The sequence below is a fragment of the Ixodes scapularis genome, unplaced genomic scaffold (assembly GCF_016920785.2).
Source record: "Ixodes scapularis isolate PalLabHiFi unplaced genomic scaffold, ASM1692078v2 ptg000005l_1___fragment_3__unscaffolded, whole genome shotgun sequence".
Classification (NCBI taxonomy): domain Eukaryota; kingdom Metazoa; phylum Arthropoda; class Arachnida; order Ixodida; family Ixodidae; genus Ixodes; species Ixodes scapularis.
The window spans coordinates 1,182,485-1,245,008 of NW_024609887.1; the positions used below are offsets into that span (position 1 = coordinate 1,182,485).

The window sequence follows — 62,524 nt, forward strand, 5'->3', positions numbered from 1 at the left end:
GCCCCTTCAAGGCTTCCGCGCGCGGAAGTAAGGGAATGCTCGCCCATGGAACATACCAGTAAGCATAAGGGTGAGCCCAACAGAACGGGTCATACGCGAGTTCAAACAGGGAAAGCCCGGTTGGTTCCCGTACGACGGACCGAAGCGCCAACTGAAGTGCCGCAGTACCACGCCCAACGTATTTACCTGCTCATGACGCAAATCCATGAGAATTATGTTCGTCACCTGCATGCTCATACCACAGTGTTCCTCTGATGCTGTTGACTTATCTGTTGATAACTTTTATGGCACATTTTGTTCAGGGAGTGCTTACCTCCTAAATCCATCAATTTTGGTCGACTATCCTCCGGTCGAAACTAAGGTTTGAGGATGTCTGGGTAGAAAACTCGTGCGAACAAAGGACGCCACTAGAAACGGAAGGGAAAAAAGTAACGGTTAAAAAAACGCTTAGAACATCCAAAGTAAGCCAATTATTCTTGTCATTTTCTGCTTTTAAATGTAATCTAATGATCAAAGCTTTGTTAAAAAAGCCGAGTAGAAATAATTTGATTACTTCTAATGAGTGCAGTACAAGTACGCCACTCTTACGCCCAGCTTTTCCGCACGGCCTAACAACCAAGTATTCATAATTTTCGCCAAGCCCATATTACATTTTCTGGTGGTCTAGTGTGCTTTCCCAGAATCAGAAGAACATTTCAAGGTCATGCTCTGAAACTTGGGGGAAAAAAAACAATCAAGCACTCTCCAACCGAAATGGCGTACGTCTATCCCACCGCTGCAAAGTTCAAAAATGCCGTTTGTAAACAAAAAAAAAAAAAAAAAAAAAAAAATAATAATAATAATAATAATAATAATAATAATAATAAAGTATTTTTGGCTATTGATATTTTTGTTTCAATTAGTCTACTTCCTTTCTAATTCTCCAATTCAACTGATCATGTTTGATGTTTTAGGCTTTCCTGACACTATTCAAATCCTATGCAACAATATTTTTTGGCTAGTGCTATCTTCAAGATAACCTTATGCCACACTTACTAAATTCTTCTCTAGTTATTGCCTCATCTGGTTTGATTTACATCGTCTTTACTACTTATCCTTATAGGGGCTTAATATTATTTTTAATACAAATATTCATGCATATTTGATTTGTTTTGTTACTTTACACAAGTTTGAATGTGGTGTTTTCGATATTATAGGTCAGTACTAAGTTTCATTTTTTTTTTTCTGGCAAATACACCTCGCTATCTCGCGACGTCTCGTTATCAAGCTAGTGCTCAAATACATCTTACTATCAAGTTTTGGGGCTCTTTTATTTCTTTTAATTACGATTAAAAGACAAAACAATCATTCTATGACAAACTAATTCGGTAACGCCAGCAACACTAGAACCGCGGATGATTCTAGGCCTCTTAGACCGCACCATATGACCTCTCCTCAACTCTAGCCTAGTAAATCAAAATCAATTATACAGACAATCCATTAATCACTGTATATTGAAGTTAATGCATTATAAAACTTATTGCAAACCATCTGGGCCCAAGGCTATTCGGCTAGCTTCGCTCGTTTCGCTTAAGCTATCACGATGTCTGTAACTAATAGTGAAAGCAGATGAGAAATACGTAGAAATCAGCAAAATATAGAGCTAAGAAAGTAGCTATTCAATGTAGAAAACAATTCTAGCATTTTCTACATTGTCTTGTCATGCAACTTTCATCCTTGCATAAGCCTTTGTCTGCAGGCTTGTGCTTCATGCAGGTGTGATTCTGCAAGCTGCCGCTTTCTACAGGTACACAAATACACACGTGTAGAAATGTACACTGGTACGCCTCGTACGGACATTTTTATCCTAATGCCCGTGGCCAATTAGAAGAACAGTATTTGTTTATAATTATTAATATTTCACTATCCTGTCACAATTCGGGGTTTATTTCTTCCAGAGTCTTACGGTTTGAATATTTCTTGCCGGATAAAATTCGGCGCATGTCGGGGCTTATGTTAAAAAAAAAACAGGACACGAACGCAGGAGACCCCAACTTCCAGGGCACATTGCAACATACGCTTGTTTCAAATACCTGAGGGTTATCTTGTTAGCAATGGAAGAAGGAAATGATGAAGAGTTTGCTTTAAAAAAATAAAGCAGCCTAAAGGACAGATGTTTTATATTTATTTATTTGAAATTCCGTTATCGCCCATTACGAGACTTAATCTTAGATATATTTAAAAAAAACTTACGTAAAATTCAATGAGATTAAGGGTGCATAGTTCAGTGAGACCAAGCATGTGCTCTGAGCGTACTCAACACTATCTATCGTATTCATAAGACATAGGAAAGAAACGTAGTGAAGTTTCACTTTTATATATCCAATGTATCAATCGACAGTTCGTACCTCCGCTTGTTGGTCTGCGCCCATCTGTGTGCATTGTCGAGTTTATACGCAAAAGTAATTCTTGGAGGGGTGTTTGTTTTGTCCTTTTTTCTGCTGAGGTTTGAGCCAGGTACCACGATTCCGTCAGACGAGAAACTTGTTTTTTTTTTCTTCCTAGCCGGTAAAATGTTTTTGTTTAAAATAAAAAAAATTAAAAAGAATAAGGTTGAACCATTGTGAGACATGTTTCACCACTTTTTGTAATAAGTGGTGCGAGTATGGTAACTAAAGGAAAACGTAGCGACCGCTGTTAACAACGAAAATACCTCGGAGCGGTTTCTCAACTTGGGTTTTGCACGCAATCGCCAGATATTCAGTGGAATAGTTTATTAAACCGAATGAAGTGTAGCAACTGGTCTCTTGGCGATCTTTGCTCTCCTAGTAGAATATAACATTCTGAAAGCCCTTTCGAGTCAAGGGTAAACACAAGAAAACAAAAATCCCGGTTCAACACCTGTTCTCCTTTTTGTTGAGTTTTTAGAAAAGTTTGTATGAGCGTCAGGTTTGCAAGCCCAGCGTTTGTCTATTCTCTCCCCGTGTTTTTATATTGATTTTTCGTAACTTTTATTTAACTTTTTCATTTTTATTTGCGGTGACGTGGCCCGAGGCTGTGCTATAAAAAGAGTTGCACACGCCCTAGGATCTAGAATGATACTTTAACATTCTGAAAGTGAAGAAGCATTTGGTAAGGTCACTCTCTACTTTCAACTTGTTTTATTCAGTTTTCCACGTAGTACTTCCATTTCGCCAAATCATAATATGTCTTGTAATAAGTGATCACTTGTTTATTTTTTAAAACGCAAAGAAATGTCGACGAAGAACAGTCATCGCATGGTTGGCTAGATGACATGACGCTTTTCAGGTCAATTTGCTCGATTTATTATTTATTTGTCTGAATTATACGCCTGTATCCAGAAAAGTGTACTTAGATTTGAAAACTCGTGCAATTTGCTACACGACACGACAGCCCATAAAAGAAAATTCTTAACCGGGCGCGGCAATAAACCAGTGGAGTATCAAATTACATTTTCTTTAATCTTACATTAACCAAATCTTTTTTGGGCCAATATGAATTACAGATTGCAGCTTTGCAATGACCTGTCGATTATCCAATAGAAACCTACAAATACGCATTAGTTGTGTAGCTGTTTTATTCTTAACTTAGAAATATTTACGCATCCTCCTCAATACTTTACACGCAACACTAGCACGCCACATTTATAATTTATTACCATTCTAGATTATACAAGGTGTGTAATTTTGATTCGGACAATTTTTTTTTTTTTTTTTTGTAAGAGGTGAGATTTATGCGTATGCCGCATTTGCCAGGTATGTATCAGGCTTGGGGAACATTAAAGGAGGGTATAATCGTCATGGCAAGTTGACAAAATAAATAAAATTCGTTAACTAAATTTTTATTATGTTAGCTTTTGGTGTCGTTGGCGCAGCTACGAATGACGCGCTGCCGAGGCAATGACAACAGAATTCAAACCACGACGTCACTCTCCAAAACGACATTTTGGTACGGTTTGCGGCGCTCTTCTTTGCGTGAAATATTTATATCGGGCAAAGAATCGTGACAACTTAACAACTAATATCTAAAATCTCGTTTAGATATTAGTTTATCATTTTTCGCAACACCGTCTACAATGGCGCTCGGAAAAGCGAGGCAGTCGTTTCAATTCTGTCATTACTATACCGCCATCTGTCATTCGTAGGCGCGCCGATGAAACAAGTAATGACGTAACAGAACTGATACTTCACTCTTAGCGTCCTCCTGAGCTGGGCTTGCTTAGCGCTTTGTGAGCGCTCAGCAATTAAATTATATGAAATTGTTTTACTTCGTCTGTCCGATAATAGTTGTCGCTAATTATAAATCACTTCCAACATGATAGTAATACCATTATTAACAAATCTTAACCAATTATTCAGCTTGCCATGACGATTATTTTAAACTTAGGAAGTCCGACAAGCGCGGTAAATACATAGTGTAGAGGTCACTCGTCTCTCTCACGTTCGTTTAAAAACATGTTTTAATGCATTAAAATCGACATTTGTATATTTTGAATATCAATCAGTATTTGAATAATATCGTATAGAAACCTTGTTTTAACACTTCCATAAATTCGAAACAATGGGTTCATTATCAACTATCTTTAAACATTATGGAAATAAAAAAAAATAATTTTAACGTATAGAGAGGTTCGCATCAGTTACTTAAAGGAACAAAAACCTCTAGATGGCGGCAGCACAATTAAATCATACCGTAGAGTGTATTGTCAAATAAAAATCACGGCCTTAAATTTCCTGCTGAAATGCATGGTATCTGATATCATGTACTTCTGTAATAATCTCCTCCAAAGAAAGCCAAGGAGAAAGGCAACACGAATGCATGCTGTGTCCGATCAAATTCATGTTTTGTGGCACCTGTATCAAAAATACTCTTCTATCAAACACCATTTGTCTGCTCGGCCCTCGGGTAAACGACTTGGTCGTATCATCGAATCCTGTGTGGAAAGCCCAACTTCGAGGCAGCACTGTAAACTTCAAGACTGCATCCGTCACATTTAAGGTCTGCAATATATGTACAATTGCGCTGTGCTTGAACAAAAGCAAGAACTGCGTTCGCCGCTTTCAGGATTGATGAGGCACCAATGCATCGTGTCTCAATAGTATGCACAAATTATTTGTCGTGTTTAAATACAAAACTAAAAAAAAAAATATTTTTTGTGATGGTTTATTTTAACAAACTCTTAAAAATAATTTCTTGTAGAAACACGAAGTTGTGAACTGAATAAATAAGTGGGAATTAAAAACTGCGTTTGTAATAATTTCGTAATACTAAAAGAACAAGAGAAAAAGTCCGAGCTTCTAATTTGTTTAACTGGTTGCAAAAACTGGCACTTCAACCAGAGGTTAAGTAACTTGCGGAGGCTAAACTACCAGTTGAAACAACTACTATTTCCTAAACAGTTTTTTTATGAAATTTCTAAGAAAAGCAACCAAACCGTGTTAGGAGCTCTTTGCACAACGCTAACTCGTGATGAGCAGACACTTTTTAGCCATTTAATCTTTAATTGTAAAGAAGGCTATAACACGTATTGTCTTTCAGGAGATACATACCTTGAGTTCCTCAATTCACCTGAAAAGTAGACATGATCAGGATGATGATCTCGCCACTTTCGATCGTACTTCTCGCTGCGTCAGGTCACATACATGGTAAGTAGCGTGCTGAATGGTGAACATTGTCTCCTGTTGATTGTTTCCATACATCATACGTTATTTCCCCTATTAAGTAGAACCACGATTAATTCCCCTGAGTTCCCTAAATGGCTTACTAATTACAGGGATACAATTTGAAGCTTGCTTTTAGTAAAGGAGGAAAATCTGGCAGTCAAAAAGCGGAGTTGATCGGGAAAAGGCATGTTGTGAGGTTCACGGTATTGCAGGCGTAACCGAAAAAATATATATATATATTACCCGCTACATGCAAATTAACGGAACGTGTTACCGTCCTAAGTTACCTTGCATAATAGACAGTTTTAGAATATCGTTCCGAAATCTCCGATACCCTTGATAACGATACACGGTAACAACACGATGCACGCCCAAAGGTGGCGGCCGAGTATCAGGTATTGGTATCAGAGTCATCGGTACGATTTAATAAAAAAATCTTATAAAACCACGTTACCTTTAGCGATAAAAAGTAAATCACGTTACATTTTACTCATAAATGAAACCTTTTTACTCTTTTGACGCAACAGCTGTGCATAAACGCCTTAATTCACGGAGCATTATGCACACCCAAAAATAAAACATAATTACCTTATCTTTTTTTACGATTTTGTTTTTGAAGGTATGTGGAACGAGTTCAAGAATTCGTAACTTGGGGCCTAGAACGCAAAAAAAATGATGTGCATGCTCAGTAAGTTTTCGGATGAAGCTGTATTGAGTAATGTAACTGCTCGATACAGCTTCATCTCAAAACTTACAGAACACGCATTTCATTTTTGTTTGTAAATTAAGCGCTAAATCACGAATTCTTGCACTCACTTCGCATACATTCAAAATCAAACCCGTAAAAAATAAGCCAATTTTATTATGTTCGTCAAAATTGCTCTCTTCGAAATACGTAACACAAATGTGTTATTTGTTGCTGTTGATAAAAATAAAAAATGTACAGTAGACCGTTACCAAACAAGCATTAGTTACCGGTAACGCCCTTACTTTCAGCATGCTACCGCCAAACTTTAAGTTTCATAAATACTTTTTAAATATTCTTGTATACAAACTGGTACCTCTCCCAAGTGCAAAGAAATATCGCATTATAAAAATCGAAACTTCAGTATCACGTTGCACATTGTTTTGTAGCACAATATATTAATTGTGTTGGGCTATGGTTAGGGTGACCACCCGTCCCGCGACTCGCGGGACTGTCCCGTATGGAGGACTCGTGTCCCGCGTCTCGCAAGAAATATCAAAATCTTCAAAATGTCCCCTATTTCCCATTGTCGTAACATTCACTACACAAAACTATGGCGCTTCCGAACAACGGGTTACGGGGAAGCGCGGAGGTCGCTGATAAACGTGAAAATCTCGATGGTATGCCAATTTCTATCCACGCACTGCGGGAAGCGACCGTCGTTCTTGCAGGAGACCAACGCGCATGCGCCGTTGTGCCTCTCCCCTTTATGACACAATATTGCAAGCGAAAATTGCTCGCCAAAAGTGGGAAATATAAACTATTGCAATTATTTGCAAATCATACTGTATCATGCAAAAGGGTTGTTGTGGAAAGATTTTCTTTTAGTGAAGACGGTTGCACAAGGCGAAAAATCTGCAACTCACAACGGTCGAAAAAACAACATAAGGTTTTAATTTTGTGTAGGAGCATGTTAGTATAAGAGTAAGTATCGACAAAAAACAAAAACCGAAAAATATTAACTGTTTCTTATTTCCTTTTGGCGCATTGGGGTCTGGTGCTGTCTGTTATTATGTTTTTAACTTACACACCTTTAATAAAATATGTACCGTTAGAATCAAACAAAAAGATATCACTGTTAGTGAAAATTATTTTAGATTAATTGCCGCACACAATTTTCAGGTGTATAATATCCGTTCGGACAGCACAGGATTTCGGGGTGTGCGTGTTGGTGAATTTCCTGTAATACTTTTTTCTTGAGTTGTGAAAATACCGTCCTCCTCTTACACCCCTCTCCCTGCTCGCTCGTAGACGAGTGCATGGCCGAATGGGAGCGGACTCCTATTCCCTTTTTTATTATTTTTTTTCAATATAGCCTTTACGTAAGTTCGAGAATCTTTGTCGCCTGATCAAGTCACGAATGCTCTACGCATGAAACGTTCTACGTCGAACCTTCTAGAAACCCACGCGGGTACAAAAGGTGCTCCACGTGGCCGGTCCGAGGTCAATCTCGCATCAGCGCTTGACTCCTGCGGTTACGCGGACTTTGACGTTTGCGACGCTACAATTTCTCTTGTGGTTTGTTTACATAAGTTAGTCATATTAAAAATCCAGTTTCTACAGTTTATTATCGGCTTCATCTAGTCATTGCTCCCATCTCAGATAGTATCGCTCACGAATATGTTGAAAAGCAGAGGCGATAGTTTAGAACCCTCAGAGATGCTCGATCTGGAGAGGTACGCGGTAGACTGCACTCTACCGTATGAAACAGAATCCCATCGACCATGCAGATAACTCTGAATCTATTTGTCAAGTAGTTAGGACCGATCGTATCACGAAAGCATTTTACCTGCCAATGAGCGCATCACCGGATCAAGTGTTTTATTTATTAAATCAAACTAAATTCCGTCGACCTGCTGCGTTGACCCAATTTCACCCACAAATTCTACAAACGCAATTAAATTTGCCTTCGCAAAATAATTTGACATAAAACCATAATCTTTCATGTTTATTCGTCTGAAAAAAGCGCATAATATGATAATGCATGACCTTTTATAAGATCTTGAAAAACGAACCGACCAGTGAAATGGGACGATAATTACTGGTAGGTATAGTGCTGCTGACCCTCCTTTCAATATTGGCACAACTAGTGAAAACTTTCACTCTGTTGGAAAAAACTTACCTTTAAGTGACCGATTAAAAATGAAATTTAAAGTCGGATCTAACACGTCGCGGCACACTCTTCAAATGCTTGGCAGATGTAGCAAGAACTGCTGATATGTTCCGAACCGCTAGTTAGTATGATCTTTTGTGCCGCTAGTTGGTGGTATATTCTGTGCCGATAAAGACGCTTCGCCAAAGCACGTTGCGACCTCAACTATTTGTATACAACAGATTATTAGACTGCTTGCAATTTCTGTGATAACGTAGCTCTTTTATAATTCTGTATTTCAACTCGCGGGAAAAGCAGTGAGTGTAATGACTTGTGATACCATATTGAAAAAAAAATAGCGCACAAATAAAGGACGACAGAAAAAGGAATAAAATTGATATGTGTATGTTTATACAGCCTAGAACTTTGTCTGCCTCACAGGGGCGACGAGTCTCCCAGCTGTAGATGAGCAATTTAGCCAGTGCTAAATTGCCGCTAGCCTGGGATCTTTAACGTGCACCATGCAGTAGTGATACACGACCGCACGCCGGTACGATGCTCATCCAGATCGAAGCGGGCAGGGGTGGGGTTTAAACCCAGGATCCCTGTGTTCTGCAGCACGAGTTTCGCTCAACGTGCTCCGAGCAGGTGTGCAGCCGAATGGACTACGCGCTAGCCCACTCATCAATCGATCCCTAGATGCAGGAACTGAAATCAGAAGGCAAACAAGCGCAAGCTTGCAACTCAAGTATATATTAGATGTTAAAAATAATAAATAAGCAGGAAGGGGGCACAGGGATGAGGAAGCCGACACTGGCACCAGGGAGGAAGCAAGGGCATCAAACGCAATCACCAGTCTTTAAACAAAAAAAACTGCAGTAGACACAGTTGTGCGGAAGGGTCGGAAGAAGAACAATGACTAGCACTAAGGTTAAAACTTGGGTCTGCGCGAGTTGGTTTATACTGAGTTAAAAATGTTAAAAAGCGCAAATAAAACAATAACAATGAATGCATAAAGATGACAGGACGGTAGCTAACTCACATTTGATTTTATTAGAAAAAAGTTGTTACTTATATAGACAAAATCGTTTGCCACACCTGCAATACAATCAATCACCACTCTCACGAGCAGTTAGCTATCTAGAAAAGTTAGTTCTTCTTGGAGCATAAAATTAAAAGGAAGACATGCTAACGCAGTTGTCATCCTTCCTCTTGATGTAATACGCCTCTACAATCTCTCTCTCTCTCTCTCTCATGGTTTTATCTTTCGCTTTTTTTTTAAACTTTGTGGCAGCCAAAAGAGGCTTACATTCTGCGCATCTCCTGCAGTAGTGAGCAAGGTGTCCTCCCGCATTGATGCGCACAGCCAGATTATGTTCCCGTGCCCTATCGTTAAACAGAGACCAGTTTGCCCCATGTAGACTTTACCACAGCTTAGCAGTATCTAATATACGACATTGGTGACGCATTCAGTGTACTGCACTGCGCGCTTCTTAGAGCAGAGCGCTTTTTTCTGCCGTGTAAGCATCGGACAGATTTTTGAGAACTTGCACGGGGCCGAAAAACAACGTTTACATTGCATCTGCTAGCTATCTTTTTAATCTATTGGGACACTTGATGCCAATACGGAATCACATGTACGCGTCTTTTAACTTTAATTGTCAGCTGCGCCCTTGAAGGTCCTTATGATCATGTTTTCTGACGACAATATTTTTTGGAAGTATAGCCCGCGATCCAAGAAAAGCCTCGTCTCTTACAAAAGTGCACATTCCAAACTGCTCAAGGGAGGCATATCCTTAACGTGTCTTCAGGCAGCTCTAGCAAAAAGTTGCAAACACCAGAGGGCTGTCAGGTTTGCTAAGGATGTAAAAAGGTTAAAAACGTAGGCTACCCACTTAACCTAATTTCGAGTTGCTGTGAGAGCCTACTTCAAACAAAACGAACTAACATATCAGGATGCAGCCAAAGAAATAAAGTTAAAAGACGTGTACAGGTGATTTCATATTGGCATAAAGTGTCCCACAACATTAAAAAGATAGCTTGGAGAGACGATGTAAACATTGGTTTCTTGGCCCCGTGAAGGCTCTCATAAATCCGTCCGATGCTTACACGGCAAAAGAAAGCACTCCGCTCTAAGAGACACGCAATACAGTAAAAAAGCTGATTGTGTCACCAATGGCGTATACAATATACCCTGAAGCTGTGAAAAAATCTACATCGGGCAAGCTGGCTGTTTTTTTAACGAGGTCACGGGAACATGATCTTGCTGTGCGCAACAATGCGGAGGGGGGGGGGGGGACATCTCGCTCACCACTGCCGGAGATCTGCTGACTCTAAGCCTCCTTTTGACTGCAACAAAGGTTGTAAAAAAGTAGAAAATGAAGCCGAGAGATATATTATACACCCGTATTACATCCAAAGGGATAGGTGACAACTGCGTCAGCATGCCTTCTTTTTTCTGCTAAGAAAGAAGTAACCTTTCTAGATAGATGCCTGTGAGAGTGGTGATTGGTTGTATTGCGGGTATGGCAAGCGTTCTTGTGTTTATAAGTGACGATGTTTTTCTAACAAAATCAGCTGTGAGTTAGCGCCCGTCCTGTCGTCTTTGTGCCTTTATTGTCCTAGTTTTGTTCGCGCTTTTTATCCTTTTAAATGGTCACTAGGGGGCGGCAGTGACTTCAACCCTTCTCGCTACTCTTTAAAAAATAAATTTCCTTGCCAGGTAAGGATACACAAGGCTGGCCGACAAAGCGTTCTTCCAAACTAAGATTATAGACGCACAAAATGTTTATCTAATATGTTTGTCTCTGTATTAGCATAATAGGGTAGTTTAATTTGAACTGTAAATGTGTAAAAGATATTTCTCAAAAACAAACGATGAACTGCTTGTCAGCTCTACTAATAGGCATTTCCCGGTAAAATAACGTACCATCGTTTTCTGAATGTGTGAAAAGAGGCATCAATATAACGCTTTACATTCTCTTTAAATCACGATAACATTTTGTGCAAATGACGTATCGCTTGAATAACGAGCTTCCTGGAATTAACGGCTTGCGCGAAGAAAACGAAATCCTGTTTTTAAAAAAAATGGGCTATTTCGTCATTATCAAGGAATAGCCGTTCATATTCTTTTCGGAAGAGCACGGTAACCAAGAAATATTTTCACCCTGGAAGAAACTTTGGAACTGTAGAACCCTATAAAGTGTTCTGCTTTACAAACACAAAACAAAAATGAAAACTGCGTTAGGAGACTAAATGTGCTGTGAAACATACTCAGTGCTCCAACACTTTTTGCATATCAAGAGCTGATAAATGCCTAAGATTTTCAACTTCCGAAGCCTCCTCGACACACGAAATAATACTTCTGGTTGCCGTGCACTGCCAAAATAATATTTTCGGAAATGCGGTAAACATAACATAGTGCTTGTTTTCCTCGAGACATGATCTGAAAGTGACGGGTGTTTTGCTGCTCAACGCTTTTCTCCTATTAAAACGTCTGTGCCACAATAGTTTGTAATGCAGTCTCAGCATCTTTGATAAAGCTAAAGAAATTTGGCTGGAAGCGCGGTGAATAAACACCTGAACACAACTCCCGCGCACAACAGTCATAGAGTAATCTTCAAGCAACACATAAAAGGGATCATGTTAGGTACAGCGCAGCAATTCGCTGTTCACAATTTCGTTTGTGCACTATTAGGCAGCTCACACTTCTAAGTTGAAAGCGCAGATGCCAAGCACAGAAGCTTTTAAATAGGTGAAATAGCATGCAGCAAAACAGCAGTCGCAGATTCTCCCATGGAATGCACCTGCGGGCACTGCTATTGGCAGCTCATGAATCAGACTGGTCTGGTAGTGTTCCAAAGCGCCTGATGACCTTGGCTGGAACACATTAGCATCTTATAATATGTAGATTCTCAAAACATATATGCCCACAAAGAATCAATAATACTAAAGTATTCACAAAAGCCTAACAGATGTTATGAATATACCTACGTGGTCCATCAAACGACACAACTACGTTGAGTATAAATTGTGAAATATTGTGGTCAATTGTTCCTTTCGTAACATACCTTGCTATTAACCTCTGGCACTGTAACGTTTTTTCTTGAGCGAGCTTAGAGAGTGAAAAATAACAAGATTAAATCGATGGCAATTCTTTATTAGACATAAAGATACGTCGGAAGCTCTTCCTTTTGCACCCGGGACTATCCAGATGTGGTCTGTATATGCAAGATAAATATGTATGTATAACCACTGGTTCTTGCCAGTGTGTTCAAAAGTGCAACAGAAGTCTACACATACCTACAATATCTGAGGGAAAGTTAGTAAGTCTCAAAGGGCCAAGGCTATTTTTAGAAAATGGTGCGGCATACCAAATTGAATTGCTGTTTTATTTCTCGGCAAACTTTCCCCCGACATTTACACACTTATCCCATCTCTTTACCAGTCTCCCATTACGCCCTACATAAAATTCTTTCGGCTGATGTCTTACCAACGTGTATAACTCACATTCTACATCCTTATATGTCGCGATACATTTGCCGCCTAGGTGAGTTTTTTAGCGGACAAAGCAAGTGATAGTCACTCGGGGCCCAGTCAGGGGCTCGAAGGCAGATTTTCAAGATATTAGCGCCCAAATTTATCGATTGTCTCTTGGGTCAATCAAGCTGCTTCAAGCGTGGCATTGTCGTGATGTAGCAAAATGCTTAGTCAATATGCTCGACGCTTCACTTCATTTCGGAAAAGTGAACAAGCAACATCCTGTGAGAATCCCAAAACACTGTAAGCAAACATAGCCTTGCCAGCTGATGAAGGGATTTTGAATTTCTTGGTTGAAGGTCAAGAAGGAGACTTCCATCGTATCAAAGCACGCTTAGCTTCGGGTTGTTAGGGAGGAACCCAGAATTTATCCCCTATAAAAATCGTGTTAAGCACGTGTTCCTCTTTGGCTGGCCGAAAAAGATGATGCATGGACAGGCTAAATCGATTTTGTTTTTTGTGTGTTCTCGGTCAGCTGTCTTGGCACTAACGTGAGCACACTTTTTGGAAGTAAGACAATACGCATTATGGTGGAGACTAAACCATGAGAACAGCGTATTTCAGCTGCTATTGCTACTCTCTTGTCGACTATAATCACCACTTCTACCCGCCGCACTGTTTGTTGCTTGTGTCGCAATCTTAACAGGACGACCAGTCTGCTCCTCATCAACAGCATTTCACCGCCCGTGGGAAAGTTTTTAAAACAAGTTGTGCTTCGCTTTACTCGATAAACAATTCTCGCCGATAACTGCAAAAAGCTTTTTCTGAATATGTTTTGCAAGAAGCCCTTTCGCCCGCAAAAAAAGGACGCAAAACAGGACACGGATTTTGTGCATTGCGCAAGCAGGCGCATTTTTCGAATGTGTTTTTACCTCTCTGTTTTGCTTGGCAGACCGCCGGATACGCACTCGTTTTTGTGCAAAGCCATCATTTATCACTTTTCTCTTGCTCTTCTTGCGTACACTCGTTGAGCACAGTTACCATTTTTAAATTGAGCTGCGCATGTGTGCGAATGTTACTTAGTCACTGCACAGTGAATATCATTAAGCTGGATTGTGTTTCCACCTATTCACGTATTTGGAAACTAGTCACTACCTATATCAGATATTTTATATATGTTTGTGACTTACTGACTTTCACATATATAAGGAGCATTCAGGGTTAATAAAGAAACACTAGCTCACCTTGTTCAAAAAACACCACCTTGGCCGGTAGCGCAAACTGCCCCTTGTTCAATGCATCCTTCTTTGGTTATTACCGTCGCATATCAAAAGCCCGATTTTAGTCTAATATCAACCTTGAGGTGCTTACGCTCAAGATTATTGTCCACTGTTAACATCCGTCTTTCCTACTCACAGCTATTTCCGTACTAGCTCAGTTTTTAGAGTGCTCAACTAGTCTTGAGAGTTCCCGGTTTCGATACTTACACCATCTGTACGTTTTCGGCGGCACAAAGTAGCCTAGAGGGCGAGAATCGCACTCCATTTCAGGTGGAGCTTTATACTTACTTAAATTATCCACACCGTGGGTTCTTCTCTTAAAGGGGCCCTGCAATCATATTTATGAGTCTACCTTTTTGCGGTTTCCACGTCTCTGGGTGTGCGGGCTAGCCAGCGGGCACGGAGAAAGTAACTAAATATCAGTGCGTCATATTTTAACCGGACGACGCGGAAACCTCCTCCACCAACGGGGGCGACCTGCGGTACCGAAAGTGCGCGATATGTGACGTCTTTGGTCCAGACTTACGACTGGTCAGAGCCGCTAAAAGCTTCTTTTTAGTCGAAATACAAAATATAAGTGGCGCGAACCGTTTCAAATATTTATAAAAGTTGTTTTTGTTCACTATTTTAGATAGGAAAAGAAACAAATGCAGTTTATAAAGTACGGAAGTAAGAAATGACCCGCCGACATACCCGCCACAAAGCGGTGCAAAAGGTGGCGTTTACTAGAAAGGAGTAGCGGGATCAGGCGCCGACACGGAAAGGTCCCGGATCTACGCGGCGGCGCTGCGGTCGTGGGGACTGAAGGACCCGACCGGCTCCGAGCGTTCTGAAGGCCTTCGGCGAGCAGCTCTGTCTGGGGGTTTGGCCGTTTCGCGGTATGGCAGCGCGAAGTGGCTCCCATTCTTAAATGATCTTTACCCCGTGTATGCTGTCGTTTGTGGCCAATGAAGTGTCATGCCGAATTAGTTTTTAATCGCGCAGAAAATGTAATGCGAGCCGCCCTGGCTGCCCGCTTCATGCAGCCTAGCCAGAACATGCTTCAGTGGCGCCCTCTCGAGCCGTCGACACGGAGTGCGGCAGCCGTGAGCGCTCGCTGAGCTTACTAGCCCTCCTCTAGTTCACGGCCCCTTAAGTAACCAAGGACGTCATGAAGGGGTTATTTTTTATTGTTTTTTGTAATTTTGATTGGCCTATAACTTTTAAAATAAAGCGAATTTCGAGAAAAGAAACGTTTCATTAAGTTACTACGTTCAGTGCGCTCAGGTTCGGTGCAAATTAAAAATTAGTAAAAAAAAGTCATTGCGGGCCCCTTTATATCACTATATCTAGTGGAGCATCGAAGTCGCACAAGTGTTGTGGCCCGTCGAAGCGTCCGACTACTACGGCGGCGGATGCCTCCCGGGAAGGGAGGGACAATACGTGTCTCTTGCCACTCAAATGACTGTCCGTCACAATGAGAAGGCAACGAACTGCGCTGGCTGTCTGCTAGGAAACCATACAGTTATCAACGAGCGGCCAATCTGTGACACTTAGAACTGCCCCGCCCCCCCCCCCCCCCCCCCCCACACACACACATACACACAACGCCCACTTGAGTGTGAGTGCATGGCAAGCTCTTTACCAGACATTATGATGCCTTTGGGTAGAGCATCGCCGACCAGAGGAGTCCGTAACCGGGGCTTACCCGGTTACGGACTCCTCTTTTTATTCAGGGGCCAAAAAAGAAACACCGGCCGTTCCAAGAACGGTTATCGTCTACCAGAGATTTCACAGTAAAATAAGCCTCTCTTAGTTCGTCATGCTGCTTCTTGACTCCATGTTACAGTCGCCATTTCCGAGATAAGCCGGACACCAGTGGCCTGGCCACACTATCCAACAGGAACCCAGTCTCGACAACACGGCATAACACAGGCGTAATTGTACAGGAGAGACAACAGAGACAGAAAGAGCCGTACACGAGACCGCAATAAAGGCAGAAAATTGTGACAGAGAAATTCAACACAAAACAAAGATAGGCATCAATACCTCAACTTGTCATCAGCAGCCAAGAGCAAAGTTCTGACCTTGGTTGGCTGGTGCTTGCACCGCGAAAACCTGCATGTATCAGAAAGAACCCAGTCTGAGTCGGACTAGGGTGTTTTGCAAAGGAGAGATAACATAAGGCTAAGGCAAAATCCACTACACACGGGAGGCGGAATCCAAGAGGAATGAAACACAAAACTAAGATAGGTGGGGAATATCTAACCATCAAAATACTTCCCCTGGGACGTCAAGCACAAACACTGCCGTTGATTGGCAGCAACTTGCTAAGAATAGCTGCACATATCAGAAAGTACCAAGTCTCGGTCTAACACAGATGCTTTGGCCGGACAGAGACGACATAAGCCTGATACGAGCCACAAAAAGCAGGAAATGAAGTATGTGAAAGATGAAAACAGACCCAGGTGGAGAGGCTGGTTGTCTCTTTCACCTTAGTGATATGGTGTGACTCACCTTCCTAAACAATGCTACCTCACTTATGAAAAAAACAAAGAGCGTTTGACTCATTTAGCAGAGTTTGTGATATCTGCACACAAAAAAAGTCAAACTTAGTCAAAAACAGTTTATTTTTTCTTGTAACGTGCGACAACCGAAGCTTGCGTGGGCAATGTAACACATAATATAAGCCCAGAAAGTCAGGCTAGTTCGCTTTGACGCAAACACAGTGCCTCGACTAACGAATACGGTTTTGTTCTTGGTGACTAATCATATTTTGAGGGAATAGTCAGAAAGGGAGCACAAAAAAGAGCATAACGAAAAGCACACTCTACACTTAATATAAACAGAACGCTCAAAGTCGGCCGCACCACTCCTTCCTTTATCAATATTCAACGCCTTACACCTTTATAAGAATGTGGTCGCTCCCTATCCGTAAAATGCCGTGCGAGGACCCACCCAAAATTTGGAGACAGTCTTAGAAAATTGGGGGTGGGCACTTGCTAGGTCTAAGAGCGAAAATGCATGAGGGGTGCATGGTCGGAAAACCTTCAACGTTTTGCATCAGCGCACATGTGCAAAGCTTCCCCATTTTAGATGTTGTGCTTGGAGAAACAGCTGCTTGGGGAACCATTTCGGTTTTCTATATGAGCACAAAATTTAAGGATGGGCGTTTTACTATGTCTTATACTTTTCTTTCAAAACATATCAAAAGCAGTGGGTTTGTCCTTATTGTGGCACGGGTGCATGCTCAATATTTTATGGCAGACAACTAGCTTAAGAGTAGGAAGTTTTAAGGAACCGTTTTCACCTCCGATCAGTCAAGCCTACGAACGCTAAGCGACGTGCCAGATATCGGTCATCGCTGTGATCAGTAAAAAGCGATCCACCTCGCAGAAACAGGAGTGAGGCTGGAGATTTGAGCGAAATGAACCACCTTCGTGTGGTCGAGGAATGGGGAATAAAGTTATTGCTTATGTAGATTGCAGCAAATGAAAATAAAGCCAATATAGAATTTCCCTTGCAGCCAATAGCTGCAAAAGAGATTCACATACCTTAGTAAACAACCTGAAAATAAGATCAAAGTAGTAACCGAGTCAATGAAAAAATTGGTGACTGAGTGGTTTGAGCCATGAAAGTTCGAACTTACCGACCGTGTAATTCTGAGTTCAAGTCCTCCTGGAGTAATTTCGTTTTTTGCATTTCCCTAATATATTTCGTTTTATTCCTAGTCGTAAGGCACAAGCGCGTAAGGTGAGGTCACCTGACCCCCTGAGTTCACGAGGATCACGCGACGTTAGGAGGGTCACGAGGCCTCTCGGTTACGCCAAAGGCGACGCCGACGCCGCTCCGAGGGAGGAGTAGCATGCAGAATGAGGAGGTGAGGAGGAGGGAGAAGGGATACACCCTCCCCTCAGTACCCTTTCCTCCTCCTCCTCAAAAGATGCACCCTAATTCGGCGTTACATGGAGTTGCAAGCGGCCTTCATTTTTATCTCCGAAATTCAACAATGCATACCATACAGTATTCAAGTAGCTGTTGTTTACATTTAATTAGAAAGCATAGATACAGTCGTTTCCAAGACTCAAGATCCACTTGCTTAAATCAGCTGGCTTAGACATACCTTCATCTGCAATAAAGGTGCAATAGCACTTTATGGGGTTGACGGGATGGGCCTTGCTCGTGTTGGTTGCACCATAGAGGGCACCGAACGAGGAACGGTGCTGAGGAAGGAGAGAACTTGTAAGCAGACTCAATTAAAGATTTACCACCACACAGTGTCACGTGACGTTATCTGTTTTATTCACTTGACATCAATTTCGCTCCTAAATTTAATGGGGAAACGGTATTGTTGTATAGGTCACATGACGTCAAATTCACTGCTAAATTTATTGAGGAAACTGAATTGATGTACAGAATATGTGACCCTAATAGCCTCGCTATATTTAGAGGGGAAACAGAATTAATGCACCGACCCCATGAGGTTCATGTTTCCGCTAAATCAGTCAGGTCAGGAAATTAAGTTTGTGTTTAGGTCACGTGACGTCAGGTGACATGACACGTTTTTCCCCGCCAGATTAGCGGCAAATGCACGGACCAACGGACAGATCGACGGACGGACAGACGGACGGGTGGATGTACAACATTTTGGGATTATGGGGGGGGGGGGGGGGGGGGGGATTCGATAAAACAATCAAAGAAAACAAGTCGAAGTACAAGATATGATGCATCGTTAAACTCACGTCCTCGCTTGTATCATTTAAGGGTTCTATAGTCCCTGGGAGAAAAGTTAAATGAAGCTTTGGTTGGGGCTTGCTAGTACATATAGATTAAAAGGTTAAAGGGCGCGAACTGAAGCAGGCCGAAAAAGACAGGTACGACAAGGACAAGCGTCCACTTTCAGTTGACTCAATATAACACCAAACATAAAACAAACTGTCGATCACCATCAATATAAACCCCCAAGAACCATCACTAATCCCGCAGCCGTCAAGAAAACAACTTCTTTGTTTAGCAGATAAAGGGACGGCATGCTTACGCATTTATCCGCATCTTCGCAAGGTGGCCACCCGAATTATTGCGTACAGCAAGCTTGTATTCCCGCTCTCTTTTATTAAAATTTTTCACGAAACAAATTTTTCTTTCGACATTACGTTTTGTTTAACATCGCGCGGATTATTCGTGCTGATCAATAATACAGCAATTCATACTCGAAGCCTCATAAACATGGGATTGTATCCACCTGCCTTCACGCAGCCATTACAAAAACTCTGCCAGTATATTCTGTCAATCAGTTTTGACCATGAGGTTACACATTTGAAGGGAGCCGATTACCCGAAGTGATTAGTATAAAATGTGTGTAAAACGCTCCTACAGAAAATTAAACACGAGGGCGGCGACAGACGAAGACAGACAAGATGGCAGTGCAGCTGGTTCAATATTTGCATAAGGTGTCCCACAGTTTAAAAAAGATGAGCGCTAGGCAGAGGGTTCATGTGGTGTTCTCATTCCCGTGCAAACTTCCTAGGATGTGCTCCAGGATGTAATAACAATAGTTTGTTTCGTGCTCAAAAAACATGTCACAAGAAACACCGAATACGCGGCTAGGGTGGTATATGAGATTCCTCTCTGTTGCGGCAAAGTTTACAACGCTCAGACGGCCGATGTTTTAATGAAAGAGCACGGGAACACAAGCTTGCCGTACGCAATAATTTGGGTGGACATCTTGCATAGCACTGCAAACGATGGAGGTGTGAGCCAATTTTAAAACGTACAAGGTTTCTCAAAAGCCGGAGTACGACCTCGGTTTTCTGCAGGGAAGATAAACCCAAAGCGCTCCTCTCCCGTAAGCTGCGAGGGGAAGCCAGGTTGGGGCAAGATAAAACGTGGAGAGGATATAGGAAAGGAGGTGGCGGGCAAAAGTTGAATGCGCGAAGTGTATGTCGGCTTTGAAGGAGAAGACGGAAAGTGAAATGGTCGAGGCTTTCGGTATTGAAGAAGCTGCTGAGAACTGCGTAAGCATGCCGGCCCTTTTTCTGCAGAACACAGAAGTTGTGTTCCTTGACGGCTGCGTGTGATTATTGCTAGAAACTTGTATCCTGTTGCTTGAGGGAGGAAGGTGGGGAGCGTTGTATTGGTGATGGTTATCAACGGTTTGACGATGTTTGCTGGTATATTCAATCAGTTGGAAATTGAAGCTTGTCCTTGTCACACCTGTGTCTTCTTCGACTTCTTTCAGTTTTCAGCCTTTAACCTTTTAATCGATAAATGTTTATTCACCAAGAAAATTTGTTTTTGTTAGAGAATTAAGGGCCTTTAAAAATGTTAGGTCAAGTTTGTCGGAAAGTTAGCTTGTGGCCTTCCCAGCATAGAGGAACGACACAGAGCCAGGATTTCGAAAGAATGGAACTATTTTTAATGTTAGATAGACGGGACAATTAGTGGAGCACTGAATATTTCGGTGTGCGGCTGCCTATAGCTGGCGTTGGCCCAGAAGCCCGCCTAAGCGCTAGACGTGGCGTCCGTATATATGGGGCAACGCCCAGCTGAAATCGCTGGTTATGACAGTAACTGGCGTCTTCGAGGAGCCCACAGTGTAGATATAAACTTTGAACTTTCTTGGCCAGAGACTAGGTATCTCGGCCCTAATTCGCAATAGCTAGGTTCAAAGTTAGGTTTTGCCGCGAGTAGTCTGGTATTCTTCTGATATCATTAGGCCTAAATTGCCAAACCAATACCAGAGTTAGGCTTCACTTCTTGTTTGGTTTTTATGTGACGAATTCGGGTCGAAATTGGCAAAACAATTATCAGAGTTAGGTTTCAAAGATAATTTGTAGGTTAATGCACGGCAACAATGACTCTTGCCTGGCAATTCGGCAATTATGTTGCAAACCAAAGCGAGTGAAAATATGTAGTTTGAAAAGTGATATCACCCTTTCTTGCCTAGATGCATCAAGTCGAAAGGGAAGCTTGTCAGACATGGTCTTTGAGGCCCAGCTTCCGCGAGTAGGCGAGATTTCATCTCGCGAGCTATACAAATGCCTCAGAAACGAAAGAGAAAATACCCCTGGAACTAATTACCCCTTTTGAACTAAAGCCCCATTAGGCGCAAGCTAGGCAACAAGGATTACCAAGCTTGCCCAAAGTTAGGCGTTTCCCTGGCCTTCTACCTGGGCTGCTTTTCATGAAGGGAAACCTCTCCCCTCCCCCCCCCCCCCCCACACACACACACACGCCAAAATAAAAGGGCGGGGGAAACTACAGATACAATAATATCGAACGAACTTCCAACCAGCTATTTCTTCCCAACTGCTAAATTACAACGTGTCCCCAAACATTTAATCTTTTTTTTCTTTTAAACCACATAGGGAACTATGCATCGCCTAACGCCCTTCCTCCGCTCAAGCGTAGCGCTAGAGGTCAAAACCAGGCGGCCAAGTTTAAAAAATAACTGGTATTTTTAAAGTTTTTAAAAGTTATTACAGTTTTTCTGAAATTTTCAATGGGAAAATGAAAATACCATATTTGTCTCTTTTCATTAGCTGGCGCGATAGCATGTATTAGAACGCTCAGTCGGCCGCCGTTTTCCCATTGAATATCTCAAAGAGTCACATATAAATTTTGAATAAGATAACGGTCAGAGCTGAAACTTTGGCATCTGGTTCGGACCCCGAGTGCTACATTGGGGCGGAGAATGAGCGTTCGGTGATGTGTAGTTCGATTTGGCGGCGAAAGATACCTTGTAAATATTTTCGGTCACCTTGTACATCGCAATCACTCACTACATTGTTACATTATATTTTTAGTCGCACGTCTTTTGGTACCTCTGACTACTAGTTTAAAAAATTAGCACTGCTGGATAGAGTTACCTATACGTAGCTCACGTAGTACACAACATCCTCTAACAACGAATTTGAAAATTAAGCCTGTGAGCCCTAAACTTTGATTTATGTTTTGATGTGATAACGTTACTTTATAGTAAATAGTGCAATGTATATATTTTTGCAGCACAATTGGTGCAACTGAACCCTAACCCAGACACATGCAGTATGGGACTTGGAAATTACATCAGTACTATATGCTCGAGCCTCAAAGCCAAGGTGAGCAACTGAGCTGGCATAAAAACATGATAGTTTCTCGGAATGTTAGTGAAATCGGCGACGAGGAATTCGGAAGGTTTTCTCCGAGGACTCCATCAATAATGAGCTGGAGCATTGAAAGGCCTTTCGAATGTTTCGAACGTGCTTCATTGATCATCATTTATTATTTTTTTAAAGTTCTGAACAGCCAATTTTACGAAAAAGAATGCTTGTGAAGGTGCTTATTTTAGCTTTATTTTAGCCTTTTATATTTTTTGCCCGTATGTACAACGCTTGACTGAGCGTTATTTGATATTTATGTAGTATTTTATATAACAATTTTTCTCGTTGCTGGTAAAGATAGGCTTAGACAAGGAAAATTAATAAATATTTGTTTCTCCTTTTCAATGAAACAACTCCATTGAGCGTTTATGTTATTGCTATATTTGTTACTGCTTCATAAAACGATATATTGTGAGAAACGACGCTCGGTATGCTTTTTTAAAGAATGTCATGAAGTGTACAGACCATAAAATATATAAATTACGGATAACAAATATTTAAAGATAACTAAAATTTATATGGCTATTTTGATAACAGGAGGACAATGGTCAAGAAGTGAATCGAAGAAGTTTTATCTTAGTTTGTTAGCGGTTGTCGTATGACAATTTTTGCAGGTTGACCACGCCTTCGTTCCGCAAGTCTAGTAACTTAAAGGCACAATGAAATGAGTTTTCATTCTCGTTGCAATTAGACTTAGCATATTTCTTGATGTCGTTTCCTCAGACTAGCTAGAAATTATAAGTGTTCTAAACAGTTTTCACAGCACAAGCTAAAAAAACAGGGCCATTAGGAAAAGCACGGCGATGAAAATCTCTAGCAGCTAAAAGTGAGTGAGAACTGAAATGTCGTCGTCCCAATGCCAATAACGCATAAAGAAAAACATCGGCCACAATATCACATTAACTCGAGGCATTTGGCTAGATAGTGCTTTTCTCGGACGGATACGCAAGGTCAAAGTACTGGCTAGGGCCATTTCTGCTACTAGGGAACGTTCTGCAGTAATGACAGATGTCCTGCCCCGTCCTAGCGAACTTTTTGATAATGAGTTATATAAGGGTAGATATAAATAGTGTGTCTTCATTTCGCCGTGATATTAGTCGTTGAAATTCATTTATTGACAAAAGATTTCAGTGTCTGCGTTATAGTAACACACCCGAGTTTAATTATTCTTGGAATAGAAAAACGCATTTAATTACAAAAATGTTTCGAAACGCCTCTGCGTCTTTTTTACACTAATATAGACTGATGCCTAAAATTTACATAAGAAAACAAGGTATGTTTCAGAATATAATATCGTGCAAAATAAAAGTCGTAAATGCCGTGAATTCTAATTATCGAGGTGTGGTTACTTTTAAGTGCAATTGAGTGGTTTGATAATATTTTGCTGAACGTTCCTCTTTCAGTTAATTAGCTTTTCTGGTTGCTCATTTACCTGTGAAGGAAGAAATGATCAAGATCAAACTACAAATACTAAACATTATTTGATGGATGGCTTGCCTTGTGGACTGTGTAGGGTATGTAATAATCAAATATCTAGACTACACGAGGGGGACTGAAGAAATCTGAAGATATCTCGTCTCCGGCAAATTCAATATTTTAAAGTTTAAAAACATCGTTACGGGGAGGCCGCTATTGTTACTAAACCGCTTTAGGAAACCGTTTCGCAAATTCCGATCGGTCGACCCGACTCCCGATACGATCGCGAAACGACAAGCGCAGAGAGACTGGAAATATGGCTGAAATGATTTGTCTTTGCATATTTGAGGAGTGACGCGGAAAGTTTTTGCGTGAAGATTGCAATGAAATAAAATTAAAGAAAAATAAAAGGTCGTAGGCCAAAATGGGTGAAATATGTTTAAGTATATCCTGTTTTTTCTGTATAGCTTCACTGAGTGAAAAAGAAGTCGGAAAACAACAAGCCGCCACCGTCGTCGCAAGTGCCACGCGCCCCCACCAGGCGCGGTATTGAAGACGGGTAGTCTATCACCGTCACTTCTGTACCCCTCTTGAAATCATAATAGTGGTGACGTACGAATGTCTCCACTCTGTGTCGCAATTGCAGCGCTGTTACATTAAGGTTCATATTATGTTATACTATGTGCACTGAAAACGGTTGTCTTTCCTGTGCTGCCGCCGTTTTCTCTTAAAATATTAATGGGGAATGGATAGTTCATTGTGTGACATATACCTGAAACAGTCTGTTATCACCAACGTTTAGGAATACTCTGAGTTCTCAGACGCCAGGCTCCTATGTTCACGACGCTCTTCGGGAGATAGTTTAACTCGTACCATGTGTACACTTGATGGTTGTTCCTAGAATGGAGTTTTGCTACCTCTATTCGGGGCTGATAAACCTGGCGATCTTCCAGTGCCTTCCATAACCTCCAGCTCATCATCCCCAGTGCCCACAAGTGGTCGAGTGCCTCCTCGCCTACCCCTCTGCTCATATGACATCCCCGTTAACCAATCAGCATCGAGTACCCAACCAGTTATATAGAGTCGGCCCCCATGGCCACAATTTTATCCAGGCTTTACCAAATGCCGAACACCTAGCCAAAAAACATTGCACGTTAAAATGCATGGCAAACTGCTAGGCAATTGTGTTGCATGCGTAAAACGTTCTAGCTTTCGAAACGTTTAGCGATACTCTGAACTTTGCGCATGTAGTAGAATTGCCTTGATAGTTGTTCCTAGAAGGAAGCGATACTACCGCTAATAGGGCTGATAAAACCTGGCGGTCTTCCAAAAACCTTCCATTCACTCGAGCTCCTCTCCCTCAGTGCGCAAAGGTGTGCGAGCCTCTCCTCGCCTACCCCTCTGGTCAGGTGACTTTCCCCGTTAACCAGTCAGCATCAATATTCGCGACCACGCTTATCAGGCTTCAACTCTCAGGCTTCACAAAATGCTGAGCCCCTAACCAAAGAACGCTTCACGTGAAAATTGTCTTTCTGGAAAAGCAGATTGCATATCTTGGAGTAGCACGGCGAAGCATTTGGTGCCCAGCTTTTTCGTCGGAACGACGTTCTTATTTTAGGTCAGTGTCAACCGGGACTCATAAAAGAAACCCCTGGTTACTTTTTCTATTCGTCCAATTTCATCGGATCCCACAATGTATGTCATTTCAAGGTATCTTCAAGGTGAGATCACGCAAATCATGTCGTAAGCCGAAGGCAGTATAGACCAAAGCAGACGACGCAGACCCTTCATTGTGTGCCTGTATATCAGTGTTTCCAGCAGCTCTATCAGGGTCACGTGGTTTATGAACCATGTTTGCCATACAAGCTACGAAGAGGTCAATGGTCGATCGTTTACGAGCGTGCCCCTCTTTACGTCCGCTTTTGTTCTTTCCACACGACAGCGCAACGCATGCTTCCGTGCGAGAAGTCTGCTCAAGAGGCTTTCGACTTTCTAATGCTAATGTCCATCATGATTTAAGTAGCGCTCCCTCTCCTAAACATAGGATCTCTCGGCAGACCCTGTAAACACAGAGCCCTTACGCACTCGCTATGAGCGGTCGCGCGACGGCCTCTGGAGGCTATTTCGCCTGGCATTAAAGGGATGCTGAACCGAAGTTTGAATTTCCCAAAACACGCAGAAAAAAGCGTGCAACGGCATGCTACAAACACCAAAACGTCACTCATACAGCGATATCTCGAACGGATGACCGTATCTTTCAAAAAAAGAGGCGCATTTGGCAGGAATGTTGACGTCATGCTTCTCCGAGAAGGAGAGGGAACGGCCTCGCTTCTTCTCCGCCTCGCGGCCTTGAGGGAGCGAAGCGAAAAGAGGAGGAAACTCGGTATATTGACCTCACGCGCCTCGTCGGCCTGGTTCAATCTCGACCTTTTTTTTCCAAAAATACGGCCATCCATTCGAGATATCGCCTTACGAGTAGTGGTGTAGGGATTGTAGCGTCCCGCCTACATTTCCTGCATTGTTTTTTCTGAAATCCAAATTTCGGTTCACCATCCCTTTAAGAGCATAAAGGAGGCACTGGTAATTTCTATACAACCGAAAAAACGTCAGCATGGCGGGTGGGCGGTTCACATTGCTCGGAGACGCGCTTGGCAATATCCGAAGCTCAGGTGAGGAGAAGGGTTAATGAAATATTATAGCGAGTTCCAGAGACGTGTACTGATAGGGTTGAGTATCGCAATGGCTGAGAGATAGCACCATTTCCGAGACGCAAAACAATTTTCACGTGCAGGGGTCAGAACTGGGTGCAAGCGTCTGCGGACGTCATAAGATATGCAAGGTATTGCAGCGCCAGTGACGACTAGAGAACAAAATGTATGCCCGGCAATTTCAACGCTAATTCTTATAGGTCCGACGGGTATAGGATTAACTGCGAAATGGAAGTATCCAGGCTGACCTGCAGGCTGTCGCACTAAGTTTAGCAATGGGTAGTAGGAGCTGCAGTGTTATTAAACGTAGAAATTGAGCCACACTGGCAGGATATGAGGCAGGCGATTGAAAACGGCGGTTCCCGGGAGTCTGAAAAGTACTTTCATTGCGACGGCTATGGAAATGGCGGCTTTCGTCAGAACTAAAGTGTTGAGATGGGGTTGCTGTCGGGAGGGAAGATGTCTCTTGACTGATCCGGCAACGACATTAGCGAGCAATGAGTCCATAGTTGCGGGAGTAAACAATATCGGCCTGTTGTCCTCTTTTCTCCGCAGCTTGGATCGGTGTTGTGGTCCATATAAGCGTGGTGTTTGGGACTCGTGCGCCTGAGTATGTGTTTTGTAGCGATGCTGCGCCGGTTGTATAAAGCAGAAAGGTGAACACGTCTGAGATGGGGGCGTAGTAGGCGTGTACGAGCACGGAGAACTGGAAGACTGGAAATTGGCACGCAGTTCGTTTTGCAACACTTTTCAAATTGTCTTCATATCGATGGCTTGTTCGGAAGTGTCGTTAGTAAAGCATAGTGACCCGAAGTATTGTCGTAGATCCTCGGGAATAATGAAGCGAATCAGTTCTGGAAGGTTTGTGGTGCCGACCGTGTTAAGGGAAACCTCGGAGAGGCATTCAAAAGGCACCTTTGTTACATGAGAGCTCTGCATTTTTTCTACGTCTTTCATTGTGATGTTAGTTTCTATACAGTCGCATGGGCTTTCGTAGATAGAATAAAAAATAAAATCCTGAAAGAATCCTTTAAAAATGTGTGGAATGTTGTCGATCTCAGTGATATGCTTATCGACGCATCGATAGGGACGAAGGACTTCTTCGCTATAGCTCGTCGATGACTCGAATGTGGTTTGGTAGCGGCAGGACAACTTGTGCTTGGCTTGTTGCTTGCGGCTCTCAGGTTTGCCGAATGCTTCCGGAAAAGCGGTCGTGAAACCACACCAAAAGATGATACCCTCCTCGCAGTTCTCAAACAAATGAAGCCCTGTGTCGTTCAGATAAAACATCGCGTTCTCCAGCTTATGGGACTAATCTCAGTGGTTGTGGATGTTTACGCAACCGTATTGCTTCAGCTAATTCCCGACATCGGAAGACCCGCTGAAGATGAAATGGTCCCGCTGGCGGTGCTTGACAGGGTTGTGCGGCGGGGGTGAGCACTGCTGAGATGTTCTTGCTTCATGTGCTGCCATGGTGGGGTGGTTGTGCGTTCTCTGCGAAACTCCACGTGCGCAGAATAAAGCGAACCTAGTGAGCGTAGTTACCTTCTTCACCTGTGAGATTTTTCAATGCACGATGACTGACTGTGTTGAGGGTATTACGGAGGTTGTCCAGTCGAATTCCTGCCTCGGGCGCCGGCTCCTCTTCTCTTTCTGCTCCCCGTCCTTTCATTCTTCACAATATAAACATGTCTGAGCCATGTTGGACCAAAACTATTTTATTTTATTTATTTATTATTTTTGTATAATACGATTTTTTTGGCAAAATCTTTATATGACACTCCTCAAATACGCTGACAATTCATTCCGGTTATATTTTGCTCGCCGAAACAAAATGAAAAGGCTAAACATTTCGCCGAAACACGATGAAAAAGCTAAACATATAACATATAGTTATATGTTTAGCCTGTTCATCCTATTTCCGCGAGCAAAACATAACTTTTGTGATTCAAGCGAGAACGCATTTTGCGCCCGTCGTTTGGCGATCGTGTCAGCACCCGGATCAACAAGACGAAAATATAAAACGGTCACTTAAAACACCCTACTTTCATGCACAGACCAGGAGCAGAAGAAAATTAAAGAAAAAGGCTTTAGATGAGCTTTAACTCTTTCCAGGTTGTTAAAGATAATGCGGTATGGGCATCATTACGAACCAGCGCACAGGGAGACAGTTACTCAAGATCCAAACACACCGAAAAATACACTCACACAGCACTGAACTATCAACTGAATTGTATTTCAAACTTCCTCTTCTTCGACCCCAAGGAATAGGTTGCCAAGGAAGAAAAGGGGAAAGACAATGGCAAAGGGAGGAAGGTGAAAGAAAAAGAAAAAGAAAAACAGACATAAAAAAGGGAAAATAGAAGACAAAGAAAAGGAAAATAAAAGAAAATAGTACTAATACAGCCGAGTCCAAGAGTTACAAAAATTACAAAAAAAATTACAAAATTAATCTCGGTGATATGCTGGTCTACTGTCGACTACACTTCTGGCGTAAATAGTTCATGTGATGCAAAAAGTCCAAGAGTTACCAAAATTAGTTGTTAAATAATATCAGAAGTAAACAAAAAGAAAGAAACCAGTGCTTATACTGGCTTGCTGTCGAGAACACCTTCTGTCTAAATAATGCAGTTCTTTCTCCGATAAAGCTAAGGACGAGGTGCAAACATACTAACATACATACTTGCAATGTTCTCCGCTTCTATAATTTCTCGGGTGAGCTGGTTTTTATTCCTGCCTAACACAGCACAGTTGACCAGTCGCGCGAAACAGCCACAATCCCTACAGTGAATACACAGGTGACCGGAGTCGGCATTGGCAATTTTGTTGTTGTGCTCCCGCGGGCGGTCATTTAAACACCGCCCAGTCTGTCCAATGTGCTCTTTTCCACAGGAAAGGGGAAACGAATAGACGACCCCTTCAACATATGGGACAAAGTTGGATCTGTGTTTCTTTGCGCAGCTGTTGGTGCTGATTGAGGAGGTGTTTACTTTTTTGCGGAGTCTGTGAAGTTTGTGTGGTGCTGAAAACACTACAGTCATATTTGCTCTGTTTGCTATTTTCTTTAGACCATGAGATAGATTATGCATATATAGGGGTGGAAGCGGGTTAGAGCCTCTTGTAGCAGGTTTGGGAGCAGCAAAAGTCCCACTTTGGAGCAGTTTCGGAGCAGTAAAAGGCTCGCTTTAGACCAGCTCGGGAGCAGCAAATGTAAGTTTTGTAGCCGTAGAAGTAGGTTTGGGGCAGGTAACGGAGGTTGAACAGCTGTCTAAAAGTGATTTGTTGTTTCTAAATATGAAAATGTAGCAAACATATGGGCATGCACATCCCAGAATAATTTTCAAGCAAGATACATACATACCTTTCTATTTCTATTGCATTGAAATATGGAATATTGGCAATTTATGCAAAGGAAAGGCTTTGAAAACCATTCCGGCAGCAGGCAGAGTCATGACAGACTTTATATGGGAGGCCCCGACAATAAAAGCAAAACTTGAGCCACGCCAGTACAAAACCGTCGATTTAATAGACCAATTGTAAACAGGTATCCAGAAAACTAAACTACTACAAGGTGTCAGATAAACTACTTTCGCCTACTACAGTTTGTGTTTAATAAAGAATACACATGTTCAATCACTGCTTAAAAATCCCTATATCAAGTTCAGTGACAAAATACAAGGCTACTGACATTTGATAAAAATTCAGATGCGAAATAAAATATGTATTTTATATCTTTAGAATACCACAGTCACTCGTACATATGCAACTTTAAGCATCGACAAAAGAGCAATGTAACCTTATGTACTCCATAAAACGTTGTGCATTGCGTGTCTCCATAAAAAAATTAAGGTACCGCAACATGTTTCAAAATGAAGCAGTCCTTGCTGACCTGTTTTCATTAAATACGAATGCTCTTAATCCCTGTTCATAAAATACAGTAATCCCTACACCAAAGTTAACATACAAAGCTATATCTATATCACTTTAGATGGAAAAATATATTGTCTTAGAATTATCACAGCCACTAATACATATGCAGCATAAATACTGACTAGAAGAGCCCACAGGCTTCCATGTTCAAAAAGAAAGAAAAGGTTGTGACTAAGCTGAATCTCTGTACATAGAAACAACTGAAGTTCACCTTTTTTCACAGTTTGAAGAGCAGAGTCCATTTCTTTTGTGCGCTCAAGTACTTTGGCAGTTTAGAGTTCACATCTCTTAGCAGGAGGTGTCCACTCCCCACCTTGTCCATTTCCTTAACTGCCGAACTCTTGCTTATGAGTTCTTGTGCACTCAGTAGAAGTGCTTTAAGAAAAGACCGTTTGAACGAGACTGAAAATGAGATGTAGCTGATCAGGCGCTGATCCCTGCGGGGCAGGCTGCCTTCTTACGTGCCAAAAAGCCCACCGGCTTCTCTCTATCCAACCCCCCCCCCCCCCCCCCAACCAGATACACCTATACCCGAAACTTGTACGAGTAGAGTGGCTATAGCGAGTTAAGGTGCGTTCACGACAGGAATCGGCAGCGCGGGAGTGTTGTACGGCATTTCTGATGCAACCCCCACTCCTCCACGCTAAAGGAAAGAAAACAAAGTGTGTAGCCCTGCCAATTAACCAACTCGCTTAAGATCGCGGGTATTGTTTTCGCCGGTGGTCTGACGGTGGGAAACAACACACGAGAGCGTGCACACTCGCGCACACAGTGATGCTTTTGGTTTCGTTTTGACAAGACAAATTGAGCTCGAGAACGCATGTGCCTGTGCTCGCGATTCTTCACGGCTAAGCGTCCAAATATGGTACGCTACCAAATAACAGGTAAAACTTGTAAAGACCATTGATTTTTTCTCATGTTGACGCATGTGCATGCGCTCGCAAAGAAACACAAACGAAACTAACAGCGCGTGTTTCTTAATTGCGTTCACAAAGAAAAACAAACGTAACTAACATAGTACGTGTTTCTTAACGGCTAAGTGTCAAAATATGGTACGCTACCAAATGACAGGTAAAGCTAGTAAAGACCACTTACTTCTGCTCATGTGGATGGCCGAAATAGCCCACCGGTACCGAGGCACTAACTCTCACGATCACGGCAAATCGGGACCACGGGCAACTGCATGCGCGCTCCAACCGCGCAAACCAACTATGCCCGAAACCAAACCGACGTGTTCGTATATCAAGCGCTCTTTGTAGTCAAAATCGACATCTCACTCTCGATGAACTAAAATCGACGCCTCACCCTGCGGTTACACGTGGTTCGGAGCCCCAGTCGAGTGGGTACGAGTCACCCGCACTGACGCCTAAACAAAAGTACACACCACATGGTGGCCAGTGGCCAACAGTTTTCCGCTAAATTTAGAGAAAACACACAAACAAAAAGCTGAAACTGACGTTTTGGAGCACGCTGGCGCAGGGAAGTGAATTGGCGCAGGGTGGCGCAATTGGCGCAGCGCTTCCACCCCTGCATATATGGCACGGTTACCAGTCTGGTTGTCCTGCCTCTGGGTATTTTTGCGGCGCTACCGAGCTTGATTTCTCTGAGCTAAAAATATTTTGCATCGATATCAAGGGCCTATAATATTCCTTATCCCAAGAACGTCTCCTAAAATGTGTGGAAGAAAGCATTGATGCCTTTGGTGTCATACCCTTTATGAACGCGGCAGGTCTGTCCCAAAGTCAGTTTCTGGACTGACTGAAGATAGATTTGAAGTTCACCTTCGATGCTTGCGATGGAAATGCCTACCTACAAAAGACAGGAGTATGCATAGGACGCAGCATTGCTCAAGTCCTTAGTGACATCTTTCTTGCACATCAAGACAGGAGTCTACAACGAATAATATTGGATACATCAAGAGCTGTGAAAGTATGTAGATATGCACATGGTTTTTTAATCTTCCTTGCTACAAATGATACAAACTTCACGGCCATCGTGGAAGAGGTTCTCTACAATTTCAAGAACAGTATGAATCCTCTGGAACTCACCTACGAACTGCCGGTCTCATTACCATTCCTGGATCTTCGACTGTATGTGCTACCCTATCACATATGTTGGTCCTATGAGCCCACGGGAAAGTAACCTCTTCTTTCATTCAACTCTGCACATTCCAAGTTTGTAAACAGAGGTATAGTGAGGGCATGCCCTAAGAACTCTATTAGCAAGTCATGCTTACATCCAATACAGATGAGCTTCGACGTACAAGTATCAAGGCTAAGGTCCGCTGGATATCCTGTATTCATATTGACGTCAGTAACCGAGGTTCTCCTCAGAAAAACCAAGCTCGGTAGCGCTGCAAAAATGCCCAAAGACAGGACAACCAGACTGGTAGTCGTGTCATATATGCATACCATATCTCATGGTCTAAAGAAACTAGCAAACAGAGCAAATGTGAATGTAGTGTTTTCAGCACCACACAAACTTCACAGCCTCTGCAAAAAAGTAAACACCTCCTTAGTCAGCACCGTCAGCTGCGAAAAGTAACACAAATCCAATTTCGTCCTATGTCTTGAAGGGGTATTTTATTCGTTTCCCCTTTCCTGTGGAAAAAGTACATTGAACAGACTGGGCGGTGTTTAAACGACCACCTGCGAGAGCACAACAACATTGCCAATGCCAACTCCGATCACCTAGGTATTCACTGTAGGGATTGTGGCTCTTTTGCGCGACTGGTCAACTGTGCTGTGTCAGGCAGGAGTAAAAACCAGCTCACCCGAGAAATTATAGAAGCAGAGAACATTGCAAGACAGGAAGCCCAGCCTGTTAGCACTTCGTCCTTAGCTTTATCGGGGAAAGAACTGCATTATTTAGACAGAAGGTGTTCTCGACGGTAAGCCAGTATAACCACTAATTTTTTTCTTTTTGTTTACTTCTGATATTACTTAACAACTAATTTGGTAACTCTTGGACTTTTTGCATCACATGAGCTATTTACGCCAAGAGTGTAGTCGACAGTAGACCAGCATATCACCTGGTTTATATATGTTCATGAATAATTTTGTAAGTATTTTTGTAATTTTTGTAACTCTTGGACTCGTCTGTATTAGTATAATTCTCCATTAGTTTCCTTTTCCTTGTCTTCTATATTCCTTTTTCTATTCATCTCTGTTTTTCTTTTTTTTCGCCTTCCTCCCTTTGCCTTGTCTTTCCCCTTTTCTTCCTTGGCAACCTATTCCTTGGGGTCAAAGAAGAGGAAGTTTCAAATACAAATCAGTTGATAGTTCAGCGCTGTGTGCGTGTATTTTTCTGTGTGTTTGGATTTTGAGTAACTGTCTACTTGTGCGCTGGTTCGTAATAATGCCTTACCAACTCGCCCAATCTGCGGTATGGGGTCATGTTGGTGTGAGACACTTCATTGGTTGTGTATTTGCTGTACGGTATTAAGGTTGCCCCTTTGCAAAACTTCTATTTTATTTTTCAAGGTCACTGGAAAATAACAGGTGGTAAATTGATGAAATACATCCTCGGGTGGAAAGCCCTCAAAAGAGGCTATCAAATGAAATTTGTTGTAGTGATGCGCTACATATTCTATTGATATAAAATGGTTTTCAAGAATGTTTAGAATTAAAGGTAAACTAGCGTCTGTACTATCTTATTCCCCGTAAAGCCGATGTATATAAATGAGTAACTTAAGCTGAAAAAGTATACAGGATGTTTTTTGTTTTTTTTTTGCTTTAGAGATATGTTGTTAAAAAGTTATAAAGCTAGGCAATGCGTTTTTTTGGGCATATTTGTTCAGCACGTAGAGAACATAGCATAGAGATAATCCTCACAATAAATCAAATGATTTATAATAAATCGGTTTGTAACTTTTCATTTTGTAAAATGAATATATGGTTTTCATTAAAACGTTCCTGAGCGCCACCAAAAATCACTATATCACTCAAGTTGTAAAAAGCGCGAATGATAATTCTAATCATCCGTGTTTTCTTACGAAAAGCCTTGCACCTGCTGCACGAATAATAAGTTTTCCCGCGCGTTCCAAAACTTTTTACACTTTTTTTTTAGTGGTTTTCAATGACGCTCATTACGTTTATAATTGTAACAACTCAGACGCTTACTTAAAATAATGTTGAAGATAATCAGCAAAATTTAGGTAATCATTTGACTTTTCACAACAACTAGCCCCATATAGTTTATACGCCTGGCCGCTTACCCCACCGGCACAAACCACACTGGTGTAGCATCCGCAGTTTATTCAGCGGTTTATTCGGCGCATTAATAGGTAACTGTTGTAACTACTCAATATTTGAATAAATAAATAAATATAGATACGCCAAGAGTCGCTATGTTTACTCATTCTTGGTATTTTTGAATATAGACGGGGTCATATTATTCAGTGAAAAACTTGTATTCATTAAAATATTGAACTTACATTTTTCTCTTTTTAATAGGAATGCTGCACAGGAGTGTGCACGCCCATTCAATTCGGTTTTGAAAACCCGTTAGCTCTGAAGTCATGCGCTAAAAAAAGGACAGCAACTGGATGGTACTCGTAAATACGTGAACTCGCTAACGGTGTCAAGTCGAGTTCCAAATATGGCTAAAACCATATCCAATTCAAATCTTGAGGTGGTTGTTTATTATTTCTGCTTGTTTTAAAAAAATGACACATGAAAAATAAAAATAACATTGTTTTCGAAGTCCTCAGCCATTAAAACTTTAGAGCTGCAGTTGGATCATTTCTTTAATAATGAATTTGGGTGTTACACTCGTTTTTAATAACACCAATTCTGATTTCGTAGCCGCAAGGTTCCGGCCATCGCCACTGGTCGCACGAAATGTCGTATGGACATCATCGCAAAACTCTCAATAGGGTTATTCACGCGTCATCCTTGCTATAGAATGGTCAGTGAACTCATTCGTGTTATATAACGCTGTGCATATGCGGCGAAGAAACTTGTATAGTTCAGAATTATTTCCGAAGCTTTTCGATGAAACCGCGGCGCCGTATCCAAGTCCAAATTCAAACCCAGTCTCCGGGCGAAAGTGGTCGACGCGACGACGAAGGCTGTTCCGATGTGTGTCGACTTGCTGATGGTCTCAAAGCTTGGCCCTTGCCAGTTGACGAGCCTCTTCAGGACACTGATATATAATTTGAGCGCCGTCATTGCTAAATAACTGGATCATGGAAAAGTAGTGCCAAGCTTCCCTTATGGTCGGCATTTTCGCTCATAATATGAGCATGTTCTTTGTAACCTCTTCATTCTAAGTGAGCCCTTGTAAATTCGCTGGGGACCGGTAGCTTATAGATGCGTTTCTTGTATACCGAGATTTGTCTATTCACATACCAGCGAAAGAAACGTACAACTTCGTACTACCACCACATGTGGCGTCGGTCCTTGGAGGCATTGAACTATAAATGTTCTGTTTTGATATACGCAAGAAGAACAATGTCATTATGAGGAACCTGTGAAGATGGGCATGACTGATAAGTGTATTGCATGCACAACGCCAAATACGCTTATTTTGGCGAGAAACGCCTTCAATACGATGATGCTCCATGGTGATCTTCGTTCTAGTGGATTAGGACGACCCTCTCGAAGCTTCGAAGATTTCAAGGGGCTTAATTGGCGATTGCCATAACCACAGAAAGCGATTAGTCAATCGCCGTACGAGGTTTTAGTTTTCTTGGCAGACTTGTACGTAGTTCAACTACTCCACTCAGGTTAATCGTTATACTCCTGTGACATACCAGTCGACTGGAGACATGCTAAAGTAACCCCAGTTTTCAAAAACGGTTCTAAAATGTGTATAACAAATTACAGACCTATTTCGTTAACGAGTGTACCTAGTAAACTGATGGAGCATGTCATATATTCACAAATAATGAATCGCTTATCTTCCAATAATCTATTGTTTGCAAACCAGCACAGTTTTCGACGGTCTCTCTCATGTGAATCGCAACTTTCTGAATTAACTACAGATATTCATGAAAGCCTACATGCCAAGACAGATATTCATGCCATCTTCATTGATTTTTCAAAAGCCTTCGATAAAGTTCCCCACTGTCGATTGCTTCAAAAACTTCACTCTTTTCATATCGACAGAGGCTTTATAAATTGGATCGAATCATTCCTAACATCTAGAACACAGTATGTTTCTCTTCATGAACAGTCTTCTACGACCATGCAAGTAAGATCAGGTGTACCGCAGGGAACCGTGCTGGGACCATTATTATTTCTGATTTATGTTAATGATTTGTCTCTCTGTATTAACTCCACTCTAAGATTGTTCGCGGATGATTGTGTGATGTACTCTAGAATTCATAATGTAAATGACTGTAGCACTTTGCAAAATGACCTTGTCAAGATTGAGTCTTGGTGTGGAAAATGGCAGATGGAGGTCAATGTTCAAAAAACTGAGTTCATGGTCTTTAGTACTAAACGTGTTCCGACAAAATCTAATTATACTCTTTTCAACAACCACATAGAGCAAGTGGTGCACTATAAGTACCTCAGAGTTTTCCTAAGCAGTAATCTTTCTTGGGAACATCATGTTAACCATATATCAGCCACAGCTAACAAATCACTCGGTTTTCTCCGACGTTCCCTCCACCTCGCATCTCAAAAAACTAAACTAACAGCTTATACCGCTCTAATACGACCCATTCTGGAATATGCTTCAGCCATCTGGAACCCTCACCAAGTCTTCTTAGAAAAAGAATTAGAGTCAATTCAAAATAAAGCAGCTCGTTTCATTTTGCGAAACTACAACTTCCCAGTAAGTGTAACCTCTCTAAAATCATCTGTACAGCTTCCTCTTTTGAAAGACCGTAGAACGTTAAACAAACTGAAATTGCTTCACAAACTTTTTTATTACTCTCCATCTCGTAAGTCGATCTATTGTAAACCTGCCCCTTTTATCTCACGCTGACTTGACCACCCCTGCAAATTACACCTTGACATTCCCAGAACTAACCTTTACAAGTTCTCGCCTCTTCAGCTTGCTATTAGTGACTGGAACCAACTACCCGAAGCCATTGTCACAATAATAGACCCACAGAAATTCGCCGATAATGTTGCCGTTCATCTCCATCTGTGATAATTTTCTTGTTTTATATTACTAGCGTTCTTTTGTTTTGACACTGTCCTGCCAAATGTCCCCCCTTTGTAATACACCTCGTGGGTCTTAAGGGGAACCAATAAATGAAATGAAATGAAATAATATAGTTTAACTACTTTTCTTAGTTCAGTAACTTTCTTTTACATTTTTATTTCGGTAATTAGTAGTTTGCTTTAATTACTTTTTCTGAGTAACTTCCGCTTAAGTTACAAATTACTTTCGAATTTCAGGGATTGTTTTTCCTATCAACAATCATTTCTTTTGCCTATCAACAAACATTCCTGCACAAAAAAGATAAGATGTTGGAAGATAAGCTGATATTTGCAAAGAGGGGGAAGCATGTGGCATGCAGAAAATGGTATGGAGAGTCTGAAACCCCCCAAAACTTTTACGAGCCCCCCCCCCCCCCCCCCCACACACTGCAACAACACTGCTACGAGGCGTGGGGTGCGAGCAGACACGACGCAAGAGAGGCCGAGTAACTGCGAGATTTAACCCATTTGAAGAAAGGGCTGGTCACCGCTTTTACCCAACGTAGAAACTCTCGCCCAGTACAGGAGGTGCGCACACTATATCCACACTCAAAAGAGGCAACAAAATGCAGCACCTGCTCTGAAGCTCATCTGGTGCTACCGTAGTTTGTGCTGTACTCGTACAATTGCGTGCTAAAGGGCAACGCCAAGGGGACCTTTTTGCGTTGCCTCCCCCCCCCCCCCCCCCAACTCAGAAGATGCAGATCTTCAAAGATTCAAAGATCGTTCGAGAAACCTTAGCAATTCTCCCACCAGTTTTATATGAAAAATATTAAACAAGCAGTGCTGAGAAATACTCTAAGTACATGGTACTTAAAATACTACTATTTAGAAAACTTGTACTTTACTTGAAGTACATTCTCTAAGAGTGTACTTGTACTTTCCGAAGTCCGAAGTCCGAAGTTGAAGTCCAAAGTATAACTCCCGACTTCAATGTACGTACATTCCCTGAATTTGAAAACAAAACATGGCGTATCGTCGTGTAAAAACGCGTTCTTTCGAGACGTCATGTGGTCATTTCTCTGAGTGAAGTAATCGCGGCTATAAGACCAACACAAATAAGTGCCTTATAAGTTGATTGTGTCAAATAGCTTGTCAGCGAGAGTAAAACAACTACTCTGCGGCGATTTGACTTTATGCAATATTTGCTGCCATTTACGTAAAACATTAATGCACATCCGATTATCTCTGAAGCAATCCATACCAGATAAAAAAGCACTGTATGGGGAATGAAAGGGAATCATGAAATGTGGTGTTAAAATAACTTGTACTTTACCTTAAAATATATTGTATTTATAGTACGTTATTTCAAGTACACTGCACCCGGTGTACTGACTACTTTACTTAAAGTACTACATCGCCTATCATTTACTTTGCACTTTACTTCAAGTACTTTTTAGATGTACTTTACGCTACACTGTAAGCGAGCAAACACTGTCTAAAAAATCAAGCTCAGGCAGTGCTAAACCTCAAAGTAGAAATGCCACAGTCGCAGTACATCGCTGACCAAACAAACAAGAAGGTACAAAACAATTAGAACCGCAGAAGCAGAACCAGCTATTAAAACATATCTGTGAAAAAACAAGCCGAGTCATATTTGGCTAGTACAATTTCGCTAACGAAAAAACACCCATGTACTTTCTTTTTACCATAAAAAACATAAAAAGTAACTTCAAAACTAATTCGCTACATTTTACGGTAATCTGTCATTTTCTCAATTACTTTTCATTTGAGTAATTTCTACGCTACTCAAATTACTTTTGAAGTCAATACTCAGTAACTTAATTACTTTTTTGGGGTAACTTGTACATGTCTGGTTTTCTGTATGCTAGTATTTGGTTGTGTTCGCCTAACGGGCAAGGAAGGCGATGGTGCTACATTCGCCGGATGCACAGAATTAAAGGGGCAGTGCAACGGTTTTAATGTTGAAAGAATTGCCAATTTGCATTTTTTATATTGTTCATACAAGCCCAAGTGACCAAAAACGCGTCACCTTTCCACAAAAAACGGCTATTCTGCTCCGTAATCGCTAGGCAAAAAACGAATTATTTGCCGATCTGCAGCCGCCGGTGGCGGCTATGGGAACGAAAATGACGGCGTCTCTGGAGGATACGCGGAAGTCAACAAACCCTGTCCCCATCCGCTGCTACACTCGCCATCAGCCCCGTGGCGAACCGTCATTTGTGTCCATCGCTCGCCGCGACCTTCGACGAGGCTAAACCTTTGAAAGTCGACAATCAGGGACGAAGCGGCTGGGGTCTCTGAAGAAAGGGCCCAGGGGGAAACCACGTGGGCCCCCAGAGACGTTACTCGAAAGTCGGCGTGGAGAGTTGAGATGCACTTCGGCCTTCGATTTGTTTCATTCTTTTTTTTTTTTTAAATAAGAACTAGCGCTCGCAAGAAAATGCGGCTTTCGGTTTTTTGTTCCATGGGTGACGCAGATTAATTCCCGCAGTTAATTGGCCAAAGTCTGAAAATCGTTGCACTGCCCCTTTTGTCGTTGTCGTTGTCAATTGGCTCGTGATGAAGCATGACATCGATGGCTGTAGTAACTTACTGCCGTGTACTAGCTGAAGCGGAGTGCTCCCAGCTGCTTCTTCAACCGTGATCTTGTACGCGAAAGTACCGTACGGCAGCATTTCATCAGACGTTTTGTGCTCCCCGTTTTCGTACATGGCAATCTTGTTATCGATTATCCTAGAAAGTCTCTTAGTCAGTCTCTTTGTGTGCGTATGGCATGCAGTTGTCTCGCGATTACTCGTGTGACTTAAAGGAAGGAACTATCACGTTAGCTGAGCGATAAAAGCGGACCAAAGGTGGGTGATCAGGCCTGTTTGGGCGCTGTGCAAGTGAGTAACGTATTCAAAAACGAACTTGGCAGCATCTATAACAGTTAAAAACTGGAACGCCTAATTATCTATGTATCACGTCAGATAGCCTGTGACCACGATAACTCACCGGTTTATGGGCGTCGATGTATGAAACGAACTGAGAAAATCTATACTGATTTGCTGAAACGGAGCTACTAAAGTTGCGGTAAGCGGAAGTTAGTCATGCTTCTTGGACGGCGTCTTCTGAAAATAGAATTCTTGACATGTCCTGGAGCAATAACATACACAATTTGTAAGCCTCGGTCAGCAGTACTTCTCGCAAATGTTTGCGATCGTTCAAATGTAGTCAAATTGTCTGGCGGGTGAATCACCGTACCAACCATCGAAGACTTATTTATGTATGTCTTCCGGCACTACCAAGAGCCACGGCCACTTTCCAGCCTCGAAGTTTTTCTTGTACAAAACCCAGTGCCAAAGGCTTTGGGGAACAGCGCTTTCTTTCCCTTTCATGTACGCTACCAGCTCGCTGAGTTCCTGGTCGCGCCACTGCAGGTCCGCCAAAATCTGTGGTGTTAAGTGCTCCGAGGGCAACATCGCCGTCATCTGTGTTAATCCTGGCCAAGTCCATAGGATCCTGTGACATGCAGTCCCAATTGTTGTACTTGCGGCCTTACGTGTAGGTTATCGTAATATCGAACTCCTGCAACGGTAGGCTCCACCGCACTATTGTACCGCGAGCTTCATGAGGTGCCCAAAACAAAAAGGAGAGGTAGGTGACCACTGGCCCTATCTAAAGCCGTCTGTGGGGCCCGGAAATATTTCCGAAACGTCTACACGTAACCTTCAAGTATTTCTAAGGTATCTGGAAGGTCCCCAGGCACCACTAGGTGTTGGTCCAATATTGGAAGAGTATTGGCAAAAAAAGTTCAATGATGGTCCACTTCAGCCAATCTGCTCCCAATATTGTCTATGCCGTTATATAGAATCTTCAGTGATGGCCCAGCTTCTCTAGTGACCAACCAATATTGGAAGCACATTGGCATAAAATGGGCAATCTTGGCCTGTCAGTTCCATTCGCTTGCGAATATTGGATGAACACTGGGAAAACATGGGCAATGTTGGTCTGACAGTTCCATTGGCTTGCGAATATTGGATGAACACTGGCATAAAATGGGCAATGTTGACCTGTCAGTTCCATTGGCTTGCGAATATTGGATGAACACTGGTATAAACTGGGCAATCTCGGCCTGTCAGTTCCATTGGCTGGCGAATAATGGATGAATACGGGCCAAAAACCGGAAAATGTCGGCCCGTCAGTTCCACTGGCTTGCAAATATTGGATGAAAACAGGTATAAAATGGGCAATCTTGGCTTCTCAGTTTCATTGGCTTGCGGATATTGGATGAATACTGGCGTAAACCGGACAATGTTGACCTTTGAGTACCCTTGGCTTGCTAACATTCGATGAGCACTGGAATAAAATGGTCAACGTTGGCCTGTCCGTGCCGCTGGAATTCCAATATTTGATTCGGACTGGCATAAAATGGACACCGTTGGCTTGTCTCTAGCATTGGCTTGCCAATGTTGGATAAACACGAGCTTATAATGGTTACTGTTGTCCTGTTACTACCATTGGCTCATCGTCATTTAAAGAACACAGTTTCTAATGGTCAGGCAGCACACCATTGTTGGACCCCCGTTGGCCCAATGTTAGCAAAAAATGGTTCCAATATTGGTCTGATGTTGGCATTTTCGAAAATGCCACCCGATCCAATGGTGGTCCAACATTGGTGCCAATGTTGGACCACTGGTTTTGCAACGTTGGACCAACGTGGTTTTCGATTTTTATACAATATTGGCATAGAAGTTTCACCGTTGGCTGAACCAACATTGGCATCTAGCGCCCTACACACTTGCTCTTCCATCATTGGCTTAAATATTGGCTATTCCAATAATTTCATCCAGTTTAATACACTGGCTGTTTTTTGCGTTTATTGTCTATGCCATTATTCTATGCCGTTTTTTCAGCCAGCGTTCCAACCAGCATCACAAAAACAGTCCAGGGAACCAAGCAATTGTATCTTGCCCTTTTTCCTCAAGCACTGCTTTCTTTGACACTAACATCTGATAAATGCAGTAATTTTACCGTATTTGGACACATTAGAAATCATTAAAGCATGCAAATGAATTGTTCATAACGTTTGACAGTTCATAATTTGTTTAAATCGAATAAAAAAATTATAACATTGTGCAGTCAGGGGGGCCTAGGCAGACTCGGCGGCAGGCTCGGTAGTGGACAGGGCAGAGGGCTGGGCGAGGGGCTGGGCAAAGCGATTCCACGCAGGGGCCTGGCCACAGGATTCTCAAAGAGACAGAAGTGGGAGTTTGGATTCAGGTAAAGGGTTTCAGAGGCTCTCACTTCTCTCTTACGCTTGTCAATAATGAATATCAAAATAAAACATGGCTTCATTATCAGTCGCCTCCCTTTAATTAACTATTCGATTAATCGGTTCAGTTGCTCATCAGGTATAAAATCTCGAAAGGCCTACCGACGTTTTTATGTTTACTTTTTTATATTATAAACTTTCTTTTCCAGTGAATTTTGTTTTCGTTATTTTTTATGTAAAAAACTGAGTACTGCCTTCTAAAATAAACAGATGCGCAGGTAAAACACCGGGGCCGGCATGCTGGAATCAGTGTCTCAGCTGAGACTGGGTGAAAGAAAGCACTGCAAAGGCTCAGACGCGCGAGCGTCTTGAGTCGAGGTTTGAGTCCCTTTGAGCTTACGCTACTTTGACAATGCGTTTTTTTCCTCCGTCTCAGCTGAGACGCTGTTTCTAGCAAGACGGCCCAAGCGTTTGCTATTGTTTTGTTCGTCCGACTTGTTCTTACTCAGAGCTCGATCGATCTAGATTAAAATATTCATAGTGATTTAAAAAATTAATCGAACAGTACGAAGGTTATTTCATAAATTGCTCAGCTCTACTCTTGCAACATAATGGCGTCCCTTAACCTTTCATCTAGGTTTAAGAAGTCTTAAGAATTACAATCTCGCTATTTAAGTTGACACCAATATTTCTACATTGATATAAAAAGAAGAAAAACGTCTTTAAGATTTACGGTTTTTGCGGCACGGAAATATGTAGTTATAAATGTACCCGGTATTGCCTCCATAATATTTACAATTTATAAATCCGACCGCTGGCCTCCCTCTTTAGCTCACCAGTGTCAAAGACACTACTAAATTAACAGTTCAATAAATACCCCTTTATACTCAAGAACCTGACAGTTGAACAGAACTGGATGCTTGAATCAATCAACAATTTAAAATAAATCACGCACATAAAATAGCTTGTCGTGTAAAGACAATTATACTCGCAGAGCGCGGTGACATAACTGACACTCCACTCGCACCCAACAAGCCGAACCTTCGCAAATGAGGACTACTCAACGCTCCGTGGTATTCGGCTTTGTACATACCAGGACAACTTTTTACTACAGTACACATCTACCGCCAAGACGACGGCCAAATTTTAGCAAGAAAAATGAAATAAAATGACTTCGAACACAAAAATAACCCATCAGAACGTCTCTCACGGTCTATTGGAATAAAAAGCACTTAAAAATAGCGCTGTACAGGGCCTTTCGGGCCGATCGCTGTGAATTACACGTTGAACTCGTCGGAGATTCCTGGAACACAGTTCGACGCGGTTCAAACTCATCGGATAGTGACAAAACGTACATTGCGTAGCAAGAATACCTATCCCCGTGGTCAGGAGGACCTCTCCTTGTCACTCACATGGAAGAGAAGGCGGTCCGTCGTGTCTTCGGTCCGTCAAAGCTAGTGGTCACATGTATGTCCACAACAAAGATAGATCATCGATGTGTAGGCGCTGTCGAAAGAATATCCACGGTCCCGGCAATCCGCATGTTGAAGATCGTGGATGGCGGAGATGCCGAGCCGCTTCGCCCCATAAAAACAGTCTGTTAAGCAATCCAATGCACTCAGGCAACTTAGAAACGGACACCACGGTGTCCTGATATCCGCATGATTATCTTGCCGTTCTTGTTCTTTGGAGAAAAGAGCTATTTCTGCCACAAGAAACAAACAAAAAAAGCATGCATAAATTGCGAAGCGCATCTGCCAACTTGCAGTTCACGGATGCGCGTGTTGGAAATTGAGGAGACCGTCCCCACTGTCTTCCAGTCGCTACCCTATCGTGTGGCCTTGGTGCACGCGATCCCGCTATGGTTCGTACTGGTTGGAGGGCTTTAACAAAAAAAACCTTCAGCCCCTATTGCCGACGTTTGTGAATTGACGCCACCTCGTGGCTAAACTAAAACCTGTCACAACAGGTTTGTTTGCCTGCCATACACCGTGAGTAGACCGTATTCACGGTGTATGGCTGTCTAAACATGCAGCCAGCTTATAGTGCGCACATGCAAGCACCATGTCTAGAGAGCACATCGGCGAATGCTGTTTCCACAATGCTCCATTCCTATGGTACAGTTAAAACAAACATTTACTTAGTGAAATGAGCTGTGCTATTTTTTTACAAGTTCTTAAGAAACATCAATTTAAGTCTTACTCAGAAAGGTAGCCAGGCTCAGGGCTTGACATGGGGCCAAGGAGGGTGGCAACTGGCCGACGTGTTCCACAGGCGGACAAGGGGAGCTGAAATGGAGAAGGTTAAATAACCCCTCGGAAAATGTTTCGGCCATGGGTAAGGTTCTGCGTTTTTAGATAAACCCGATAAAATCCGAAAAACTCGTTACTGCCAGCTGTTATGAACCTGAGCGGTCTTTGTAATTCGTAGGATCTTCGAACATGTTTTGCGTGTCAATGTCAACATCTGTTTTTAGGAGTCACAAAAGATTGTTTTTTATGCCTTATCATAAAAATCATCTAGCCTCCCTACGACCATAGTCCAATACGTCTAGCATGAAAAGGGCTGCTCAATAAATTTGCAAAATGCTGTTTTCTACCTTTCATTTGGTTCACCAAAAAGTTGAAAAACTCAAAAGTATTAGTGTACTATAAACGAAAGCTCTGAAAAACTCTGCATTTCTGGTAAAAAATAACCCTAGTTATGGGTGATCACACTGCGGCTCTTTGAGCCCCCAAGTGCGGCCCTGCTGATAGACTTACGAGTGAGTGTATGTGTGTGTGTGTGTGTTTGTGTTGAAACAGTTCGGGTCAAACCCAAAGCTTGTTCATGAAAGTATTACAGGGGTAAACAGACAGAAAACATGACATACAAAATGACTAGGCCTAAATCTTGTTTTCGTTGTCGACAAGCATTTAAAAAAAAAGCACGAACTGGTCAAAAGACGCAAATCAAATGAAAACATAAGCTTGATTTTTAAATTTGCTATCTTTGTGCCTCTCCACGTGCTAGGTTGAAGCAGTATTAGTACTTTTGAGGAGGAGGAATTTAGTTCAACATCAATGTTTCAGCTACATTTGCTTATTGGATTTGTTTGTACAAAGCAATGCGGCTGTACATTGAAATACCAGGCTCGCTGCTCTAGGGAACATGCAATTGACGTGTGTCACCTACTTACTATTGCAACGGTGTATGATAAAATAATGCCAAAAAAATATACTAATTTCGCTTGTAGCTCTTGGGCATCCTCACTGCGGCCACATCTAGATCATGTAGCACACACACTGAGAGGCAGGTATACGTGCAGCTTCGGTGGCAATCAGTTCATTGAACGACGTTTCATCGGCAGATTGTCTCATTGAAAGTTTGTTACATTGACAGCTTGAATTAGCTACTTCTCTAACAAGCTGCCTGTCTGCCGCCACAAAGCGCCGTGTTCAGGTAGCCGGCAGAGACTAACGCGGGTCCCAGTGATGCACGTGCGACGCGATTTCCCTCACGTGCAACGAAATTTCTCTAAGCGTGCTGTCAATGAAACAAGTTTTCCACAAAACATGCTCTCGATCAAACGAGTGTCGACGAAACAATACGGACTCGTGCACCTCTTCTCTTTCTTTAAACCCGATTGGAAGGGGACTCAGATCACAACAGAGCACAACTTACCGTTGGAGGAGCTGGCTCGATGACGTCGCGTGCTGCGGCGGCTGGCTTGGCTCAAAGGAAGGTGGCGCTTGGCCGAGGGGTTCCACAGATGGACATGGCGAGCTGCATATGGAGAAGGTGAAATAAGCCCTAGGAAAACACCTAGATCATTCAGCACACACAATTTGAGGCAGGCACCTGTGCACCTCTTTTTCTCCCCCCAATAAAGATGAGTTCACATCAAAACAGAGCACAACTTGCCATGGAAGGGGCTGGCTCGATGCCGTCGCATGCTGAATTGGCGGGCTTGGCTCACAGGAGTGTGGCGCTTGGCTGAGTGGTTCTGCAGATGAACATGGCGAGCTGCATATGGAGAAGGTGATATAAGTCCTAGGAAAACACTTAGATCATCCAGCACACACAATGCGAGGCAGGTACACGTGCACCTCTTTTCCTTCTTTAACCCCTCAATACAGAAGAGATCAAAACGCAACACAACTTGCCGTTGGAGGGGCTGGCTCGATGTCGTCGCGTGCTGCAGTGAAGGACCTGGCTCAGAACCGGGCATGGGAGGGAAAGTGCTGTGTGTCCCCTCTGGAGTAGTCAGCCTGAAAAAAGAAAAGACAGTATGTTTAACCAGTGTCAGTGAAATGACAACTGGGAACAGCTAAGACATGGTTCGGTGCCCAATGTGAGTAAGTACTCTCCAGTTAATGAAAAAAATCAGTAACAGCAAATAAGCACTCTTTTCTTTCAATACTTTTTTATGCATAGCCTCAGATTTAAAGCTTAACATCTGGGCACCTTACAATTTGTATTGGTGGCAGGTATTCACATGAACTAATTAGAAAAGTGATGCCTCTTGTGGTGGAGGCACCCACAATTTCGTTGTCATGCTTACCTCACACTTGGTACTGCAAACTTGTTCAACCATCTTTTCACAGTGCTTTTGAAGTCTTTATCTTGAAAATGCTTGCTGCAAAGCCTGTAGTTTGTGTGCAGCGTGCGGGGCTTTACAGCTTGCAGAGAGGTACTGCCGATAGCCCGAAGCCAAAGCCGCTGCCTACAGGTATTAAAATGTTTTTCTTTAAACACAAAGCAGAGACGATTGCTTTAGTGCACATTTTTAAATGGAGTAGTGGCAGTGGAGGCTTCGTTCTCAACTGCATCCCACACATCCTCTGTTAGTTGTACATGTAGCTACAACAAGAGTTAAAGCTAGCCAAAGTTTTTTTCCATGTCATCGGCAGTATCAAAATACATTGTAGTGTCAACCGCCAGTGTCATACCACGCGGCGTCAGAGCGGACGAGGTACATCAGGTGTCAACGGCGTACGTATCACGCGCCAACCACATCACTTGATAAGCCACCGGGACCGTGGGAGAGAATGCTTTCGAAAAATAAGATTAGTTTATTGTTTCAAACTGTTTTTTAAAATCATATTAAAAATGCAAGACTAGACAATAATGACTAGAGTTCAACGATATATAATTAGAAACAAGAGCTATGAAAAGCTACTAAAATGGTAGAATGCAATGATATCACGGTTCGCGCGGATGCTGAACAAAAAATAATAGTTCGCACGGAATTAAAATTAAAAAAAAAAAAAATCTTAGGCCTTTTTTTTACAGATCAGAAAATGCGGTGTCTTGTTGCGTCAGCTTGAGGTAGTTAAAGTTCCCAGAAAAAGAAGCATTTTTTTCCACATGTTCTGCATCAGAAGGCTCTCGTCGGCTTGTCACAGTGTTTGAGCACGCTGAGAACTAACTCTTGCTTGGTACCTGGGTTACCTATATTGCCAGGTATAGTCTCGTTGCACATTCAAGGGTGCTATACATATATATATATATATATATATATATATATATATATATATATATATATATATATATATACATATATATACACATATATATATATATATATATATATATATATATACTCAACACAATAATAGCCCTTAAAGGAGTTAGCCGAGGAGGTTGCCAAAAAAGAGATCAGTGAAACGTTTCGGGCCTGGTAGGCTCTTCGTCAGTCAAGTGAGACGACTTCGTTCTCCTTTTCTTTCAATCAAAGAAAAAACGGCCGGAAAAAAGAAGAAGTGAATTGGAAAAATGCTTACCGTTTAGCGGGTGCCTACTCAACTAAATTCTCGCTTAAAAGTTTAATATATCTCGATACCAATGCAATAAATACTATGGAACTAATTAAATATAATATTATTACTGCCATTCTTATCATAAAACCAGTTTTTGGGACATGTGGTTGGGTATAACCCAACTATACCTGGTGTCATGTGAAGCCAATGAGAGGCCCAATGTTACGCGTTTGCTCGTGTCACATTAAACGATGAAGCGAGAAGAAAAAAAAAAAAAAAAAAAAAAAAGCAACAGTGCGGTACCCATTAGAAGATCTCAATTAAATGTCCATAAAAAAAGACGGCAATGATCATTTCGAACTGTTAAGGCCCTTCGGTTCTAAAGTATTAAATCTATAGATAAATTCAGATTCTTTATTTTTTCGATCTCTGGTGGTTCGAAAGCCCCCCTGGAGTATAATAAAATTAAAATCAGAAAGTCCGTTATGTCCTGCGGAGTTTAAGTGACGGGAAACCGGTCCGGCAACGTGTTTACGTATATGACTTTTATGTAGATTCATGCGTTTTCTTATGCTTGTTTTAGTTTCTCCTATGTATTGAATTTGGCATTTTCTACATTGAATTAAATAAATAACATTTTCCGAATTACAGTCAAAGGTACCATTTATTTTCCAATTAAAGTTATTCGCTGTGCTACGAATACAGTTAGCTATAATTATGTCCCCACATAAACTGCATTGGTTATGATTGCACTTGGTGCAACCAATCGGGACCAGGCTACGTCCGATGGAGTTTCGGGACTGTTTAAATAAATCTAATAAATTACGTGGTCTCTTGAACGCTATACCAGGGGGTCGAGGGATAACTGCCTTTAAAGCTGTGTCCATGTGTAAAATATTCATGTGTCGTCTAAGAATATTGTTTATGTTTGGAAGTTTTGATTGGTAAGGTAAGATTAGTCGTAATTCATGATTATTTCTTTTCGGCCGCTCTACTAAACACGCGTTCCGAGTGATCGCTCGACTTTTTGATATAGAATTATTTATTAGCGGTAAGGGGTATCCACGGTTAATGAAATCCTCTCCTAGTGCTCTAGCTTTTATATCAAAATCATTATCTTCTGAACATAAGCGTCTTAAGCGTAGCATTTGACTGTATGGTATACCTTTTTTGTTTTGTATTGGATGACAGCTTTTATAATGTAGAAATTGACGTCTATCTGTAGGTTTTCGATATAAGGTTGTTTTCAAACCATTTTCAGTAAGTCTTACCTTAATATCTAGAAACTCTATTTCTGTATCAGAGTATTTATACGTAAATTTAATATGTGGATTAAAATTGTTGGCAAAATTAATAAATTCAAAGAGCTTATCTTCCCCATTATTCCAAATTATAAATATGTCGTCTAGGAAACGTTTATAAAAAAGGGGTTTATGCGGGAAGGAGTTAAGTAGCCGCTCTTCTAAAGACATCATATATATATTTGCATAGGAGGGAGAGAAGCGAGATCCCATTGCTGCGCCATGTATTTGTAAATAATGCTCATTCATAAATGTGAAGTTATTAAGCTCTAAAGCTAAGTGCATAAAAATATTTAAGACGCTTTTACTAACAGTGAGGTCGTTCTCATTAACAATATTAAGAACTGCTTGAATACCTTCATCATGCGGTATATTAGTGTAAAGAGACACTACGTCCATTGTGACAAGCAACGTACTATTAGTCCTAAAATCTATTTGGATATCATTAATCAAATTGAGAAAATGAGAGGAGTCTTTTACGTAGGACGGGGCACCGGCTGCAGTACTTTTAATTTGTTAGTCAATAAAGGCGGAAATATTCTCTGTATTAGTACCTATTCCAGAAATAATTGGTCTACCTGGGTGATTTTGCTCATGTACTTTCATTTGCATATAGAACTGTCCTGGTCTCGGATTTTCCTGAATGAGATACGTAGAAATGTTTTTCTCTATTTTCTTATTATCTACTAGGTATTTTAATTGTGTTTTTATTGTCTCTCGAAACTTAAGTGTTGGATCATAATCTAGTTTTTTATAGAACTTAGTGTCGTTCAGTTGTTTAATTGCTTCCGATACATAGTCGTCTGTGTTAACTATGCATATACCTCCCCCTTTGTCAGCCTGGGCTATTATGATATCTCTGTTATCCGTCAGGTTTTTTAAGCATTGCCTATCCTTATAAGTTAAATTATTATTAAGTGGTCTGTCTTTTTTATACGCTGATAAAATATCTTTCTGGACCGCCTCTATGTATTTTATGACATTAACATTTTGTTTATTTAACGGCGGAATCCAATAGGATTTGTGTTTATATAAAGGCTCTTGATAAGGAGCTCCTTTGATAAGGAGCTCCTTTTTTTCAAAGGAGCTCCTTATCAAGAGCCTTTATATAAACACAAATCCTATTGGATTCCGCCGTTAAATAAACAAAATGTTAATGTCATAAAATACATAGAGGCGGTCCAGAAAGATATTTTATCAGCGTATAAAAAAGACAGACCACTTAATAATAATTTAACTTATAAGGATAGGCAATGCTTAAAAAACCTGACGGATAACAGAGATATCATAATAGCCCAGGCTGACAAAGGGGGAGGTATATGCATAGTTAACACAACCGACTATGTATCGGAAGCAATTAAACAACTGAACGACACTAAGTTCTATAAAAAACTAGATTATGATCCAACACTTAAGTTTCGAGAGACAATAAAAACACAATTAAAATACCTAGTAGATAATAAGAAAATAGAGAAAAACATTTCTACGTATCTCATTCAGGAAAATCCGAGACCAGGACAGTTCTATATGCTAATGAAAGTACATAAGCAAAATCACCCAGGTAGACCAATTATTTCGGGAATAGGTACTAATACAGAGAATATTTCCGCCTTTATTGACGAACAAATTAAAAGTACTGCAGCCGGTGCCCCGTCCTACGTAAAAGACTCCTCTCATTTTCTCAATTTGATTAATGATATCCAAATAGATTTTAGGACTAATAGTACGTTGCTTGTCACAATGGACGTAGTGTCTCTTTACACTAATATACCGCATGATGAAGGTATTCAAGCAGTTCTTAATATTGTTAATGAGAACGACCTCACTGTTAGTAAAAGCGTCTTAAATATTTTTATGCAATTAGCTTTAGAGCTTAATAACTTCACATTTATGAATGAGCATTATTTACAAATACATGGCGCAGCAATGGGATCTCGCTTCTCTCCCTCCTATGCAAATATATATATGATGTCTTTAGAAGAGCGGCTACTTAACTCCTTCCCGCATAAACCCCTTTTTTATAAACGTTTCCTAGACGACATATTTATAATTTGGAATAATGGGGAAGATAAGCTCTTTGAATTTATTAATTTTGCCAACAATTTTAATCCACATATTAAATTTACGTATAAATACTCTGATACAGAAATAGAGTTTCTAGATATTAAGGTAAAACTTACTGAAAATGGTTTGAAAACAACCTTATATCGAAAACCTACAGATAGACGTCAATTTCTACATTATAAAAGCTGTCATCCAATACAAAACAAAAAAGGTATACCATACAGTCAAATGCTACGCTTAAGACGCTTATGTTCAGAAGATAATGATTTTGATATAAAAGCTAGAGCACTAGGAGAGGATTTCATTAACCGTGGATACCCCTTACCGCTAATAAATAATTCTATATCAAAAAGTCGAGCGATCACTCGGAACGCGTGTTTAGTAGAGCGGCCGAAAAGAAATAATCATGAATTACGACTAATCTTACCTTACCAATCAAAACTTCCAAACATAAACAATATTCTTAGACGACACATGAATATTTTACACATGGACACAGCTTTAAAGGCAGTTATCCCTCGACCCCCTGGTATAGCGTTCAAGAGACCACGTAATTTATTAGATTTATTTAAACAGTCCCGAAACTCCATCGGACGTAGCCTGGTCCCGATTGGTTGCACCAAGTGCAATCATAACCAATGCAGTTTATGTGGGGACATAATTATAGCTAACTGTATTCGTAGCACAGCGAATAACTTTAATTGGAAAATAAATGGTACCTTTGACTGTAATTCGGAAAATGTTATTTATTTAATTCAATGTAGAAAATGCCAAATTCAATACATAGGAGAAACTAAAACAAGCATAAGAAAACGCATGAATCTACATAAAAGTCATATACGTAAACACGTTGCCGGACCGGTTTCCCGTCACTTAAACTCCGCAGGACATAACGGACTTTCTGATTTTAATTTTATTATACTCCAGGGGGGCTTTCGAACCACCAGAGATCGAAAAAATAAAGAATCTGAATTTATCTATAGATTTAATACTTTAGAACCGAAGGGCCTTAACAGTTCGAAAGGATCATTGCCGTCTTTTTTTATGGACATTTAATTGAGATCTTCTAATAGGTACCGCACTGTTGCTTTTTTTTTTTTTTTTTTTTTTCTTCTCGCTTCATCGTTTAATGTGACAAGAGCAAACGCGTAACATTGGGCCTCTCATTGGCTTCACATGACACCAGGTATAGTTGGGTTATACCCAACCACATGTCCCAAAAACTGGTTTTATGATAAGAATGGCAGTAATAATATTATATTTAATTAGTTCCATAGTATTTATTGCATTGGTATCGAGATATATTAAACTTTTAAGCGAGAATTTAGTTGAGTAGGCACCCGCTAAACGGTAAGCATTTTTCCAATTCACTTCTTCTTTTTTCCGGCCGTTTTTTCTTTGATTGAAAGAAAAGGAGAACGAAGTCTTCTCACTTGACTGACGAAGAGCCTACCAGGCCCGAAACGTTTCACTGATCTCTTTTTTGGCAACCTCCTCGGCTAACTCCTTTAAGGGCTATTATTGTGTTGAGCATATTTCTCTCGAGTGCCGTCTTTTGTTCCCAGGTGCTGTTCCGTATATATATATATATATATATATATATATCAGTGTGTCGAACCGAAAAAAATACGGGTTCGGTTACGGTTCAGGTTCAGGTAAATTTATTTTGTTCCGGTTCAGTTCAGGTTCGATTAATTCGATCCGCGAACCGGTTCGCGAACCGGTTCGGGGCGCTGAACCGGTTTGCGAACCGGTTCGGAAATTATAAATGACAAATTGCAACATCAAAATAAGTTACAAATAAAACATCTCAAATCAGCAAATACGAAATGGGATACATCGTAGTGTAAGGCTCAAGGATTTCTACCAGAAGTGGTTTCTTTATGTGCACTCAAAGGTTACCTCACCGCCGCTTACGCATTCGGACGTCATATAATTGGGTCCGACGCAGTAGCTGTAAAATCAGCGACCTCCTTACAAACCCACTTACATGTAAAACTCGCTAACTTTCCCGCCACCTCGGCGTGTAAGCAATTGAAGGAACAGTGGGGAGAAAATACAGCTTTCTTTATTTGAACTAGCCTTCGGTAACTCAATTTAGACCCTTAAAGAAGTTTTCATTAAAAAAGATACGGAATATGAAAAACACTTCACCGAACGCAACGCCAAAAGGACGTAATAGGATAAATATTAAAATAGAAGAGTTCGCTGTCCGTGCAAGCCGCGACCAGCGCAATACTGGTTCCTATGTCAAGATTCATGGATGCAGCGTTTGTCAAGATTCATGGATGCAGTGTTTATATTCCTAAGACTGAGTGGAGAAGAAAAATATGTAAGCGAGGTGTGTATCAGTTGAAGGCACTTCAAAAACAAATGGCATTAATAGCACATTCATTGTCAACAGCACGTGGCCGAACCGTTTTGACATGAGCCGGTAACCGTTATTTTTTTCCGGTTCAGTTCCGGTTTGGGTTCATCGCGATAACAATATAACGGTTCGAGTTCGGGTTCAGTTCCGGAAAAAATACCGGTTCGGTTCCGGTTTTCCGTTCGGTTCGGTTCCGGTTCGACACCCTGATATATATATGTATATATATCTATATACGGGGACGGTCCGATAAGTACTTAGCCTCACTGCCCGATGGCGCCACTATTGCAAGAGAAATTTACTATTGTGTAGTACATTCTCGTAGACGGCTACTATCGAAATTTCAACCGAATCGGACACGTAGTTTTGTTATGACCGCATATGGAAGCGGGCGTGTCCGCGAATTTTAGAAAAATGGAAAAAAGAGAAATATCGGTCGGTGATTCGATTCTTGTTTTTGGAAGGGACATCGCGCAGTGAAATCAAAGAGCGCTTGGATGCTGTGTACGGTGATTCTTCTCCTTCGATGGCGACCGTCAAAAATTGGTTTAACGAGATTCAACGAGGTCGCGCGTCGGTTTTTTGTTGGGTCACTCCCAGGAGCCCCAAAAACGGCTACCACAGAGAATAATGTGACAAAAATCCACGACCTCGTATTGGCAGGCCGCCGATTGAAGCTGCGCGAGATAGCTGAGACAGTAGGCATCTCAAAAGACCGCGTGGGTTATATCCTGCATAAACTTTTTGGGCATGAGAAAGCTGTCGGCGCGATGGGTGCCGCGTTTGCTCACTTCGGACAGCAAACGCAATCGTGAGACCACTTCAAAGCAGTGTCTGAGGCTGTTGAAGCGCAATCCGAAGGAGTTTCTGCGTCGTTTCGTGACCGTCGACGAAACATGGATCCACTGGTACACACCAGAGACCAAGGAACAGTCGAAACAGTGGACTTCACCCGGCGAACGTGCTCCGAAGAAGGCGAAGACTGTCCTATCGGCCGGAAAGGTGATTGCCACCGTTTTCTGGGATTCACAAGGTGTGATCTACATCGACTTCCTGGAGAAGGGCGAAACGGTCACAGGGCTGTTTTATGCCAAATTATTGGGTCGATTCGACACCGAAACGCAGAAAAAAAAAAAAAAAAAACGGTTTTTTTGGGCGAAGAAAAAAAGTGCTCTTCCACCGTGACAACGCACCGGCTCACACCTTCGCCCTCGCCACGGCCAAATCGGTCGAATTGGGCTACGAACTGCTGCCCCAACCACCGTGTTCTCCCGATTTGACCCCGTGCGACTTTTTTTTTGTTTCCAAACTTGAAAAAGTCACTCGCCGGGCAGAAATTTGAGTCGAATGAGGAGGTCATCGCCGCCACGGAAGCCTACTTTGCAGACCTCGAGAAAACGTGTTTCTCAGATGGGTTAAAAAGTTCGAGCATCGCTGGGTAAAGTGTATCAAACTAAAAGGAGACTATATTAAAAAATAAATCGCCACTTTTTCAAAATTTTCGTTTTTCTTTTGTAGGCTAAGTACTTATCGGACTACTCTCGTATATATATATATATATATATATATATATATATATATATATATATATATATATATAGTTTTTTTTTTGTTTTTTTTTTGCCTACAGTTTGCAATCAGTACAATGTGCTGTCGGTCCGTGTCAAAACTGGAGGCTGAAAGAAGTGGTAGACCTCTTGAGTTAAACAACTCGTTGCATCACTCCTCTTTGACAATACTAATCTGTTCAATATCTTCCACACTGGTTTGATATTGCTGTTCTGCACTTCCTTCGCACGTAAGCTGTGTTGAGTCTGGTGCATCTTCTATCATTGTACTTAGTATGAACCCTAGATTCTCGTTTTCTTGTTGTAGCAGATGTCTTTGAGCCGAGGATCAAGGAAGGTGAAAAGGGCATGAGGGGCCTGTGTTCGTACGTCCAGGAAGCTTCTTTTAGCTGATCTGAAAAGATTCTGAGAAAACATCTCGTCTTGAGTTACACTTGCGCCCTCATAAAGCAGCACCCTAACACAGTGAACAAGTGGAACAAATATTGGGAATGGTCGGGAAAGGCTCGGCAGAAGCAGCTGCTGTGGCTTCTTCGATTGGTTGCAGCACTGACCACGAGGCTGAAACAAGACGCCATTCGTTCGTGGTCAAGTTCTCAACAGTAACTGTTTTGCCAGGTCTAACGCAACAGCATCCTTCAACTTCAGCAGGAGTGACCCTTTGGCGTGCTCACTGTATCATTTTGTGGGTGTATCTTGTACAAGCTTAAGAGGAACTTCTATGCCCATCCTCTCTTGTATATCTTGCAGTCTTTCCCTTGCACCGCTGCTCCTTTTGAAGTGCCCCACTAAGGCTCGTGCTGTGGTGCACACGTTTGAAGTTCCCCACTAAGGCTCGCGCTGTGGTGCACACGTTTGAGAACCCCTTGGTTTCTTTCTTGGCATCTTGAACGCAAAGGTAAAACGTATATGCAAAACGTGCAATGTGCACCCACGCTGTTCGGAAAATCGCAGAAACAACGCTCAGACCGTTATCAGTGACCACAAAGCAGGAAAGCGCCAGAGGTATGCCTTACTACTCAAAGACGTCCTCGATCAAAGAACACTGATTCTCCAAAGTGTGGTGTTCACACTCGCAGTGACACGCAAGAACAAAACTCTTAGGCACAAGGTCCTCACTTACCACATGCCATGTCACTGGCATATAACTCTCTTAAATAATACCTGAAGAAGGGGAACAAGAGGGACAAAAGACAAACGCAAAACTCCAAACAGAGCTAGGTGATTGGTCATTCTCGACATTCCTGTCCAGCTCGCTTGTAACTTTGCATTTAATTGCAATATAAACATCACTGTCGCCAGCTCGTGACGTCCAGCCGTAAATGTTGGTGGTGATAAACCCCGCGTCTTTCCTTAGGACGTTGTGCAACAAAGTGTGGAGGGAATACCTAGCAGCATCATGTATTTCCTGCACAACAGTCCTTGGAACATCGTTCGAGAAGGTACGTTGTACTCCAGCACTGGACATTTCATCCGCTCCAGAAAGGCTGGTTCTTTTATGAGTGTGTAGCTTTGCAAGCAGTTGCAATGAAGCGGACAATTGTCTTTGTTAGTGCCCTGGCGCTAACACTTTGATTGCTGTCGTGGCCTCAAAACCGGCATCATTTTTGCATCCTCGGACTTTAGAGCATTACGTTGCTCCGCCGGAGCAGCTGCGCTTTCGTACTATTTGCGGGCCCCTGGATGACGCATCGGGTGATTCAACAAAGGCGTCGTAGTGTTTGTTGGCGTTTTAGGGATGGCACCACACACGAGGCACTTCAACGAAGAAGCACAGGAGCTGTCGAAAAACTTCCACACTCCGCTGCACTTTCTATTGGAACAACTTCCCGCTTTTACCGCTTCTACTTCGCTCGTATTGAGCGGCGGCACCGTTGCGACCAGTTCTGAAACGTTTCCACGACACGCTTTACTAACTCATGCACAAGTTTTTTTGTTTGTTTTTTTCGTGCAAAAGGATTCCTAATAAAGTCAACAGCAACGTACGAATACAAAGAAACTGTTGCCGCCGATGATGATGATCATTGTATACGTCTATAGGAGAAGAGGGCAGTTTGATACTTTAGACCCATGTTTCGGATAAAAAAACAGGACGCGGGATGGCCAAAAAAACATGCTTTTCGTGCAAGGCTCGTCAAATTATGAGGCGCTGGAGAAATGCAGCCTTCTGCGTTAAGTCCTTATTTCGAACTCTTTTTGTTCGCCTTCCGCCCATTGAAAAGCATGCGGCAAGGGCCTTAGAACACGCCTGGTATCGTTGCGCCGCAGCGTTCTTCCGCATAAAAAAGTTCGCCTGCTTTCCTCGCCGTCACCATGGCAACGAACGCCGAATGAATAGAAGCACGCACGGTACCGCCGCGTGAAGCCAGCAACAGCTGACTCCATTTTACGAACGCCGTCTGCTAGCCAAAGCCGAACGCGGTGTGTCAGATCAACCGCCTCCGCCGGTGCGCCGCTAGCAAAGACGACGAAGCTGAGACACGCCGACGGCGATCGAGCAAGCAACAACACCACGGGACGACTGCAACGGCGGCATTTATTTGGATCAAAGGCCGCCTCCGCCGGTGCGCCGCTAGCAAAGGCAACGAAGCTGAGGCACGCCAACGGCGAATGGGCGAGCAACAGCACCGCGGGACGACTGCAACGGCGGCATTTGTTGGGATCAAAGGCGCGAAATATGCAAAACAATTTTTATTTGAATCATAACACCCGATATCAAAGTTGGAGACCACATACCTTTGCTGGGTCTTTACTGTGAACTTTTTACAGAGACACGGGGTGCCGCATTCAACACACAGCTCCGTTTGCAAAATATGGGGGCCCTGAAAAGGACCGTTTAGACCGCTACCAGAACCTATAACTGACGTAACGAGCACTTGACGAGCGGTTGGCGCATAAGTCGTCTTTATGCATTTTTTTCTTTTTTTAGAGCGCAGCTTTTAGGGGCCCATTTCCAGCCTGAGCGGCGTCGGCGTCGCCGTCGCCGTCGGCGTCGGCGTCGGCGTAACCGCGCCCCTCCCTCTCCTCCTCCTCCCCCTCCTCCCCCTCCTCCTCCCCCTCCTTCTCCTCCTCCTCCCCTCATTGTGTAGTATGGTCCGGGCGGGTCACGTGACCTCGGGGGGAGGGGGTCACATGACCCGTTTCCAGCTCGTGCGGCGTCGGCGTTGGCGTCGGCGTCGGCGTCGCCCCTCCCTCTCCTCCTCCTCCCCCTCCGCTCCTCCTCCTCCCCCCTCCTCCCCCCTCCTCCCCCGCCAAGGTCACGTGACCCCGGGGGGTGACTCCCCTCCCCCCGCCGAAGTCACGTGACGGCCCGCCCAAGGTCATGTGATCCCGTCCCCTCAGGTCACGTGACCCCCCCGGACCTCTGCCCTCCTCCTCCTCCCCCTCCTTCTCCTCCCCTCATTGTCTAGTATGGTTCGGGGGGGGAAAGGGTCGCGTAAGAGCACAGCTCTTACGCGACCCTTTCCGGCTTGAGCGGCAAGGAGGAAAGCAGTACGAAGGTGGAGGAGGGGGGAAGGAGAGACGAGGAGGCGGAGGCGAGGGGAGGGGAGGAGCTTGAAGGACGAGGAGCTGGTAAAGGAGAGGGAGGGGGAGCAGGAGGGAAGGAGGACTAGCAGGCATGATCACGAGGGAGGAGGAGGAATATACCCTCCACTCCTCCTCCTCAAGAGCTGCGCTCCAATTCGGCGTTACAGGAAGTTGTAAACGGCTTTCACTTTTTATACGTGGTGCAAAGTAATCCTGCCCCATATTTTTATGGCGTCAGGAACGAAGCAGCATAGAAAGAGTACCCTTCAAACGACAATAATAATAATAATTAAAAACTGCCGGATCTCCGCTGGAGACTCCGAGGCACAGTGGAGTAGTCGTCATGATAAAAAATCTAAAGAAACAAAATAAATAGCCTAACGGTCGTCGGCTGCGTCATAAGGCCTCGCCAAGTGCGGAGTATAACGGTCTTGGCATACGGTATTTATTGTGCATTCGTTATTTTCTTTTCTTTTCTACCACGTCAAATTCTGACGCCAAGACTCTCTACCTCCTCCGTTCCAACGCGTTGTTTGTTATTATTTTAACAAATCAGCTTCAAATAAGGGTCGCGGCACCCAGTAGAGTAAGAAAAAGAATAAAAAAGAAATATTCTGAGCACCCAGAGCAGCACGGCTGCTCTGGACGTTCTGGCTAGAGCAGCTCCTCTCATCAAAGAAGACGCCGTCCGAAACTCCAACGGCTCCCTTCTTATTTTTTTATTTTTATTTTTATTCACTTTGTTAGTTCATTTTGTTGTTGGGTTCGACTGCTTCCTTCTCTGTGACGATGCCGTCCGTAAACATAAGTTTGGCGGTTTTTTTTGTTTTTTTTTTTTTTGTCACGCGATGGTGTGGTCCGACAGATCAACCAATGAGTTTGTTAGAATTGTGTCACGAGGTATAAAATGGCGGATGAAATAAATATAATAAATGCAAAGAAGCGCGCAGTTCCCCTTCGGCGCTTTATTCTTCCAGAGGCGAGCATCGCAGTGCCATGGAGTTCAACTTGTGCCGTCTTCTTGGCGCCATGAAAGACCCTCTTGAAGCAATTAATTTGCTTCAGCGCGTTGGCCTGCTCCTGGTTTTTCGAAGGATCGCACGCTCCTGACGCTTCTCCAACTCATGAAAATCATCCTCCGGATGCCAGAACCTACCGTGCGCCGTCATTCAGCGGGAGGCTGATATCGCGAGTAAGACAATAACTGATTGGGCGAGCCTTTGTCGGGAGGTTGTGGTAAATGCCGTTTTTAAGCATTCAGACATGATTGGTGGCGAAGGCGTGACTGTAGAACTAGACGAGAGTATGATCGGTCGGCACAAGTACCATCGCGGGTATTTAAGGCCTGGCCAGTGGGTTTTCGGCGATGTGGCGCGTTGCAGCGGGTGCTGCTTTTTTGTTCCCGTGGAGACCCGTGACGCTAAAACCCTGCAAGGGCTAATAGCCAAGTGTGTCCGCCCTGGAACAAGAATAATCACAGATTGTTGGGCTGGCTATCGCAAGCTTGCAGATGACGCTCGCTTCACGCACCTCACCGTTAACCACAAGCTGCACTTTGTCGACCCGAACGGTGGTGCGCACACCAATACGGTGGAGGGCACCTGGGCCCAGGTCAAAAACTCTCTTCCACCTGGACGGCGCGAGAGCCACCATTTCACTGGTCACCTTGCAAAGTTCATGTTTTGGAGGAGAGAGAAGGCGCGCGGAAACACTGATAGATTCCAGTCGTTCGTCGGCGCGGTCGCCAAAATCTAGAGCCCCGACGCAGACAGGGCGAGGATTCTGACGGCCCCGGTGACTTTGAGGGATCCGCTGCGCTGAGCCCGTCACCCGCCTGCATGCATAAAGACGACTTATGCGCCAACCGCTCGTCAAGTGCTCGTTACGTCAGTTATAGGTTCTGGTAGCGGTCTCAACAGTCCTTTTCAGGGCCCCCATATTTTGCAAACGGAGCTGTGTTTTGAATGCGGCATTCCGTGTCTCTGTAAAAAGTTCACAGTAAAGACCCAGCCAAGGTATGTGGTCCCCAACTTGGATATCGGGTGTTATGATTCAAATAAAAATTGTTCTTGCTTATTTCGCGCCTTTGATCCCAATAAATGCCGCCGTTGCAGTCGTCCCGCGGTGCTGTTGCTCGCCCATTCGCCGTCGGCGTGCCTCAGCTTCGTCGTCTTTGCTAGCGGCGCACCGGCGAAGGCGGCCTTTGATCCGAATAAATGCCGCCGTTGCAGTCGTTCCGTGGTGTTGTTGCTTGCTCGATCGCCGTCGGCGTGTCTCAGCTTCGTCGTCTTTGCTATCGGCGCACCGGCGGAGGTGGTTGATCTGACACACCGCGTTCGGCTTTGGCTAGCAGACGGCGTTCGTAAAATGGCGTCAGCTGTTGCTGGCTTCACGCGGCGGTACCGTGCGTGCTTCTATTCATTCGGCGTTCGTTGCCATGGTGACGGCGAGGAAAGCAGACGAACTTTTTGATGCGGAAGAACGCTGCGGCGCAGCGATACCAGGCGCGTTCTAAGGCCCTTCCCGCATGCTTTTCAATGGGCGGAAGGCGAACAAAAAGAGTTCGAAATAAGGACTTAACGCAGAGGGCTGCATTTCTCCAGCGCCTCATAATTTGACGAGCCTTGTACGAAAAGCATGTTTTTAGACCGGAGTTTGGAGATAGTTTTTTTTACAACAACATGGGTCTAAAGTATCAATGTGCCCAAATATTTACAAAACTACGAAAGCTTTAAATTATTAAAAGGGTTACTAAATTAAGGGTGTGTAATATTCACACTTGTTTGGTATAGCTTCGTCAGTGTTAGGTATAACGTTGAACAGCCCGGTTTGTAAGTTTAGAAGTCAAGGTCAGCGACAAGGGTACATCGGGAGCTTCCTATGTTCAGGTGTAGGAGCTTCTTTAGCAAGTCATCTGACAAGTACGCGTATTGTACTAACTCAGGTCTATCGTTCGACATAGGAGCTGTATAAAATCTGCAGTTCAGCGATGGGTGTTCTTGTGGTTGCTCTCCTTCGCACAGTTCGAAAAGTGGAGCCCTACCCGGTATAAAGGGAAAGCGGGTCGATGTCAAATACTGACTATAATTGTACAGATCCAGGAGGTATGCGGCCATCGAAATACCGACACAAAGCTTTCCCTGATG

At 42.6% G+C, this 62,524-nt stretch overlaps 1 protein-coding gene across 1 annotated transcript; it reads left to right on the forward strand.

Annotated features, from left to right (window-relative positions):
* The first annotated feature begins 5,581 nt into the window (after positions 1 to 5,581).
* LOC120843995 lies at positions 5,582 to 34,992 on the forward strand. The gene is made up of 5 exons (XM_040210051.2): positions 5,582 to 5,645; positions 7,318 to 7,320; positions 22,246 to 22,337; positions 23,783 to 23,893; positions 34,888 to 34,992. The coding sequence occupies exons 1-5, from the start codon at positions 5,582 to 5,584 to the stop codon at positions 34,990 to 34,992; spliced, it is 375 nt and encodes a 124-aa protein (XP_040065985.2).
* Positions 34,993 to 62,524: the final 27,532 nt, after the last annotated feature.

Coding starts and splice junctions, on each gene's coding strand:
- LOC120843995 (XM_040210051.2), top strand. CDS start 5,582: ATGATCAGGATGATGATCTCGCCACTTTCGATCGTACTTCTCGCTGCG. Junction 22,338..23,782: donor GCTCGAGCCTCAAAGCCAAG/GTGAGCAACTGA, acceptor TTCCTCTTTCAG/TTAATTAGCTTTTCTGGTTG. Junction 23,894..34,887: donor TGCCTTGTGGACTGTGTAGG/GTATGTAATAAT, acceptor TCTTTTTAATAG/GAATGCTGCACAGGAGTGTG.